This window comes from Leucoraja erinacea, chromosome 3 (assembly GCF_028641065.1).
Source record: "Leucoraja erinacea ecotype New England chromosome 3, Leri_hhj_1, whole genome shotgun sequence".
Lineage (NCBI taxonomy): Eukaryota > Metazoa > Chordata > Chondrichthyes > Rajiformes > Rajidae > Leucoraja > Leucoraja erinaceus.
Genome location: NC_073379.1, coordinates 107,883,374 through 107,955,462, shown reverse-complemented (window position 1 = coordinate 107,955,462; position 72,089 = coordinate 107,883,374). Strand labels below are relative to the sequence as shown.

General features: G+C 41.1%; 1 protein-coding gene across 1 annotated transcript; it reads right to left on the bottom strand.

The window, feature by feature from the left end:
- Positions 1-12,234: 12,234 nt before the first annotated feature.
- Positions 12,235-66,805, bottom strand: tmem161b (transmembrane protein 161B). The gene is made up of 12 exons (XM_055633377.1): positions 66,508-66,805; positions 59,520-59,623; positions 50,557-50,640; positions 47,793-47,890; positions 40,917-41,073; positions 37,878-38,029; positions 33,408-33,468; positions 32,574-32,714; positions 24,589-24,702; positions 23,807-23,981; positions 21,904-22,000; positions 12,235-15,840 (listed from the first exon to the last, which is right to left on the bottom strand). The coding sequence occupies exons 1-12, from the start codon at positions 66,508-66,510 to the stop codon at positions 15,563-15,565; spliced, it is 1,464 nt and encodes a 487-aa protein (XP_055489352.1). The 5' UTR covers positions 66,511-66,805; the 3' UTR covers positions 12,235-15,562.
- Between the last annotated feature and the right edge of the window lie 5,284 nt (positions 66,806-72,089).

Sequence of the window (72,089 nt, the reverse complement as noted above, 5' to 3'; positions counted from 1 at the left end):
GTGGCAATCAAGACAAATCTAAATATTCTAAATATGAATGCATGAAACATTCACCACAAGTTACGTGACTTGATGATGCAATTAGCAGAAGACTGTCATCACTGTTCATTGGAAGAGCAAGGCACAAACTGCTGGAGGAACTCAGCTGGTTCTCTCGGGAGAAAAAGGATGGGTGATGTTTCGGGTCTGGCCCGTTCTTCAGACTCAGCAGAGCGGCAATCAGGAAATTCATTGGCCACGATAAAAGGAATTTACATAAGGTCATAAGGAATAGTAGTTGAATTAGATCATTTGGCCCATGAAGTCTAATCTGCCATTGAATCATGGCTGATCTATCTCTCACTATAAACCCCATTCTCCTGCCTTCTCCCATAACCTCCCATACAAGGGGTCACAGTTTAAGGATAAGGGGGAAATATTTTAGGACCGAGATGAGGAATACATTTTTCACACAGAGAGTGGTGAATCTGTGGAATTCTCTGCCACAGAGGGTAGTTGAGGCCAGTTCATTGGCTTTATTTAAGAGGGAGTTAGATGTGGCCCTTGTGGCTAAAGGGGTCAGGGGGTATGGAGAGAAAGCAGGTACAGGATACTGAGTTAGATGATCAGCCATGATCATATTGAATGGCGGTGCAGGCTCGAAGGGCCGAATGGCCTACTCCTGCACCTATTTTCTATGTTTCTATGTTTCTAACCTCTAACGCCCGTATTAATCAAGAATCTATCTATCTCTGTCTTAAAAATATCCACTGACGGCCTCCACGGCCTTCTATGGCCAAGAATTCCACAGATTCACCACCCTCTTACTAAATAAATGTATCCTCATCTCTTTCCAAAAAGGTCCTTTAATTCTGAGGCTATGACCTATAGTCCTAGGCACTTACACTAGTGAAAACATCCTCTCCACATCCACATTGAACATTAACAGCCCATTATCTGTTTATTTGCACTTTATCAGTTTATTTATTCCTGTGTGTATATATTTATATAATGGTATACGGACACACTGTGAGTGCGATTAATGTGGTTTGAAAATGTTGAAATGCTGCACTGCAAAAATGGTTGCTGTTGGTGGAAACTTGACAACTTCCTGTTTGCACTGTATATTGATTTTAGATAAAACGCTACCACTTACGGCTGTGATTTTTGGCCATCTTACTCAGTCCCCCGCCGCTTATCAGGTGCAGAGGATTCTTCCCATCAATGAAAATAAAAGTGTTATTAGTGTTTAAAAAAAATGTTGATAATCTCTCCTGTCAATCACATCATGAAGGCCAAGCCCCTTCCGGTTGGAGGGGGGAGGATTATAAAACCCGGAAGTGTGGGCGTAGCTCAGTCTCTGTAAGATGGGGGAGGGAGAGGTCATGACTCTGTCTGAACTGTGAATCAACTGAACACACTGAATGTCTACCGAACTGTGAGTGTGGTGTTTATGTGGTGTTTTGCATGGTTTTATAGTGGTTTTATGGTGGTTTCACCGTGCTTGAAATGGTATGAAACTGCATTTGAATGTGGTGGACTGGCACCCTGCTTGAAATAGTATAAAACTGCACTTCAATTGTCTTGCATCCTGCTTGAAGTGGTATGAAACTGCACTTGAACTTGGTGTCCTTGCACCCAGCTTGGTGGCATGAAACTGCACTTGAATCCGGTGGCCTTACACCCTGCTTGAAGTGGTCGGAAACTGCATTTGAATTTGGTGGCCTTGCACCCTGCTTGAAATGAAATTCCAAGGAATAGCCGTGAGTCAACTGCTAGCCCATCAACCGTGAGTGAGCTGCCAGCACATCAGGCTTGAGTGACTGAGCTGCCACCACAAGAATCCATTTGGCCCGCAATGTCCATACTAGCCCTCTGGAAACCAGTCCCCACAATACCCATACTTGCGCTCCATAAAGCCCCCCCCCCCCCCCCCCAACTAAGTGGATAATTGATATGTTATGCTCTGATTGGAATGTTATATTGAATTGCTCATCTGTGTAATAACTGCAGCTGTTGTTGATATTGTTAAATAAGTTATTTTCCAGATCAATATCATTTTCCATGTCCTCTGTGTTATGCTCTGTATATGCAAAGGTTTCTAGTCCTGATAGAGACATATGTTTTTTTGTCAGGAATTGTCATGGTTGTAGTTTTTATATTGGATATTCTTTCTTTGCCACTAAGTGAATTCATTACCTTGTTGTGGTTTGCTCATTGGTAGTTATCCAGTTCATCCAGGTTCCTAATGACGAATACTTTAGCTTGTTCTGATGTTCCGTTCAACTTGATAAATATTTTGCAGTTTGCAGTCCATGTAGATTGAATTTTCTTCTGCTTTCTCAAGAGTTGGGCCTTTCTGGCGATGTCAGCATTTTTCTTTGTCAGGTGTTCATTCAAATACACATCCGAGCCCTTTAGTCATCTTCCCTGTTTCAGCAGTTCAGTTTTGTGCTTCCTGTTAGCAAACCGAATTGTTATGGCTGGTTTATCAGTCTTGCCTCTCCGTGTGAGCGGGTGACAAGCCTCGATGTTGTCCCTGTCCAACTCAATCCCTTTTGAGTGGAGGAACGCCGTCACCTGTTGCTCCACAGATGCAGCATCCTGCTCGCTCGTCACCCCTTCGTTCTGCGTTGTCACCGCCCGTGCATATGAGCGGGGTTTCAACTCCAGACCAGTGACAATGATATCATTGATTCTGGTGTACTGCTCCAGATCAGCCACCCTGTTCTCCAGCAACATAATCCGCTTGTCCTTCTTGGAGTTTTGTAGCCTCAGGGTGTTAACTTCCTCCACCAATCTCATGATGGTTTCCTGCTTTGTCTAGCAACAGAAACCTCCTCTGGCAGCTTGTCGAGCAATTTCTTAATATCGTCAACCTCCTCAGCAGATGCGGGATTTTGTTCTTGGTGGCGTCTGTCCACCTACAGGAATGTTTTCCAGGCTGTGCAACCCCAGCCAGGCCCAAGCAGCGGGTGAGTTCCAGGGCCGTGCAGTTCCTGGCCAGGCCCAGTAGCCGCCACCGTTGTCGGGCGAGGGTCTGGCCCCACGTAGGCACAGACAGGACCAGCGAAGAGAGAGTCCGACCGCGAGAGACGCGGACTCGACAGCAGGAGAAGCGGGACACAGCACAGTCCCGACGGGCAGCAGCGGGGGCCAGCAGCAGCTAGGCCAGGCCGTGGAGCTAGCGACGGGCGGAGCAGCAGCCGGGCCGCGCTGTGGAGCCAGCAGAGATTAATCTCTTTATAGATTGATGATGAATTCATGGAATGCACTCAAAGCTGCTCGCTAAAGCAGTTAGACTTTGGATTGTTTTAGACCTGGATATGTGTAATGAAGCAGGATTATCATGGGGAAAGTTAAAAATGGTGGTAGGTTGAAGGGAAAGACTTTTAAAATTATGACGAGTTTGGAAATTGAAAGAAAATAGAAAATGAGAGTAAACTATCAAGAAATGTAAAATCTTAAGAGGAACCAATGGATGCTTATTTCCAAAAGGCATTGCAGAAGATACCAATAGAATTTTATTGCATAATATAAAACTCAAGGTATTGAGTGTAATGCTTTATTAGGATTAGACAACTGATTAAGAGACAGAAAAGGGAGTTGGGATAAATGCATCCTAGTTGGGTACCTCAAGGATCAATACAGTGACCTCAACTATTAACGACTTAGATTAAGGGACCAAGTGCATTTGAGCCATGGTTGCCTTCACAATTAGGTAGAGAATTACGTTGTGCAGAGGATTACTGAATGATATTGATGGACTGTGTGAGTGGAGAAAAATATGCAAATTGGAGAAAATATGAAGTCATCCATTTTGTTTGAAATTAAAAAGTAAATTTAAAAAACGGTATCATCGTGGTATTTGAGACTTTTAGAATTGCTAATGATATACTGTTGTTTAAAAATAAAATTCTGTTAAATTGCAAGTCAATTAGTATAACCATATATAACCATATAACAATTACAGCACGGAAACAGACCATCTCGGCCCTACAAGTCCGTGCCAAACAACTTTTTTTCCCCTTAGTCCCACCTGCCTGCACTCATACCATAACCCTCCATTCCCTTCTCATCCATATGCCTATCCAATTTATTTTTAAATTATACCAATGAACCTGCCTCCACCACTTCCACTGGAAGCTCATTCCACACCGCCACCACTCTCTGAGTAAAGAAGTTCCCCCTCATATTACCCCTAAACTTCTGACCCTTAATTCTGAAGTCATGTCCTCTTGTTTGAATCTTCCTTATTCTCAAAGGGAAAAGCTTGTCCACATCAACTCTTGTTACAATTTTATTCGGTGGATAATTAGGATTATTAGACTCCAATTGTTTAGAAAGGCACCAATTCACCCAATAACACTTGGTTTGGATTTGGTAAACATATGGTATTTCTAACTAACAATTGATTTTATGAGGAAGTAACAAGCTGGATAATGAGACAGATGTTTACATGGATTTTAATAAAATGTTGACAAGGTCCAGCATGGTAGGCTGGTGACAAAACTAAAATCCCATGGGATCCAAGGGAGAGTTGCACATTGGATCTGAAATTGACTCAGTGTAATGAGTTAGTGTGTGTTTATATAACAGGTAGCCTGCCACTAATGGGATTCTACAGAGTTCAGTACTTATTCTTTGGATCTATTGACATAGATTAATGATTTAACTAAATGTAGAAGGACAATAAAAAGGTTTGCAGCTGGTACAGAATTAGACGCTTGGTTGCCAGTGAGGAAGAAAACTAAAGACTGCAAGAAAATATAGATCAGTGGTCAATGTGGGGCAGGTTAGAGAAGCAGCAGGATATTGAGAGATGTGGAGAAAGAAGGATCTTTGTACATGTCCATTAATCCCAAAAGCTGTAGGAAGGAACTGCAGATGCTGGTTTACACCGATGATAGACACAGAATGCTGGAGTAACTCAGCAAGACAGGAAGCATCTCTAGAGAGAAGGAATGGATGACGTTGTGGGTCGAGACCCTTCTTCAGTGGAAACATAGATCCTAAAAGGTAGCAGAACAGGCTAATAAGTAGGTTAAAAGCATGCATAGCATTCCAACAGGAACATGATGCAAAAGTGCATTATGTATTGTTATTAGTGATGATCAAATGGCTGGAAGGATTTTATATGAAGGTGGAAAATTATATTAGTTTGTATTTTAAAATAATAACAAAATAACTGGATAAGTATCAAGACAAAATTGGTTCACACCACTAGACTGTGAAGAAAAAAAATAACCTTACAGTCAGGTTATTTCCAATAATATTGGGGGAAATCATAAAAGAAAACTTCCGAAATGAAAGGTCTTAAAGGGGAATGTGTTCCTTTACTTGCAATTAAGCAATTTAATTATCCAGAGGATTGATTGAAAAATACACATCCAAAGAGAATAGTTATTGATACAAATACATCGATAGATGCTCCTGAACACATCATCAGTGGTGTAACCTGGGGTCATTGGGTGTTTTGGGTCTTTCAACATCAGACACCCTCACCCAGGCGACCCAGCTGTGGTTGATCAGACCACGACTTGTGTTCAGGTGGCATTCGCTCCTCCCCATGGACCTCCTCTCCTGATCCAGAGCCATCTCAAGGCCTTCTCCGCTGCCTCTGTGGTGTTCTTGATGGCCCTTCTCCTTGCCACTCTGTTGATGCCCAGTGCACTCAAGGCTTTGTAGAGCGATTGCCCTGCAAAACCTCTGCAGCCAACCTCGATGGGCATACACCTTGCCTTCCAGCCCTGCTTGAGGCAGTCTATGACTAGCTCTTCATACTTGGCCCTCTTCCTCTCGTGGGCCAAACCTTTCCACTGCTAGGCTGGTGATGATTGTCGTCATCGACCGCAGACTTCGGTCCTCGTCTCCCTTCGCAGTTGCTTCTAGCACCTTGTCGACGTCCTCGTCGAACTGATGCCAGACTGCCGTCTTGCAGGCCCGAGGCCATTTGACTCGAACCTTCTCCGGAGAACTGTCCCGAGGGACTAGTTGGGCCACTTGGAGACTTCGGGCTCTATGGGGTGATTCCGGGCCCGGCTCCTCCTGCGTTTCACCAGGTAAAACACCTGTGCGTTGTGAAATAAGCATTCTGTCAAAGATTTGAGGGGAAATAAAACCTGGAGTAAGGTGAGCAAAGAGGTAAAATATGCAATTAAAATGTTGCATAACTTCTGCAATGTTATACCAGGTATTATCAAACTGAAAATTCTCAAGGGGACCATCTTGTGTCTGTATAATAAGATTGCAGCCAGATGCAGCTGGGTGGCAGGCAAATAAGTTGGGCTCTTGGTATATACCGAAGGCTTGAAAGAATTTAGAAATGAGTGAGGTGCACAAAGTATGACTTTTGGAATAGAAACGGGAATATAATTAAAATCCCATTATCAAACAGAAAGCCAGAAAGCAAATACAGAAATTGAAGAGCTCTCTATAAGTGAAGAGAGCTTATTGACATTGAGGCATAAACTGGAATGAGTGAACAACTGATTTAAGGTGTTTGAGCCCTCTGGGTAAAGGAAGTATGGAGATGCTACATGAGAATGATCCTTTTGATGTTTCTTAATACTATTGAATGGTGACATGATACAACAGTCAACAAATGTATGGGGGTAGATAAAAATGCTGGAGAAACTCAGCGGGCGATGCAGCATCTATGGAGCGAAGGAATAGGTGATGTTTCTGGTTGAGACAATTCTTCGGACTGATCAAATGTATGGGTCTCACTCCACTCCAGAAAATTTGAAACCTTGGGAAACATTCTACATCCGATTATGGGGTTGCCTAATTTCAACTAATTGAAAAAACTGCAGAAGCTGGAAATTGGAAATAAACCAAAAAAATACTGAAAACACTCAGCAGAGCAGGTGACTGGCGGAAAAGTGAACTCAGATAAACTTTTGGGTCAGAATCATAGATGCTGAAGAGATTGCATGCAAACTGCCCTTGATGTAGTGAATGGAGGAACACAACGTTAGCATAAAAGGACCAAGTTTAGAGGACATGATCTCTACAGTTAGATTGGCAAAATCTGGAGAACATAAAGCACGACAAAGAAATTGGTTCATACAAACATTACTGACTATACACACCAGAGCTGACAAAGATGCCTGCAAGAGAATGATACAATATGGCCAAAATCAAAGTGTGTCTCACTGATTTGCTCTCCAACCGAGTTATCTCAAACTCAAGAAGCATTATGGTTAAGGGGGAGGTACACAAAACAGCTGGAGAAACTCAGCGGGTGCAGCAGCATCTATGGAGCGAAGGAAATAGGCAACGTTTCGGGCCGAAACCCTTCTTCAGACTGATGGTTAAGGGGGATGTGGGATTTAAAACTGCACTCGCTGTGCTCCCACTTTTCACCCAGTGCTGTCAATTCCCCCGCTGTGCCTGTATGATTAGTCAGCTTTCCTAATCAGGTGAAAGCTTTCTTTAATTCATACAAAAACTCAAATAAGAGCAGTTCCACCAGCAAATAATGTCCTGTGACATTACTTACACATTACTCCCAGTTCCATGTTCAGTATTGCATAACAATTTTATGTTTAAACAATCATGAATATGTAAAATACAACTATATGACTAAATGCATGCAGCACATATGTTTTAAAGGACACTCCATTTTGTTGACCTCATGATCGATACATCAAAAGTATTTTAAAATTTACATGTTAAAAAAAAAAAAATAATAGAAGCATGAAAATGTCATTCAAAATTCTTAAGGGGTTGGACAGGTTGGATGCAGGAAGATTGTTCCCGATGTTGGGGAAGTTCAGGACAAGGGATCACAGTTTAAGGATAAAGGGGAAATCCTTTAGGACCAAGATGAGAAAAAAAATTTTCACACAGAGAGTGGTAAATCTCTGGAACTCTCTGCCACAGAAGGTAGTTGAGGCCAGTTCATTGGCTATATTTAAGAGGGAGTTAGATGTGGCCCTTGTGGCTAAAGAGATCAGGGGGTATGGATTCGGAGTTGGATGATCAGCCATGATCATATTGAATGGCGGTGCAGGCTCGAAGGGCCGAATGGCCTTCTCCTGCCCTATTTTCTATGTTTCTATGTCATAGCAGTGATGTCTGAAGATGGCTAGCCAAGAAAATATTTTCTGGCATATCAGCCAAAATAAAACTGAATTCTATATTGGTCTATAAATATGATGATTTAAGGCAATCTTTCATATCCTCATTGTGCTGCTGTACTTATAAAAGGCAGTGATGTTAAATGCCATAATGGACTTTTATTTTAATTGCAAAAGCAACATGAAACCACTTGGATAACATGGGTAAAGTAAAGTAATTCTACATCATGACTGGTTCACAAGTGTTAATAATAATGCAATTAAATTGCTGTAATTGTGCTTTAATGAATGTTGTCCAATAGATAACATTCAGCAGTGACTTGTGTTAAAAAAAACCCATGTTTTGATGTGACCAGAAATATGGCATTGTTGATCAGTTATTAAAAACATTACTACTGCAGGGGGGAAAAAACAAAAAACGGGGAATTCCTTGAGGGGAATAGATAGAGTAAACACAGAGTCTTTTACCCAGAGTCGGAGAATCAAGAACCAGAGGACATAGGTTTAAGGTGGAACCTGACGGGGAACATTTTCCACATATAGGGTAGTGGGTATAAGGCACTTGCTGCTAGAGCAACAGTGGAGGCCACCAACAGCTTTGCATGGCCAGGCCAATCTTGCAACGCCACCAGGTCAATGCACTTTTATGGCCAGGTTAAGAACTCTGCACTCATAACAAGACAATAGACAATAGGTGCAGGAGCAGGCCATTCAGCCCTTTGAGCCAGCACCGCCATTCAATGTGATCATGGCCGATCATCCATAATCAGTACCCTGTTCCTGCCTTCTCACCATAACATGGACTTGAAATTGGTGACAAAACCTGGCTACTCCTGTATATTGTCATGGGTGAACTATTTCTATCACTTGTCCTTAATCTAAGATCACGTGTGTGTAGTAACACTTTTACTGAACTGTATGTAAAAAAAGAACTACACTGTTCCTCGGTACATGCAACAATAAAGTACTATTGATGATCATTTTTAACTTGTAAGTATCTATTTCTGTTTTTATTAATTGCACTGACGACAAAAACTGATTAGAAACAATTTTTCGTTTCTTCCGTGTATGCAAGCACTCGGTGAAATGACAATAACGGGAATACTGAATACTATTGACAAGATCATTGAGGCAGGCACTATCATAATATTGAAAAGACATTTGGACACGTACTTGGATAGGAAAGGCTTCGAAAGATATGGGCCAAATGTAGGTTGATGGGACAAGTGTAGACGGGACACGTTGGTTGATGTTAGGCCGGCAGGTTGGGCTGAAGAGCCTGTTTCCATAGCACGGCTCTACAACTAAACAGTTAGAAGACTTGCATTTTAACCAAAATGTATCGATTTATGTGAATAGCACAAACAAACATTTGTACCATTCAATTCCGTCAGTCATTCAACTAAATGCAACGCAACTTAAAGGGGCTGTCCCACTTGGGCGACCTAATTGGCAAGTTTGAAAAAATGACACGTTGTAGACCTCCATCGACTATGTAGAAGACCTCCTTCAACTATGTTGAAGACCAGTTTCGACTAGCTACAACTACCTTTGGGGAAGTTGGACACCGAATAGTGGAGAGTGAAGACGACCTCCTTCGAACTCCCTTCGACTATGATGCCAACTATCTACGACTACGCTTGATTACCTACGAATAGCATGATGACCTACTACGACTAAACCTACGAGTAAAAAAAGCATCGATTTTTTTCCATGGTGACCTTTTTTTACTCGCGAGCATTTTTTTAACATAATGAAAAAAACACCGCGACCTAGCTGAGGCCTCGAGTACGCGGAGATCACTCTCGAGCATGAAGGAGAGTTACGAAGACCTCCTATGACCACGTGTCGAGTACGAGTCGAGGGCAGACTCGCCAGAATTCGCGGATTAGGTCGCCCAAGTGGGACGGGCCCTTAAGGATGGTTGTCACACTCGTCTTAAGAGATGTAAATTATCACTCAAAGTTACGCAAGTAAAGAAAACATGATCTGGATCAATTAGTCAAAAAGAATTCAACAATGGAAAATACGGTTTAAAAGTAAATATTGCTTTCTTAAAATTTCCTTGTAGAAACCATCACCGTATAGTTCCAATAACCTGCTGGTCAACTATTTGGAGATCCTGATGTTTCGGCACCTGGTTTAGTGATTTTTCCCATGTTTCGTTGAAAACCATCAGAGCACCTTTTAAAGTTAACAGTCTCCATTTATACCAGATAACGGCCACTGATGGATTTGTTCAGTTAGATGTTGAAAATTGCTATAAATTATAATAACCACCAAATAATGAACAGGTGATTATTTGAGAATTCTCTTTCTGTAAATAAATGTTTTTTTCTTTAAAAAAAAACTAATGTGCACATTTCACTCTGAATAGTATAGCACAAGTTTTATGTAACTTGTATTTGTCTTTTCCATGATATACATTTCGAATGACTAGGTATAACTAGCAAATAGCTGCTGCACTTGAGAAAATACCACTACTGTTGCTGGGATTTAGCTATTGCACTACTTTAAATTCAAGATTTTATATATTTTTTTAAACACCATTATGCAGTTAAAGCTTTCAAACTGCACTTTAGAATAATGACGAGTGGTAACACTATTGTTAGCTCAGACTGGTTCCAATGGCTGTAGAAGAGGACTGAACTGGAATATATTGAATGTTGTGGATAAAATGCAGCACATTATTCACTCGCATTATATTTGGTGATTGGAAATACCTTGAACTAGATAAGATCTTAATTCAAAATGAGCGAGTTTTATTGCTTTGTAGTTTAATCAATGCATTAAGTACACAATCCAACCCTAGTCTATAAAATATGGATGAAATACATTGCCACTGCTCCTTATTTTTGCAGATTGCTACAATATAACTTATAGGAAATATCAAGTTGCTCATGTAACACTTCACAATCTAAAATTGGCAACCATGCACATTCAAGAATTAGTTATAAACAAAGCAAAATCTTAAAGATATTTGGTATTTAAAGGAATATCCATACAGAAATCCTGATCCATTACATATTACAATGAAACTATTTCTCGAGTCACCCTGATTTTTAAGAAAACCCATCTGGTATTCACAATCAAATAGAGTCTGAACGGAGGAAAGTGCCATCATCTGATATAATTACAACCTCTGTATAAGAAATTCCTGATATCAAATGCATAATCAAACATCGTGAGAAAACCGTGAGGAATAAGAGTGTGTGGTCATTTACTGTCTTGAGATCTGCATGACTTTTCTAATAAGGGCCTTCACAGACAATGAGTAAGCCTTTTTACTTTACAAAAGGACTGGTATTATAAAAGGGCAACATTAGTGATGCTGTTCACAAGAAACATTCCATAAACCACCATTAGAATGAAAGTAATATGGTGGCAAGAACATTAAATTCACATAAGATAATTTCATATGTAAACAGGAGATACAATTTTAAGCATGCTGAATTTTTTTATGAAGTATATCGTTGACTGGAATATGGAATTTGGAGTTGAACACAGCTCAACAATCAAAGTTATACACGTGTCCAAATAGCATTGGTGCTGTGATTGAGTCATTTGTTAGTGTATCCAAATATGACAGAACTCAGTGATGCTATACTCACTTATTTCAGATATATAATTTTATATTATTTTCAGCATTAATTGCAGACACAGATTTAATGTTTATTTTGTTAGCCCAAGAAAGTATGTTTTATTTTTTAATTGTTACAATTTTTCTTGAATACTATACGTCAACAGTGAATTGGTTTGGAACTGGAGGTATATTCAGGCTAGATCAGGGTTGGGTTCGTACAGAAGTCTGGAAATGTCATGTTTAATATAAATAACTACTTCTCCAGATTTGTTTGCTTTAGATAAAACTTGGATCAAAATTCTGCATTACTCCACTACAACTCCACATTCCTCAATATGACAGAAATAAGTGGAATTGCAAACTTGCATCATTTAGGAGAGATTTACATTGTAAAATGTAATAAGTAGGTTAAAAGAACATCTATCTTAGGTAGACAAAAGTGCTGGAGAAACTCAGCGGGTGAGGCAGCATCTATCTTAGGTAACCAGTTCAGTACAGTCCTTGAGGTGACCAATTTCCACTAGTTTTACCAAAACATATCATACCGAGAAACAGATGAACATAAGAAAATACCCTGCTGCATTCAAATCGGTAACAATTATTTTATTAAAAGGCTTCAAGCCACTTTAGTGCATTTCAGCACAAATTAAACACCAAATGCAAATACATTTCTCCAGAAAGGCCTCAGACATTTACCGCTGGCAATGGATAGCTAACCATATGTCAGATAATATCCAATTCTATTTTCTGATTGGCGTACCAACATTAGGACTATGATTCAGAATCAAAATAATGTTCAAATGCTCTCCTAGTATCTTGACTTCACAGAATATTGAACCTCAACCACTTGATACCACTCGAGTCAAGACAATTTTTGACACTGAATATTCACGTACGAAAAATGAGACATGAGTCTTTAATATTTTTCAAGAACACTATATTCTTTGCTTAATTACATATCATATAAATTTATTTGACTCGCCTCCAATCTACAATCGGCACATAGGTGGGATTTCAGCTTTGCCTGGTCACAGTTGAAGGTACTTTGTTTTGGTGATGGGAGTGTCTTAGCTAGTTTGAGTTGCAGTCGCCGAATCTATCTTGTTCACTCTCAGTTCCATGCCTGATGTCACTACAGATCACCTACAGCATTGTAAACATTGCAAATGCTGACTTCAGCTACCATAGAAAAGTTCCTAACAAGCTAGATGAACTGGGGGAAAAAAAATTACATTGTCAATGGCTTTTGGTAGAACAATCAATGAGTTGGCCATTTTCATTAACGTGTCAGTATTACTTGAAAAATATACTATTACTTTATTTCTATCTTTTGGGTGAAAGTGAAAGAGGAACTACATATTTTTGTCTATAACGAACAATCTATAGTGCATAAAGTTAAACTAAGTAGAGACCAATTCCAAATACAGATAATACAGATTTCAGTTATGACCAGTTACATAACCATGATCATACTTTAAATTTAAAATATTCACAAAGGAAGTTGTAATTACATAAACAAAGAATAATTTATTTGCTTGGAAACATACAGCTGTATAGTGTAGTAGCCATTACAAATGGATATTAGTTTGAGATCAGTCCCATTACAAATGATCAATTAAGATTACTTGCTACTTCCAGCACTCTATTCTATCAAGTGGATTTCAATTTTACATGTCTGATATGTTTTCATTATTTAATTTGCATTACAGTAATTGCACTTTTAACTTTCAAAGTAGTTAAATAAATATGGAATTTGCCTTTCAAAGAAAAATCATAAAAATGGCCAGAGACGATAGTTTGCCAATAATGTATTAAAAATGTGCTTTGTACCGCAATAATGCAACTACATTTTGTACTGTTTGATCAGACTGTGATCTGTCTGCAACAGCACCATTGGAAGATGCTACACACAATTTGTATTTAAATGATAAAATCCAAAAGGATTATTGGAAACTTGAAACAAATTTATTATTTGCATGTCCTTAGCCAACTGGATTAAAATCTATAGCCTGAGGGCTATTTCAAGTGTGTAGCATTCCCATCCATTGCTTGCCATAGAATGTAAAGTTTCATGTTTTTCCTGAACTTGTAACACATAATTGGCTCTCAATAAGGATGCCACTCTACAGCAAGGACAAAATAAAGGACAAACAAATATTCTTGGCACAGTACATTTTCTCGAGGAAATATTAAACATTGCTGAATCAATAGCTGAAATTCAACTTAACAAAGGGGTAGTGAAATAGTTAGCATGTATACACTGTATTTAATGATCAAACATGTAGTGAAAAATCAAAAGTATTGTCTCAGCTTTTGAATTTGATAATATTTTAAACATTAGAGATTCAATAATTAAATAGCTAGTGGAGGCTGCTCTAATCAAAGTAGCATTTTCTTCATTCATTCCGCCTCATATTATACAATCTCCCGCAATTGTCTTTTGCAATGTTTTCAAATGTGTAAACTGCATGGTGCTGTTACAGGCAGTGAAATGCATATCACGAAGATTTTAAACATTTAACCTGCAATTTTGAGGCTTTGATCAAATTGAATGGCGGTGCAGGCTCGAAGGGCCGAATGGCCTACACCTGCACCTATTTTCTATGTTTCTATATGTTTCTATGTTTCAATCCACAATGGTATTCAGTAACATAATTTGTGGTGGAAAGGTTAAGATGTTACAGTATCAAACAAAGAAACATAAATCCATCAGCTTGCAAGTTAAATTTCATTCACTGGATCTGACAATTTTGAATTCCAATTCGTCCATGTGATGCAGTCACATAGCTGAGGTGCTTTCTCAAATATGTTTCCTTCACTAATGCAAGACACAATATCAGAGCTTCATTGTATTGCAGGGTTTTTCCAGACAATGACAACCAAAAAATAAAATCACTGTTTTAAAATACAATTCATTCACTTAATAGCTCACCTCAAGCAACAAATCAAATTCTCTTACAGCGACAACCACAACTTCAAAGAAATTTGTTCCCTTAAAAATCTGAAATATTTAACCTTTACTGTAATATACAGTAGTTATATTCACATTCCAACTGTAAAGGTTACCCTACAGTGAAAAATGCTGGACTTTCCAACAAAAGGATAAATAGATGGCTCAGTTATTGCTACGAAATCTGTCACTATCAGTTGTTGTTCAAACTGGAGTTTCTTAGCTCAACATTTACAACCAACTAATGTTACAATTGTAACAATGTTACGCTCAATATCATTCTGGGCTCAGAATTGGTAAAATATAAAGCACATATGCACCTGTGTGGGGCAGCAGGGGAGAGGAATAGACTCATCCATTGTCTTAATGTTTGAATAATTATGCATATCAAGTTAGTGAACATGGAGAAAAATTTGAAGGGACAACAAAAGATTAAGATTCAAATCACGCCACACATTAACTAGAATGTCATTTTGCAAAGCTAATTCTAAAAATAAGTTTATTTACTTTGCTAACTTTTGGACATAAAAATCCGATCAGGTATACATAGAACATAAAATTAAAATTGATGTGGAGTTGGCAAATTAAGTCTATCGATGTTTCATCTTATTCATGGTTATACCATCAAATTGGCCCACTGGTTTGCCAACCAATTAGGCCAATTAATCTTTTGTTGATAACCTCCAGCAATTCTAAAGTTCCATCAAAGATAAATAACCCATCCATGGTATTAGTAACAAGACATCATCCCAGCTCCTAAGTTTCAAACTGTTAAGACATTTATCCACCCTGAGAACCAGAGGAAGCATTTAAAATGAGCAGATAAACTGTGCTCAGTACTTTAGCAATATGCTGTTTCTGCAACGGTTTAAAATATCCTTTTGTTTTAATCCCCAAAAAATGGCTTTGATTTTGTATTCAGATCTAGGAAAATATTTGGACGTCCAGCTTTGTCATGCTAGTCACTCATGCGATTGTCAGGTACTGATGGTAGAACAAACCAAAAAGACTTGTGGAGAACAGGCAAGCTGCAATCCACCAGGTTAGAAAGGAGAGCAGGCCTCGGAAGAGCAAAGGAGTGAAAACATTCTGCAGGCCATCCAGTGCCATTGTTATTTGTGCAACTGTCAGCTTCTGGTTTTCATTGTCTGCAAGGGCAGGTGATTGGACAGAGTTAAAGCCTTCAACGATCTCCTTAGGAGACACATACGAAGATTCTGAGAGGAGTCCCCAGGAATGGTGACCTGTTTTATGAAATATAAATGAAAGTCATTTTCCAATCGTTACTTTCAAACTCATAACATTTTCAATTAACAAAGAAACATGCAAAGAAACAGATAAAGGCATTATTGCCCCAAGAAAAATAAACAAATTACAAAGATTATCACAATCTCAAGAGATGAATTTGAATGATATAAATGCAAAACAACAGTCTGCTTGTTGGACAGATTAAATAACCTTACAATATTTATAGTCATAGTTATACAGTGTGGAAAAAGGCCCTTAGGCCTAATTTGACCACACCAGCCAACGTCCCAGCTACACTAGTCCCACCTGCCCGCATTTCGCCAATATCGCTGCAAACCTGTCCTATCAATGTAACAGTCTAGCTGTTTCTTAAACGTTGGGATAGTCCCTGCCTCAACTACCTCCTCTGGCAGCTTGTTCCATACACCCACCACCTTTGTGCAAAAATACCCCTCAGATTCCTATTAAATCTTTTCCCCTTCATCTCAAACCTATTTCCGGTCCTCAATTCACATACTCTGGGCAAGAGACTGCGCATCTACCCGATCAATTCCACATGGTTTTATAAAATCACCCGTCATCCTCCCGAGCTTCAAGGAATAGAGGCCCAGCCTACTCAACCGCTCCCTACAGCTCAGACCCTCTAGTCCTGGCAATATCCCCGTAAATTATCTCTGTACCCTTTCCAGCTTGACATCTTTCCTATAACATGGGGCCCGGAAACATAGAACTGAACACAATACTCTAAATGAGGCCTCGCCAAAGCCTTACATAATGCAACATGACTTCCCAACTTCGATACTTAATAATCTGACATTTGAAGGCCAATGTGCCAAAAGCCTTTTTGACCACCCTATCAATCTCGACCTTCAAGGAACTATGCACCTGTACTCCTAGAACCCTCTGCTCTACAACACTCTCCAGAGCCCTGCCATTCACTGTGTAGGTTCTGCCCCTGTTAGACATCCCAAAATGCAACACTTCACATTTCTGTGTTCCATTAACCAGTCCTCAACATACCTGGCCAATCGATCAAGATCCTGCTGCAATTTTTCACAACCATCTTCACTATCTGCAAAACCACCTACTTTTATATCATCTGCAAACATACTATTCTTACAATTTATGTTCTCATCCAAGTCATTGATATAGAAAAACAGTAACGGGCCCAGAACCAAACCCTTAAGGGGCTTTCCCACTGCTGCGACCTAATCCGCGAGTTCTGGCGAGTTTGCCCTCGACTCATACTCGCAGCATGGTCGACACGAGGTCGTAGGAGGTTTTTGTAACTCTCCTTCATGCTCCAGAGTAGCCCCCTCCAGCATCTCCTCCAACCTCATCCATTGCATCCGCTGCTCTAGATGTCAGCTGATCTACATCGGTGAGACCAAGCGGAGGCTTGACGATCGTTTCGCCGAACACCTCCGCTCGGTCTGCAATAACCAACCTGACCTCCCGGTAGCTCAGCACTTCAACTCCCCCTCCCATTCCGTATCAGATTTCTCTGTCCTGGGTCTCCTCCATGGCCAGAGCGAGCAACACCGGAAATTGGAGGAACAGCACCTCATATTCCGCTTGGGGAGTCTGCATCCTGGAGGCATGAACATTGAATTCTCCCAATTTTGTTAGCCCTTGCTGTCTCCTCCCCTTCCTCAGCCCTCGGGCTCCTCCTCCTCCTTTTTCCTTTCTTCTCCCCGCCCCCACCCCCCATCAGTCTGAAGAAGGGTTTCATAAAAACATAGAAAATAACTCCCTCTTAAATATAGCAAATGAACTGGCCTCGACTACCTTCTGTGGCAGAGAGTTCCAGAGATTCACCACTCTCTGTGTGAAAAATGTTTTTCTCATCTCGGTCCTAAAGGATTTTCCCTTTATCCTTAAACTGTGACCCCCTGTCCTGGACTTCCCCAACATCAGGAACAATCTTCCTGCATCTAGCCTGTCCAACTCCTTAAGAATTTTGTAAGTTTCTATAAGATCCCCCCTCAATCTTCTAAATTCTAGCAACCCCGATCGGCCTGAAACGTTTGACTATTTCCTTCGCTCCATAGATGCTGCTGCACCCGCTGAGTTTCTCCAGCGCTTTTGTGTACCTGAGGTCTTCTACATAGTTGAAGGAGGTCTTCAAAATGACATTTTTTCCAAACTCTTCTAAACTCACCAATTAGGTCGCCGCAGTGGGACACCCCCTTAAGGCACACCACTAGTCTCAGGTCTCCAGTCCGAGAAGCAGCTTTCCACCATCACCCTCTGCTTCCTTCCATGAAGCCAATTTTCTATCCATTCAGCTATCTCTCCTTGGATCCCATGTGGTTAATGAATGATGTTGTTTAGTGTGATTGAATGCATGTGATCACCTTGTTTCCATATCCCTTAATTCTTTCCCCACAAACACCTGCCCCAGCTATTGTTCACAATTGCCAAATTGTCTCCATCAATCTCAAACTCTGATAACTGTTTCACTGTGCTGCAAAGCTGCCCTCCTGTCCATGCCACAGCTTCTACCAGCAGCCATGTTGTATGGTGCTTCCCAGAGTTGAGACCACTGACCCTCCTACCCTATGGTATACCTGCAAACCACCCTCCCACTTTGAGCTGCTGTCAATGCCCATCTTTCTGTACAGTTCATGTTGTGCTCTCTAAACATATCCACTTCTCCCAAGATTAAGCTGCATTGATTTCTCCTTTCTGAATTGTTAACTAAATCTGGAAATAGTTGATATAACCTTATAAACCATATAACAATTACAGCACGGAAACAGGCCATCTCGACCCTTCTAGTCCGTGCCGAACACATAATCTCCCCAGTCCCATATACCTGCGCTCAGACCATAACCCTCCATTCCCTTCCCATCCATATAACTATCCAATTTATTTTTAAATGATAAAAACAAACCTGCCTCCACCACCTTCACTGGAAGCTAATTCCACACAGCTACCACTCTCTGAGTAAAGAAGTTCCCCCTCATGTTACCCCTAAACTTCAGTCCCTTAATTCTCAAGTCATGTCCCCTTGTTTGAATCTTCCCTACTCTCCATGGGAAAAGCTTTTCCACGTCAACTCTGTCTATCCCTCTCATCATTTTTAAAAACCTCTATCAAGTCCCCCCTTAACCTTCTGCGCTCCAGAGAATAAAGCCCTAACTTATTCAACCTTTCTCTGTAACTTAGTTGCTGAAACCCAGGCAACATTCTAGTAAATCTCCTCTGTACTCTCTCTATTTTGTTGACATCCTTCCTATAATTAGGCGACCAAAATTGTACACCATACTCCAGAATTGGCCTCACCAATGCCTTGTACAATTTTAACATTACATCCCAACTTCTATACTCAATGCTCTGAATTATAAAGGCCAGCACACCAAAAGCTTTCTTTACCACCCTATCTACATATGGATTGTATAGAATGTGAGAATACAATTATTAAAAAAAAACACAATCACAAATAAAAATCCAATATGGCTTAATTGATTTGTATACAACATTTGGAAATGGCATAAAATTGCAGTGGAAGATCTGCCCTCAAATCTGACAATTGACAAAATCTCACGCTACTTAGAAGGGATGGACCATGAATCAGGAATGAAACTTAGCTATAAGCAGGCATTTCTGCAGTTACAGAAACTGTGCGTACAACTAGCCAACAGAGGGCTCTCTCACACGTTCTGTAGCTGTGGCTCAGCAAAAGATTGGATTTTACAATATTTTTAACATAAAAATTGCATTGTTTTCAATTGTTTCCATATCATTAAAGCAGAATCAACAAATTGGTGTCAAAGCTACAGCTTTAAACAAAATACTTGCAGATTTTGATAGAAGTAAATAGCATGCAGCAACACAGTTTCCTTTTCCACTTCTCCCCTAGCTACCTAGTTTTCATTCTCCTTAGAAACCGCCAGTTTGGTGGAGTACTATTACATGGATGCATGCAAGCCCCATGGCAACATTACATATAACTGTGTAGCCCTGCTCAAAGATTGCTGTCACATTGTTCTTGCCTCATGTTCATACAGTACGGAATCAGGTCCAGCAGCCCAATTTGCCCGTGCTGACCAAGATGCCCCATCTACACTAGTTCCATCTGCCTGCATTTGACCTATCTCTCTAAATCTTTCCAATCCATGTACCTGTCCAATTTTTTTAATGTTGTTATAGTACCTGCCTCATGTATGAATGAATGAATGTATGATGAATGAATGAAAACTTTATTTCGGCAGCTCATTCCATATAACCACTACCCTCTGTTCAAAAAAATTTTTTTTTTTTCTGCTCCCACCTTAAACCCATATCCATTGGCTCTTGATCCCACTACTCTGGATAAAAGACTGTTCTGTCACCTTATCTATTCCCCACATGATCTTATACATCTCTAAGATCAACCTTCAACCTCCTGTGCTCCAAGGAACATAGTCCTAGCCTACCCAACTTCTCCCAATAACTCAGCACCTCAAATCCTGGCAACACACTGATAAATCGTCTCTGCATTCCTTCCACCGTAACATGTAAACTGACTTTCCAAGAGAGACAATCGGGCAACAAATGTAGGCAGAAATGTTGAATTTTCCTTCATGTAGCAATGTTACAAAATTTTGAGATTTTAAAAATCAAGTCTGCAATTTATCCCATCAGATAAAGCATAACAATAAGTTTAATTTGACACCAAATTCACTTTCATATCTCAAGTATTAAAAAAGTTATGGCCATTTTCATACTCGGAAATTAGCATCTTGTTCCCTATTGATTTTCAATGGACATTACAAAAAAGCTGTGATCTTGGATAGTCAAAAGCCCATTTCTTAAGGAAAGATTAACATTTTTAAATAGCCTAAGTGTCCAAAGATTATTCACAAATAATTCACAATATAACATGATTTTTATATCTAATTTACATTTATTTATAGGCCAAATGGAAGGAATTTAGTGTTCAATTGCTGTAAATAAATGCCCATTTAAATCGGCTTTCTAGTGGGTTCATGTGGAACGCGCTGGTTTAGAACGTTGACATCGCGCTGGATTAGTGCCCTCAAATGCCGAGAAAAATACTGCGGGATATAAAAAGCCCAAAATGAACTACTCGCTATAGATAACTTGATATTCAGGGTTATATATATGCCCCATTTAATGTAAAAATAAGGTACATACCTTTAATTGTTTGCTTTATAAAACCCTGGGGCTGCGAGAGGTTGCGGAGTGAACGAGAGCTTTTAAAACTATTATATCTATTATTCGAGGCCTATAAAACTAATAATAGCTTTTGCGACCGGGTCTTGCAGCGATTCTCCGTTAATGATTTACTAGGCTGAACATCTGCGATTGGAACAGCCTAGTAAAAATCGCGTTTTAAACCCGCCCCCTCAAAACAGCGCCAAAATCACACACAAGGGGTGGGGCAGATGCTCAGCCACGATTCAGGTAGGTTTTGTAACATACCTACTTCATGGTAAACTTGTAATTGCAGTGAATTAAACACTATGTTGGCTGATACCACGAGAGAGCTAGATAGGGCTCTTAAAGATAGCGGAGTCAGGGGATATGGGGAGAAGGTACTGATTGGGGATGATCAGCCATGATCCCATTGAATGGTGGTGCTGGCTCAAAGGGCCGCATGGCCTACTCCTGCACCTCCATTCAATGTGATCATGGCTGATCATCCCCAATCAGATTCCCAATCTATTGAATCAAACTCAGGATATTCAGGTAAATTATGGCCAAAGAGCAGGTAGATTCTAGTTTTTACCACCCAACTACCGAGGGAACAAAATTAACAAGAATTGAGCAAAAAAACTGTTGAAGGACCTTCGTGGTTCATGCAGCATCTTTGGTGTGAAATGGACAGACAATATTTTGGGTCGAGGCTCTTCATCCACCTTAAGGGATCTGACTCAAAATATTGGCCATTCATTTCCCTCCACGGATGCTGCCTGGCCCTCAGTTCTTTCTGCAGTTTATTTGCTCCATATTCCAGCATCTGCAGTCACTTGTGTCAATCAGGAATTAAAAATCAGCAGTATTTCACACCAACAGAAGTTGAATTGAAAATGAACCAACAAATCACTTACCCATGGTTTTTAAAAGCAGTGTTGTATGAAGAAGCATAATCACAGGTGCCACATATTGAAGTGCAATTACACAAAGATAATAAAAAACCCGGGCAACCTTTAAGCAAGAAAAAACAACTTTATTTTATCTTCATTGACAGGCTGTTTGCCTTAAAAACAAAGCATGCCTTTGATACATCACCATCTCAAGCTCAATTCTTAGCAAATATTATTAGTTAATATATTGTGATTCTTCACTAAACTCATTGACAGAATGGCATCCTCTAATATGTTCCTCATCAAAAACATTTCAGATATTTGTACAATATGAAGCTATCTGTTTTTCCCTACCTTTACAAAATTTACAATGTTCAAACATTAACACACCAGTCCATATAAATTGTCCATTCAGCACTCAGCGTGGGAGCTGACTGTGCAGTTATTACAAACTCAGGTTTAAGAATTCTTCAGTGAGTGCAAAACACCAGCATGGTACAGTAAAATCCAAATTCCTCTTCCATGCTAAACATTATGACAATTTCAGCATTTTTAGTACAGTCTGCTGGCATCTGCCATTTCACTGATGGCAACTTAAAGAGTTTTTGTTCCTGCACAAGCGTGCAAAATAATCCTAACATGGAATAATGTTGACAAATAGTGACAATATTCCTGTCATTGCCTTGCAAAATCCTGTTCATTCTCCCAAGTATTTTCCTTTCTAGAGAAAGTTAAAACGTAATCAAATTAATCCGTCAGAGTTCTGTTTACAGAACTCCGACTGTACACCTGTACATGGTACCAACACCATCATCAAGTATGCAGATGATACAACGGTGATTGGCCTCATCAGCAACAACGACGAGTCGGCCTATAGGGAGGAGGTCCAGCTCCTAGCAGCATGGTGCGCTGACAACAACCTGGCCCTTAACTCCAAGAAGACCAAGGAGCTCATTGTAGACTTCAGGAAGTCTAGGGGCGGCACGCACACCCCCATCCACATCAACGGGACGGAGGTGGAACGTGTTTCCTGCTTCAGGTTCCTGGGGGTCAACATCTCCGATGACCTCTCTTGGACCCACAACACCTCAACTCTGGTCAAGAAGGCTCACCAGCGTCTCTTCTTCCTGAGGAGACTGAAGAAGGTCCATCTGTCTCCTCAGATTCTGGTGAACTTCTACCGCTGCACCATCGAGAGCATCCTTACCAACTGTATCACAGTATGGTATGGCAACTGCTCTGTCTCCGACCGGAAGGCATTGCAGAGGGTGGTAAAAATTGCCCAACGCATCACCGGTTCCACGCTCCCCTCCATTGAGTCTGTCCAAAGCAAGCGCTGTCTGCGGAGGGCGCTCAGCATCGCCAAGGACTGCTCTCACCGCAACCATAGACTGTTTACCCTCCTACCATCCGGGAGGCGCTACAGGTCTCTCCGTTGCCGGACCAGCAGGTCCAGGAACAGCTTCTTCCCTGCGGCTGTCACACTACTCAACAATGTACCTCGGTGACTGCCCAATCACCACCCCCCCCCCCCGGACACTCTTCCCACAGGAAAAACACTATAACTGTATGCATGTAAATAGATTTATTTATTGAAATCATATTCTATGTCGCTCTTCCAGGGAGATGCTAACTGCATTTCGTTGTCTCTGTACTGTACACTGACAATGACAATTAAAGTGGAATCTGAATCTTAAGAATAAATCTCTCAGTGAGCATGCAGGATGAAACAGTCAAAGTAAACATGCGTTACAAATGTTCCCCTATAAATTCAACACTATAACAACATTTAGTTAGCTTGCCCCAAAAGTCATGGCTTGGTTTCTCTTTTCTCTAGTATCAACAGATCTCTCTCCTTCCATTTTCCTGTGCAACACTGAGTTGCTCGCATTCACCTTAATCCTTTTGGTATTCCTCATTTTCTTACCATCTTTTGCAGATCCTTCGTACTGATCCGCCCTGCCTCTTTCTTCATTTGTTCTATACTCTTTTGTGCTAAGTTTAGGTATGCTTGCAGGTGTTGGCGAATTAAGGCCAGTCGGAGAACACAGAGAAAGATAATAATCCACAGTCGCAATGAGTCATATGTAGCCTCTGACATTCTGTAAATCATTTAACAAAAGTATTTTTTAAACAAATGAGAGTTACAAAAATCTTGATTGGAATCTGTGAGTATAGCCCCTTCATCAAAATTCAATAAAATAAATGATTTTGTTTGTCTTGTTCAAAAAAGATGAATTTTTATGTTGCTTTAACTTTTAGCTCTGTTGAATATCAAATGATAAATTAAAATAAGAAGGATGTAATATAATACAAGACTGTATTTCCTCAACTAAGATAGTTCAATAAGTTTGGGTTTACCACCTTCAAATGAGAGGAAATCAAATAAATGTAAGGTTGAGTTTTCATCATGATTGCAACATGCAAATTATTTCTCAGCAATATCAGGATGTAGTTAATCAGGCTGACCTTAACTTAGCATAAAAGCCCATGGAACCGAGCAATGAATCACTTTGGAGTTACAGATTCAGAAGATCATACAGATTCAAAAGCCAAATCTTAAATTATTTTGTTTTGTTAAGGCTCAACAAATAGAAACTGGCTATTAAAGTTAGTGCACTGTAACGTCAAACTAGTGAAAATCACCAAAGGTAATATTCTTGAATGGAATTTGTTATGCAAGAAAATTCATCAAACAGATATACTTACAAAGCAATATTTTCTTTACCAAGTGGGGGATTCACGATGTAGTCCTTTGTGATAGGTTTTACCCACAGAAGTACCATGATTAGTGGTGAAAGGAAATTCATATGAAGTAAAGTCCTAAAAAATCCAAACAATGACATTTATTATTAGTGAATATTTTGACCAACTAGAAAAGCATTTTTTAAAATATACTTAATTACATTCATGAAGAATGATTCATTAACTATATTTTAACAAAACATGCATCCCAGGATCCTGGATGCATGAACTGGTGAAAATACTTTGATCTTAAGCAAATCCATAAAGCCATGATAGAAACTTAAATGTACCTACCTGCACCTGACAGCATCTCACAGAACTGCCAACAACTATCAGCCATTCTATGGCTTCTGTGTAGGCACACTGAAACTTCTCCAATAATGAACAATAATGAAACTGCTCCAATAATAAACTCATCCATCCAATAGTAAAGAAAAGCGCCAGATACATTTTGCATGGTTAGGATTATTTTTGTCACGTCTACCGAAGTACAGCAAAAATATTTTTTTTTTTGCATGTTCTCCAAACATATTAGATATACCATACATAGATGCAATCAGTGCAAACTGATGTACAATAGATAGAGCAAAGGGGAATATGCAGAGTGCAGGATATAGTTCTCAGCATTGTAGCACATCATTTCCATAGTTCTCAGATATAGGACAGGATATGACTAGTAGCATAGATACATTTGAACAAATGGGTGTGGCAAATTTAGATTTTCAGAACGTTTTTTGAAAAGGTTCCATGCAAGGGATTGGTCAACAAAAAGTTAAAGGTCTTGGAATTATGAGTACTGATGTGGACTGAGAATTGGTTAACAGAAAGAAAGCAAAGAATGAGAATAAAATGATCTTTCTCAGATTGGCAGACTGAAGTAAACAGTGCATGTGCTGATCTACATCAATAATTTGGTTGAGGAGAGCAAAAGTTCACAAATTTGCTGATGATACAGAACTATATGGGATGCAAATGAGGAGGGAGGGGTATAAAAATAACATGCAGATATTGACAAGCTGCATGAGTGGGCAAGAAGATAACAAAGAGAATAGATATGATGTTAAAAAAAAAGTGAAATTGTCTAGTTTAGGCCATTAACATTAAAAATAAAAATAGATTATGTTTTAAATGGTGACAATTGGGAACTTTGATGTTAAAAGGTAATAAGATAACTTTGGACACGTCATTGAAAGCTGAAATGCAGATAATAATTAGAAAGGCAAATGGTATGTTGGCCTTTATTAAGAAAATATCCAAGTACAAGGGTAAAGATATATATTTTTCCAATTCTACAGAACCATCATTTATTTTCTTGAATGGGCACATTCACATATCAGCAGTAAGCTAATATTTCAGAAGTTATTCAATCAGTACAACTCACACATCCTTTCCCCTTTTTCTTCACATGTATAAATGTTCTGGAATCTGGACAACTTTAGATCGGCCACCCTTTATTGTCCAAGTCTAATCAAGAAGGCGGTGCAAAGCTGTCTTTTAGACTCGCTACACTCGGATATATCTAGTTCTAGGTGACCGTAATGGTGCAACCGAGTGGGCTTTACAAACACAATAACTGCTAAAAACACTCAGCATCTGTGTCAAAAGAATTAAACCCCTTTTTCACGGGGTGACTTGACGCAAGAGTTAACCAGAGTTTAACATCGTGGGAACCTCTTGCGATAACCGTACGGCATTCGTGGACCACCGTGGCGCTAACGGCAGGTACTCGTGTAACTTGGTGACTCGGGAGAAAATTCAAACAAGCTTGAATTTCTCCAAGAGTGACTTGTACACTTGTGGTTGAACATTGCAACATTATATGCATGTAGTGGCCAGTGCGATATCCGTACTGACTCTTGCGTTTACCGTGGGAACTCCTGTGAACGGTGAACCCGGAAGCTCGATAGAGGGGACAGAAGGTGAGTAAAAATTGTCTTCTGTGGGATTGAATTTAAAAAATAAAGATTTGCATCCGCATATGGACATCAACTTATTCATGAGTTATGTTAATGAGATTCAAGAAAATAACTATAATCTTTAAAAGGGACTTTACTGAAAGGTCCCGCATTTTTATGGTCCGTGAGAAATTTTTCACATGTACTTCTTTGAGAAAACAGCTCGGAGTCCTCGCCAACCAGCGATCGATGCCTTTCCGAAGCAGGGTCCGCAACGCTACCAATCAATGTTCTCCAGAGACCCGTGTAAAGGAGTGAACTGCACATGCTGGTTTAAAACGAAGACAGACACAAAAAGCTGGAGTAACTCAGCGAGTCAAGCAGCATCTCTGGAGAAAAATAGGTGATGTTTCGTGACGAGACACATCTTCAGACTCAATTCCGATTAGGATGTCTAAAGAAGGGTTCCGATTCGAATCGCCACCTATACTTTTTCTCCAGAGATGCTGTCTGACATGCTGACTTACTCCAGCTTTTTATGTTTTTCTTCCCAGATCTGACTTACCTGCTGAGTTACACCAACATTTTGTGTCCGTGTTCACTATGAACATTGAATTATTTAATTTTAGGTAACTTACACTCTCTCTCTCTCCCCCGCCCCCCCCCCCCCCCCCCCATGCAGTAAATGTCGGTTAACCAGTCCAAGGTTTGCAACGCTGGTTCCCTCTTGGGATCACACTATCCCTAGCCAACAATTGGCCTATCAGAGAACCAAATATAGACATAAAGTGCTGGAGTGACTCAGTGGGTCAGGCAGCATCTCTGGAGGAAAGGGTTAGGCGACATTTCGGGTCGGGACCCCTCTTCAAAATACTCCAGCATTTTGTGTCTAACTTGCTGATTCAGACAGTTTTTGATTATCAAGGATTCTGCGCTGACTCTTTACTCTGAAACACACGTTGGAAATTTAAACTTTGGCGCAACTAACATCGTCTTACTACCGTGGGAACTCTTTAACTCAGCGGGCAGGCAGCAGTTAATTGTTGCTCCCTTCAGTTTCCCAGGGGGTCGGGACGGGACTGGAGTTGGGAGGGAAAGGTGGGGGAGTCGAGGGAGAGGAGCGGGAGACAGATGGGGGTGTCTTCATTTACTGGCGGCGGGTGTCTGTCACTGAAACAGGCAGTTGAGATTTCATCCACCTTGTATGTGCCTCTCTCTCTCTCTCCCTCCCTCTCACACAGGCTGAGAGACTCTGCCTCAGTAACTGTGCTCACTCCATCTGTGTCTCCCACATACACAGTAAAACTCTGCTTTGTGTGTGTATATACCAATTCAACCAAGAGAGGATATTTATAGTGTGTGAAAAAAAAAAGTGACATCGTTTGTGCCACGTGATGATTTAATTACACTTGACAGTTTACAATGTCATTCAAGATTTAACGGGAAAGCTCGGGAGACGGACAAGTCACTCGCACAAATAACAGAAATGCCGAATACCGTGGGAACTCTTTGTCTACCCCCCCGTTATATCGTGTGATATCGTGCTAGACCACGACCACTTCACTCTGGCTACATCTTGCGTCAAGTCGCCCCGTGAAAAAGGCCTATTAATGCTTCATGCTGAAGACCTGTGGACATTTAACAGACACCATTTCGCATATGTTCAGAAGCCAGACAAAGGTGGCTAATTTCTTCTTAAGGCATCAGAGAACCAAAACAGGTATTGGTATATTATTGTCCTGTGCACAGAGATACAGTGAAAAGCTTTGTGTGTTATCCAGGTAACTCACAAGTGCAATCTATAAATATTGGAGAATGATGTAGATACAAGGCTGTATATCCACCTATCACTCGCCAGACTTTCTCCTGCCCCCCATTCTTCCAGTGCCTCTTGTCCCTCCCCCTGACCCGCCAAGTTACTCCAGCACTGTGTCTTTTTTGGGAGAATGAGGTGTTGGATGTGCAGTTTGGAGAGGTGAAAGGCATAGACCAGGGGGACTCGATCCTTGTTTTGTCTGGGGGGGTGGAAACAAGAGCAGAAGTGTGTGAAATAGGGACGACAAGTATGAGGGCTCTACCCACAACAGCACAGGAGAAACTACAATTACAGAAGATGGACTGGTGGGGTTAGGTATGGGGAGCAATTGGACAGGCTGTTACTGTTTCTCCTGAAGATGATCAGGCCGAAGGTTGATATTAGAGGTTATAAAACTAACAAGTTATAAAACTAAGAGGTTATAAAACTAAGAGCATAGCTATGATAAATAATAATGGTCTTAAATGGCAGATAATGCACTTTCTCCTCTGGTAAGCAAATCTAAAATGAGAGGCCTATGTATAAGGTGAGGAGGGAATCGTTTCACTTAGATGATGGTGACGATATGGAACAAGCTGCCAGAGGGTTGAGGCAGGTACAATTACAATGTTTAAATGCTATTTGGACAGAAACATGGATTGATAAGGCTTCGAAGGATATGAGCAAATTGCAGGCAAAGTGTTTAGTATTGATAGGCACCTTGGTCAGTATCGACAGGTCGGGCTGAAGGGCCTATTTCTATGCTGTACAACTAAATGAATCTATATGTGCCTACATGGAAAATAAACTAGATTAAATGCAATTTATTACAACACAATTTCAATGATAAATAGTTTAGGCAGGAGATGCTTATTTTGGTCAGGATGAGCTAACTTTCATGTTCAGTGTAAAAAATATTTTTTTAATAAAACAGGAACTGTATGATAGTTATGTTGCATCTCTTTCACATGAGTAAGCATCACCATGATCCAAGAAATGCAAACTTTTCTTTATGACATAAAAGGAGGCAATTTTAACCCATTTAGTCTACACTAGCTCACAAAGCAATCATAGACTCCCAACTTTTTTATTCTCCCCAGTAATATATTCTTTCCACATTCCCATCAAGAGAGAGAGAGAGAGGGAGGTGCAGATATATCAGTGAAACAGTAATATATTTTCTGCTGTATCAATGGAAACATCAATGCATGTCACTCTCAATTTGCATTTTGATGTTCTAATGGTATTGCATGCAAACAAAAGCTGTAGCTAATTTATACACCACAGTTATTGGAATTAATAAATAATCAGTTTCAATAATGTCAATTGAAAGATTACAAAAACTAAGTTTTCAGAAGATAAATGCTCTCATCAAAGAATTCTATATGTCCTTTACATCCAACTAATAGAATCGATGATGCTTTCATTTAAGGTATCATTATAAAGAATACAAGAGTAAGAGTACAAAAGGTTACACTGCAGGGAAGGGTTAGCGTCGAGTGGAGCCTAAATCCACGACCTTCTCCTCTCTAGGCTTGTGGTGTTAAAATATTACATTTGTTACCACTGAGTCAGAGTTGATACCTTCAAACGAAGTTCACAATCTGCTTTCCAAAACATATATTACTTTCCCTATATTTGTTATTTTCCATTTCTGCTTTCTGTTGACTTAGTTCAGTGTCGTGATTTAAAAAGCATATTATTGAGTCACCTGTAGGACAACAGTAGTATTGTCAAAGGGTTGTCACTCACGTTTGTACCGAGGTTGACAGGGGAAAAAAGTTATTATGGAATGTATATCGCGGCCACATTCCAATCAGAACAAAACCATCTAAAATAATGGGAATGTACTCGACAAAGACTATATTGTGCAGTAAACACAAAAGTAAAGCTGAATAATTTGCAATCTTAAATTGCAATTACAGAATGTATAGCTGCAATTTGACATCCTTGGAAAATGATAAATTGGGTCTAGCTTGAGAGAACAATTTGCAAGAACCAAGATTAACACATTGTGACTGTATATGGATCAACGGGTATAGAAGAGCTGCAAAAGATAGACCAAAGGCCAAGGATGGTTCAAACGGTACAGTGGCACCTGTGGCCAGATTGGTTACTCTGGAAGTAGAATTTCACTACCATGATAGAAATGTTGACTCCAAACTGCAAGCATGTTCTACAACAGTATGATGGTTAAATAGTTGTTAGGAAAAACCTGTACCAATAGGATTTTTACCCCATATGCTTCACTTACAGCTAAAAATGCTTACATTTGCTGTAGTGCTGAGTAATTTGCTTAACCTCTAGGTCAAAGTAAATTATAGGGACCCACATCCATCCAGATCCAAAATCTGGGGCATAGATTTAAACATTTCACAGGGGAGATTGGAAAGGAAAAAAAGATTCACCTACAGTAGAAATTCAAAGCTTATTGCATGAAAGGCAGAACCCCTCACTGCATTTAATAGGCACTTGTTTGTGTACTTGCAAGGTTGTGATCTGTAGAGCTCAAGATTTACTGTTGGATTAAGCTGGGGGGGAGCATTAACATCTTTGTAGGGTTTTTGCCCCCAGTTAAATGGTCGTCTTCTGTGTCCTCATCTTCATCAAGCAAGAAACAATAGATTTATCATCCAGATAAAAACACCGAGGACAAGCTGATGTACAAGAAGGTATAAATGTTGGAATGGCAGACAGCTTCAGAACATCAGAATATAGTCTGCAGCTAACGAAATATTCAAAGGATGCTCATTGTTTAAATGCAGGAAATGAACTAACATGGAGGACAATGGACAAGCAACACCATATTACCAGTCTTGCTTATGTACTTGCTGTACATAAACATACTATAGACATAAATGTGACATCCAAAACGGACCAGCATGAGAATCCAAAAGGTCAGTGCCAGTATATTGTTGCCATCCAATAAGAATATTAATACATAAGAATATTAATCATGTTTCTAAACATCTAAACCACATTGTCATTGGAAAGGGACACAATGCCTGAAGCACCAATGAAATTCTTCTTGCGCAGCAGAATAAATCATAGCTCTTGACCACCTTGTCAGTTATGATGCAATGATTAGTCTTCCAATACGAGAAATATTTATTTACACTGGTAACAGGTGCCCAGTCTATCGAACTTCTCCCTGAATAGAAGTGGAGATCATAGAATCAATCCTCAAGAGAGATTGTGCATCCATTACAGGTCTGAGGTTTACTGATGTTTGGAAGAATGCTGTAAAGAACAGTAACAATCACATTTCATGGAATATTAATTTTAGCAGGGATCCAATCAGAATGGGATAAAACCTCACTTGGTAACCAATATTAAAATAATTCATAGGGCTGAGTGCATCAATTAACTCATTGTAATATTCCAGATTCAATCTTGTACCTGCACAAGAACTCTAAACTGATGCGCCAGTTTCAGAATGTCAATCACACATCAGTGATAATGTCAGATCTCACCTTTAAAAGCACCACTTTGCAGGAACAAGTTGACATATCCACCAATGATTGTCTCTTTAATGATCAATCTGGATTGAGAGAAGGTAGAGTCTGCATCTATTCTTCCTCAGCACAAGTACTTTGTTTCAGATAGTTGAATCTGAAAATTAGAACTAATGAGTTGGTTCCAATGATGCATGTCGATTTACCTCAAGTTTATTGAAAAAAGGGACAAGTCATTGGCCTGGCACAGAACTTGCTGTGCAGTGTGGCAGACATAAGATAGTTTTTGTCTTTTAACTTCTTTTAGGTTTAGGAGATAATTTTGTTTTGCATCTGATCTGGAATATGCAGCAAAACTCATGCATTATAGTTATAAATAGGGGGAATAGTGTAACATAAACTAACTGAAACAAGTCTTCCTGAGAATTGAACTGATTTTTCCCACTGGTTTGTGCCTACACCGTGCTGCACAAATCCTTTTTACAGAAGGTTAATACAAACACAAAACCAAAATGATGATTAAAGACTGATGGATGGCAAGAGCTACTTACACAACATGCAAGATATTAAAAACATTGGATGATGTTTCAAAAGAGCACCCAGAGTCCGCAGATTCATTTGGTTTCGATTGAGATACGAATATAAAAACAAATAAATTCTCCAATGCTAATTATTTATATCAGATTCTGGCCAAGACATGCAATTTGCTTAGACTTAAAATTATTGTAGGTAAATGCAATTTTGTTTTGTTCAAGTAGGGAAGCTTCAGTTAATTTTAAATATAATAATTATAAAGTTTCTTACTGCGTTAGCTTGTCTTTTGCAAGATTCAGGGCATCCAGGTGCATCTGAGCCAGTCGCAGGCCAGGAAATGTCAGAAGAGCTCCAATGAAAGCACAAAGAACAGCCAGGACCATTTTGAAGGTCAGTTTTGAGATAGGACCTCTGGAATAAATTATTAAAGAAAATAAAAACAATCACGCATACAAATAGTGGAAATGATTCATCCAAAAGGTATTACAAGATGAAATTAAAAGCTAAAACATTTGTTGGGTACAGAATATTAAAATCTAATTAGTTACCATAAATTACACAACACTTCAACTTTAGATGCTGATTCTTCGACTAAGACATTTGCTGACAAAAGATACTACTGTAAAATCAATTTTTGATTTAATGGCATTTTAATGACAAATTTGCAAGTGGAAGTTCTAAACTATAAGTACCTTTTTACTCAAATATCAACATGATAAATCGAGGTAAGCCAACTTCAAAATTCCTCTTTGGCAGATTGAATTACAAAGTGTGTAAATTTTAGCAAACATTTTCTGAATGTCAATTGTTTTTGAATAGAGCTTTAAACCACAAAATGGAGACTGCACATGGCTACATTAAATCTTCAGGTTCTAATTTTTTAATATATTTTGCACACTGGAATAAATATGGAAGTGATACTGGTATTAATTGCATCTATAGACATATTGGAAAGAAGAAAATCCACAATAACAATTTGATAAATCATTAATTTAAATGTCATCTGAAAAACAAGGTTACGTTAGTATTCTCATGAATAGTGGAATAAACTGACAACCAAAATATTAAAGCAACAATCAAAAATGTAAAAATTATGAAACCTACTGGGATTGCAGGCCTTGTTTCTCAAGAAACTGCATAGCACCTCCAGAAAAGTTTGAAAACCCTGCATATGGATGATGGGAAAAGACAGAAGAAAAAAGTTAATTTGAGAGGAATTTCATTCTGTTTTTCATAAACCGTCGAGGCAATTTCAATAGGCACATGAAGTGTGCTTTTTACAATGCACAAAGCTAGTGCACCTTGGTAAACCTAACAATTCCACTGGGCTGATTTTTTGTTTGTTTTAAATACCAACCCATAATTAAAGGGCAATGGATCAACATTTTCCATCTGCATTAATGTAAAGGGAACAATTAAGTTCTCGTAAAATTCTACAAAAATAAATTATCTACCTCAGGAAATAATAAATCAACAAATGGTGTCCGAGTGAAAAGACCACCTATTGAAAAAGTAACACCAATAAGATGTTGGTGAGGCTTCACTTAAGAGTATCATGTTCAGTTTTAATCAGCCTGCCATACAGCTGGAAAGAGTGTAGAGAAGATTTACTAGGATGTTGCCACATCTCGAGCGTCTGATTTATAGGAAGGGAGTTTATTCCTTGAAGTGCAGGCAGCTGAAGGGTTATCTTATGTAGCTGGACAAAATCACGTGGGGAATAGATACAGTGAATGTAGTCTTTTTCCAAGGGTGGGGGAGATCAAGATCTAGAGGGGAAAAAAAGACAGTGTTGGAGTAACAGTGGTTCAAGAGGCATCTTTGGAGAACAAGCGTATGTGACATTCCTTCAGAGTAGAATGCTTAGGTTTAAGATAAGAGGGAAAGATTTAATAGGAGCCTGGGGCTAACTTTCCCCACAGAGGGGGTGATATGCATTTGGAATGTGCAACCAGAGAAAGTAGTTCAGGCAGGTACAACAACAACATTTAAAAAAGATGTGGACGGCTATATGGATAGGAATGTTTGAGCAAACACAAGTGAATGGAGCTAGCTTAGTTGGAGAACCTTGGCCACATGAACAAGTTGGGCTGAAGGGCTTGTTTCAGTCCTATATGACCATATCAACAGAAGATAGGACAAAAGGGCACCAAAGGAGCCATCTTGTCTATGATTTTATAAACTATTATTTCTTTAATGGGTTTTACATAACCTAGACAAATCTTATCATAATCATTTTCGTTCAAATACAGATGGCCAGTCATTCTAATACCCGTTTATTAAATATATATATTTTACACATTATATTTTATAAAGTACAAAGTACACAAAGCAGGTCAATTTTCCACTCGGTGAACTAAGTTAGAATCAGTATTTATTTTCATTTATTAATGTTTGTAGTTGGGTCAGGTGCTTTTCGGTTCTCATCCTCTAAATTCTCAAATACACACTCTTATATAGAAACGTAGAAAATAGGCGCAGGAGTAGGCCATTCAGCCCTTCAAGCCTGCACCGCCATCCAATATGATCATGGCTGATCATCCAACTCAGTATCCTGTACCTGCCTTCTCTCCGTACCCCCTGATCCCTTTAGCCACAAGGGCCACATCTAACTCCCTCTTAAATATAGCAAATGAACTGGCCTCAACTACCCTCTGTGGCAGAGAATTCCAGAGATTCAACACTCTCTGTGTGAAAAATGTTTTCCCCTTCCCATCAGAACAATTTATTATTGTAAATTGCAATTATAAAATCTAATCTAATCTAAAGGAATCTAATCTAAAAGTTTTTTTTCCTTCCTTAAAACATAAAAATAAAATATTAGGGTAAATCAATGCTGTAGAACAAATAGATAAGCAATACCTTTCCTTATGATTTGTGGATGCAACATATTTTAAATAAACGTTACAATCCAACAGCAAGAAGGTGTAAAGGTTCAAACTTTAGAAGGCACTCAACCATTTAAAAACAATCAAATAATATTTCAACGTTGATGGTTGAGCAATGAATAGAAATTTGAATAAATATTGCCCAGAATATCCAGGAGAACTCCCAGCTCTTGTCCAGTATAATGCCATAGGATTTTACTTGTATATACAATATCACATCCAATAAATGGCATGTTCAACAAGGCAGTAATCCATAGAGATGCCTCAATAGCAGGCTGGGGATATTAGAGGTGACAAATTAGCCGATTTACTGCACTATTTGGATGTTATTTCTATTAATACCCTAATACACTTTTAATTGTGGTTTAATATGCTACATAGCAGAATAATAAATTTTCCAGTGAGTTTCAATTGACAAGGGAGCTGGGCCAGCCTCACTTTAAAGGGACAGCAGGAGCTGTATTTGCCATACATTAAAGGGAGAGCAGTCGCTCTGTCTGCCATGCGTTACAGAGAGGCCAGTAGTTGGAGCTGCCCAGTGTTAAAGAGGAAACCAGGAAATAGGGCTGCACAGAGTTAAAGAGAGGGCAGGAATTAGTGTCTGGTGAGCCAGTAGGAAAAGATGAAAGTTCCCCAAAGAAGCAACAGTTGTACCACAATCTGGTTATTAAGTTCTGATCTTCTACCCTCAAAGCTATTCTTCTTTAAAGGGTTTAGAATAAGTCTGCTGCAAATTAAATCTCACGGTCTTTCTGTGGAAACTATGCCTCAACAAAATCATTTTGGTAGCCCAGAATGACCACGCTAGTCCCAGTAACTACAGCTTAGTTTGGTTTAGTTTAAAGATACAGCGCGGAAACAGGCCCTTCGGCCCACGGAGTCCGCACCGACCAGCGATCCCTGCACATTAATACTATGCTACACACACTAGGGGCAACTTTCACATACACCAAGCCAATTAACCTGCATACCTGTACGTCTTTGGAGAAACCGAAGATCTCGGAGAAAACGGTCACGGGGAGAACGTACAAACTCCGTACAGACAGCATCCGTAGTCGGGATCGAACCCAGGACTCTGGCACTGCAAATGCTGCAATTCTACCGCTGTGCCACCGTGGCCACCCATTCACAATCTCACTCACAAGGTTATGCAAGTAATAGAAGCTGGTGACTTCTGCACAGTTGCTAACTTTTCAGGCATACATTCACTGTTTTGTACAACCATGCAACATGTTCAAAATAATGCCTTTCCCTTCATTCTTTTGACAGGACCATCTCTCTCTAGTTTGGAAATAATAGCTGTTGGAATTGGTTATTTGACCCTTGACCACCGAGTTCTACATTACTGGGAATATAGTGACAGTCTCTTACAACAGTGCAGGAGTCATTTACCAATGTGAAGTATTCAAAGGTATACAATACGAATAAATAGAATTATAATTACTCTGGTGGGTTCAATTTTTATCCTAAACTTTGTTCTAGTTAAAAGAAAAGAACATTTGGGTAGATATCACAGCAAAGATAAAAAATTACGCAACTCATTAAAATTATGTACAATTTAAGATTGAATTATATAATTTTATATAATTTTATATAAGACAAAGACAGCTTTCTTGACTTTCAATAATTTGTTAACATAATTACATAATAACATAAATTGTGTAGTTGTACCTAAGTAGTTTTGATGCTAAACCAGCTGCACTACTATTTTCCACTGCTTTGTTAATCTGGATATTTGTCATTACAAACTGATTCACCAGACTGATTCCTGGGATGTCAGGACTTTCATATGAAGAAAGACTGGATAGACTCGGCTTGTACTCGCTAGAATTTTGAAGATTGAGGGGGGATCTTATAGAAACGTACAAAATTCTTAAGGGGTTGGACAGGCTAGATGCAGGAAGATTGTTCCCGATGTTGGGGAAGTCCAGAACTAGGGGTCACAGTTTAAGGATAAGGGGGAAATCTTTTGGGACCGAGATGAGAAAATCATGTTTCACACAGAGAGTGGTGAATCTGTGGAATTCTCTGCCACAGAAGGTAGTCGAGGCCAGTTCATTGGATATATTTAAGTGGGAGTTAGACGTGGCCCTTGTGGCTAAAGGGATCAGGAGCTATGGAGAGAAGCAGGTACAGGATACTGAGTTGGATGATCAGCCATGATCATATTGAATGGCGGCGCAGACTCGAAGGGCCGAATGGCCTACTCCTGCACCTATTTTTCTATGTTTCTATTACCTCTGTGTGAAATTATCAGTATCGTAACAAGTACAAAACACTACTGATTCCTTGTCAATTCAACTCAATCTGGCCAACCTCAATCCAATGCCTGTGCATACTTGCTGGTAATTTCATCTCATCAGTTTCCTCAGGTTCTCCTGTCGTACTATTTCCCCAATACTGGCTTACCCTGTCAGGCACCAATTTATTGGTATCTGACAAAGGCAACTTAGTGCACAAGTGTGCACCCGAGGGAGAAAACATTCGACAAGGAGAAAAGCATCTCGGAAGAGTAATTGAAAAAGGGAGCAGCATTGCAGGAAATTAATTCGTGAAAAGTATATGAATAGATTCTAAAGATTGATAGTACTGCAAACATGGAACGGTATTATTAAAAAATATGATATTTCAAAGTACTGTCATTAGTTAAAATGTTTAAACATTTCAGCATTAGCAGCTCGAGTACCTGTTTCCAATCCAAACTCCAAGTAGTTCTCTGTTACAATTAGGATTGCCATTGCTTTTACAAAGAAGAAGCAGCCAAATGTGATGCAGACTGACCTCTCCCCATCTTCTTCCACTTTGAAGTAGTGAGTGGTCATAGAAAATAATACCTTACTGAAAAACAGTTATTAAGGAAAACAAGATCAAATAAAAGTAACATTACAAATAACTACCATGCAAAAAAATTGTTCAGCGTGATATATAGACATTGTGCCAAATTGATATTGATTTCTCAGAATTTAAGTGTTACAAATGATTCCAGCCAACGTACGTTACTAAAACATCAGATATTTCATTGCTTCTGGTATTCATAAAACAAACCTAATCAATCTTTTTTTTCCCTTCCCTCTTTCTTTCATATGAATACTGTAAATGATAGTGCTGTTTTGTTATGAACTACAATTCAGTCTCTAGAGGGAATTGCATATCAAGTTTCCTTGAGATAATGTTTATGCTGTGTTTTTGGTCTTCAATCGCTTGAAAGCTTTCTTGTACCTACAAGTTAAAAGATGTGTTACTCTGCAAGTGGCAAACTTAATGCATTTCGTTGTCTCTGTACTGTACACTGACAATGACAATTAAATTGAATCTGAATCTGAACTTAAAAGGATTAAGATAGAAGAATGTTTGCAAATAATAATCGAGTATGGAAAACCACAGGTTTTCTAGTTGTTGGCTTCAGTATGAATTTGGTTTAAAGTTTTCAATGCAGTTCATTGATAGTTAATATCTGTATATTTGTCGATCCTTTGTGTAAAATTATCAGTATCGTAACAAGTACAAAACACTACTGATTCCTTGTCATTTCAACTCGCTCCTGCCAACCTCAATCCAATGCCTGTGCATACTTGCTGGTAATTTCATCTCATCAGGTTTCCCCAGGTTCTCTTTTTGTACTATTTCCCCAATACTGAATTATTTAATCTTGTAATGCATATTGTTAAAGCAGTGAAATGCATTACGTGCAAGTTGCCAACTCTTAGCTCCACGGTTTCTACAATAGGACATTTTTGTTTTAAGTGGCCACATTTGTTCTCGGCCTCATATTTTCCTCTATTTTGCCACTTGCTTTCACTCTAATTTAACTGCTCATTTCGTTAAATTTTCTTAAGTTATATCAGTCCTCATTTCTTACCAGTTCTAATGTACTTGAGGTGAGATCCTGGCCACTAACCATCCACTACAAACTGTTCCAAAGCTAACCAAAGTCTACCAATTTTTTCTAAATTCAAAGAAAATGCAATTTTGTAGAAAATTAAAATTCCAGCAGAAGAATAAACCACCTTAGGGAAGAATCAATTCTGTATTATATTTCCAAATAAAACACTTGCACCATTCATTGAGTAGTCAATTATAAGCACATGTCATAACAGTGATACAGTTTAATTTATTTTCTCCAATGTAATAAAAGTTTTAGGTATGTCCATACAAAAGATTTTGCACACCCTGTCTCAACGCATTCCGCGACTTTATATTAAAATAGAACACTACATTTAAAAAAGGTTTTGAGAAATAGTAATTTAACCACATATGTTGCAGTAAGAACGATCAACCTTGCAACACTGCATCTAGGGAGTAGCATTACATTCCTGAGGGCATTCTGGGTACGATTATATCGCCATGGATAGATTGCTTGCCTGCTCAAGAAAGATTTGGCTCATAAATAAAATACATTTACACAAAGCCAAAAAACATAGAATAATGACCATGGTGGAAGGAGTTACAGGACTGTTATTCAATCATGGAGTTCTAATAACATCAAAAACCACCAGAGCACAAAACAATGTTTTAAATACAATCTAATGCACCCTCCATAACAAGGCACAACAGATCTATGCAAATCTCATCATCACTTAGTTTATAAGTTCTGAATAGCAAATGTTTGGGAATAAATTTTAAAATATTCACACCTAATTTTAGGAAATTAACAATAAGTAAATACCACCTGGCAGATGAGATTTTAATAATTTTGTATATACCTTTAAAAGTTCATCACCTAGCTTCAGGGATAAACCCCCCACTGATCCAGTCTCCTCCATCACTCATGTCCTCCAGTCCTGATAACATCCTTGTGAACCCTTCCTGCTTCCTGCTAGCTGACCAGAACTGCAAGTGTGGTCTCAGCCACATTTTGTAAATTTGTAACATGATGTCCCAACACTTGTACTTAAAACCCTGACCAATAAAGGCACTACTCTGTCTACCTCTGTCACCACTTTCAGGGAACTATGTACCTCAAAGTCCCTCTGTTGTACAACATACATCTGGGTCCTGCCACTTACTATACATCTTCTCTTCTGATCCCACCCCACTACTCCCTGTCAAAATGGCTCCAACTTCAGATAACGGGTACACAAAAATGCTGGAGAAACTCAGCGGGTGCAGCAGCATCTATGGAGCGAAGGTTAATGCATTTCGTTGTCTCTGTACTGTACACTGACAATGACAATTAAAATTGAATCTGAGTCTGAAATAGGCAACGTTTCGGGCCGAAGCCCTTCTTCAGACTGAAGAATTCGGGCTCACATAACGGGCTCTTCCTTTCTATTTGAGAACTAAACATTTTGCAATTGTTCCCTTTTTTTTAATGTACATCATCTGGCCTGTGGGCACGTCACAGTATGCTAGACTACACAACATTACACAAATTATAAAACATTAGGAACACATTACACAGGCAAAGATGACTAATCTGATTTTAAATGCCACATTATTTTGCCTTATCAAATAAATTCCTTCAGTTCTATCCTTTCCACCTCCCATACCCATTCTGCACTCAGGATCAACGTGTATCCCTTTTGCTCAGTTATAACCTTTGCAAAGAACCAAAACATCAACTGTTTCTCTTTTCACAGATCCTGCCAGTCATGTGAAATTTTCCCGTATTTTCTATTTTTATTCTAGATTTCCAGAATCTGCATTTTTTTTTAAATTGTTCATACACCAAAATAATCTTCTTTGTCTTTCTGTAGGAATAACACTTCAGCAATCAAAAGGATACAATACAAAGGTAAGGACGAGGAGGCACCAAACAATACTAATATTCATCTCATTACGGGGATTTGTCAGACTGTAGTATACTTCTGTGATGGCGTAGACAGCTGTGGCCGATACTGTGAAATCCACCAGCCACTGGTACTCGGGGAAGTAATGCAAAACTGTAAGAAAAACAATCATTAACCAAATAAATATTTTTGCAGAAAAAAAACTTGTACTTATTTACACTATTTCTAGTTTTTAATGGTTCTGTATTTAATTCAAGTTGTCATGGATTTTTCACGCAGAGAGTGGTGAATCTCTGGAACTCTCTGCCACAGAGGGTAGTTGAGGCCAGTTCATTGGCTATATTTAAGAGGGAGTTAGATGTGGCCCTTGTGGCTAAAGGGGATCAGGGGGTATGGAGAGAAGGCAGGTACGGGATACTGAGTTGGATGATCAGCCATGATCATATTGAATGGCGGTGCAGGCTCGAAGGGCCGAATGGCCTACTCCTGCACCTAATTTCTATGTTTCTATAAATTTACACGATAATGTGGATCAAAATTTATTTCACTTTTCATACATAATCCAGTTGATCAAAGTACACAAATAATGTTTACTTTCCAATCTATTATCACAGGCAGATTTACTTGTTTGAGTCAGTACTGCACTTTAAAAATGACATGGCTCAAAGTGAATTTCCAGTTGAAAATACCTGTGACAACATCCAAGACGACATCTAATAAATATGTTTAAGAAGGAACTGCAGATGCTGGAAAATTGAAGGTACACAAAAATGCTGGAGAAACTCAGCGGGTGCAGCAGCATCTATGGAGCGAAGGAGATTAGGCAAAATTTCGGGCCGAAACGTTGCCCATCTCCTTCGCTCCATAGATGCTGCTGCACCCGCTGAGTTTCTCTAGCATTTTTGTGTACCATCTAATAAATATGGTACAGATAATCTTTCAACTTCCACCACAAATATGATTTTAGAACATGCAGGACCATTTTGGAAGCCAAGTCTTGGTGCCTACTATTTACTTATTTACCTTATTGAACCTTAGTTAGAATATAAATTACTTTGCTGAATTCTTTGTTCAAGATAATATACTCAGTGTTGAAAGTCTGATTGAAGCCTTTTCCTGAATTGTACATTCTTCAAGTATTCTTTCACATTTTTATGTGAATAAACCAATGAAGATTCCAACCTTTTATATTTTTTACAACTTTTTAGTAATCCATTAGTCTTCCAACCCCTGCTTATCATGTGTCTAAAGTATCTACAATACTTTATCATGTGCCTCCCTAGTAAACATAATTAATTTTACATTTTCGTGGGTCTGCGTTGGTACTTTAAAGGATTTTATTTTAAATCTTGTCCAACTCAAGCTTCAATTAATCATAGAACCTTTATCGATAGAGAAGATCAGGGAGAATCCAAAGAGATTTTATGTTATGGGAAAAAGAAAATAGGGCCGCTCAAAGATGAAAGTGGACATTGTGCGTAGAGCAGCAGATGGGTGAGGTCCTCAATGAATATTTCTCCTCTGTTTTTACTGTGGAGAAAGAGTAGGGAACTCAGGACCGTTAATGAGGATATTTGGGGAATAGTGAATAATAATGGCAGAGGTGGTGCTGGATGTCTTAAAAAGTATGAAGGGAGATAAATCTCTGGGTCCTGATCAGGTATACCCAAGGACACAGTGGGAACCCAGGGAATACATTGCAGGGAGCCTTGGCCAAGATATCTGCACCTTCACCAGTCACAGGTGAGATCTCGGAAGACTGGGCGGTGCCTAATTTTATGCCTCAATTTAAGATGGGCTGCAAAGAAAAATCTGGCAACTATAGACCAGTAAGTCTAACATCTAGGCCAGGCTAGTAGCAGGAGGTGATCCTAAGAGATAAGATATACATGCATTTGGAAAGACTTAAAGGTTAAGGATAGTCAGCACAGCTTTGTGCATAGGAGAAGATATTTCAGGAATTTGATTCAAACACTCAATTTTAAAGAAGTTGCCAAGAAGGTCAATCAGGAGAGGGCAGTCAATGTAGTCGATATATGGTACGATTCAACATAGTAGGCTGCTCAGGAATAGGCTGCTCAGGTTAGTTCACTCTGGATCCAGGGAGGGCTAGCTAACTGTAGCTCTAGTAGCTGTAACTGTAGCTGACTGTAGTGAAAAGTGGTGAAATCATTGGACAAAGTCAGCATGGATTTACGAAAGGTAAATCGTGTCTGACGAATCTTATAGAATTTTCCGAGGATGTAACTAGTAGAGTGGATAGGTGAGAACCAGTGGATGTGTTATATCTGGACTTTCAGAAGGCTTTCGACAAGGTTCCACATAAGACATTAGTATACAAACTTAAAGCACACGGTATTGGGAGTTCAGTATTGATGTGGATAGAGAACTGGCTGGCAAACAGGAAGCAAAGTGGGAGTAAACGTGTCCTTTTCAGAATGGCAGGCAGTACCGCAAGGCTCGGTGCTGGGACCCCAGCTATTTACAATATATATTAATGATTTGGACGAGGGAATTGAATGCAACATCTCCAAGTTTGCGGATGACACTGAACTGGGGGGCAATGTTAGCTGTGAGGAGGATGCTAGGAGGCTGTAAGGTGACTTGGATAGGCTGGGTGAGTGGGCAAATGCATGGCAGATGCAGTATAATTTGGATAAATGTGAGGTTATCCACTTTGGTGGCCAAAATTGGAAAGTAGACTATTATCTAAATGGTGGCCGATTAGGAAAAGGGGAGATGCAACGAGCCCTGGTTGTCATGGTACACCAGTCATTAAAAGTAGGCATGCAGGTGCAGCAGGCAGTGAAGAAAGCGAATGGTATGTTAGCTTTCATAGCAAAAGGATTTGACTATAGGAGCAGGGAGGTTCTACTGCAGTTGTATAGGGTCTTGGTGAGACCACACCTGGAGTATTGCGCACAGTTTTGGTCTCCAAATCTGAGGAAGGACATTCTTGCCATAGAGGGAGTGCAGAGAAGGTTCACCAGACTGATTCCTGGGATGTCAGGACTTTCATATGAAGAAAGACTGGATAGACTCGGCTTGTACTCGCTAGAGTTTAGGAGATTGAGGGGGGTTCTTATAGAAACTTACAAAATTTTTAAGGGGTTGGACAGGCTAGATACAGAAAGATTGTTCCCGATGTTGGGGAAGTCCAGGACAAGGGGGTCACAACTTAAGGATAGAGGGGAAATCCTTTAGGACTGAGATGAGAAAAACATTTTTCACACAGAGAGTGGTGAATCTCTGGAACTCTCTGCCACAGAAGGTAGTTGAGGCCAGTTCATTGGCTATATTTAAGTTGTCAAGTCAAGTTTATTTGTCACATACACTTAATACATAAGAGGGAGTTAGATGTGGCCCTTGTGGCTAAAGGGATCAAGGGGTATGGAGAGAAGGCAGGTACAGGATACTGAGTTGGATGATCAGCCATGATCATATCGAATAGCCGAATGGCCTACCCCTGCACCCATTTTCAATGTTTCTATGTATGTCTCCCAGGTTCTGCACACCACTCTCTCTCACCTTGACAGCCAGAAGGGGGGCTACGTGAGGATGCTGTTCATAGACTTCGGTTCAGCCTTCAACACGATAGTCCCCACCAGACTGGCTGAGAAGCTACTGGAATTGGGGCTCAACACCCCCCTGTGTGCCTGGGTCCTGGACTTTCTCACCGCCAGGCCCCAGGTAATCAAGATGGGAGGAAATACTTCGAAGTCCCTCTCCCTGAGCACAGGATCGCCCCAGGGTTGTATCTTCAGCCCCCTACTGTACTCCTTGTACACACATGACTGTGTGGCTAGGTTCAGCTCCAACTCTATAATCAAGTTTGCTGATGACACTGTGGTGGTGGGACTGATCTCTGATAACGATGAGAAGGTCTACCGGGAGGAGGTGGCTGATCTGGAACTCTGGTGTGCAGATACAGGATACCTCCTCTTGAATATCAAAAAACCAAGCAGCTGATCATGGACTTTAGGAGGGCACATCATCCGAGGACGTACACTCCATTGAGGATAAATGGGGATACTGTGGATAGGGTGAGCTGCTTTAAATATCTGGGAGTCCACATCTCAGAGGATATGACATGGGCATCACATGCTGCAGCACTGGTGAGTAAGGCAAGGCAGCGCCTTTACCACCTCAGGCAATTGAGGAAATTCAGAGTGTCTCTGAGGATCCTCCAGTGCTTCTACTCAGCGGCTGTGGAAAGCATCTTGTCTGGAAACATCACAATTTGGTTTGGGAACTGCTCTGCCCAGGACAAGAAGGCTCTGCAGAGAGTAGTGCGTTCGGCCGAACGTACTATGGGAACTTCACTTGCCCCCCTGCAGGAACTATACATCAGAAGGTGCAACACCAGAGCCAACAAGATCATGGGAGACCTCTTCCACCCCAGCAAAGGACTGTTCCGGCTGCTACGGTCAGGCAAACGCCTCAGTTGCCAAGCTGTGAAAACGGAGAGGATGAGAAGGAGTTTCTTCCCAGAGGCCATTCGGACTGTAAACTCCTATCTCACCAGGGACTAACTATACTGTACCATTTTACAGTTGTGTGGTGCCTTTTAAAATTACTGTTTTTTCTTTTTTTCCTCCCACAAATATGTAATATGTGAATAAGTGATTCTGTTCCATTCCGGTTTTTTTTGCACTATCTGCAAGCATTGGCACTTTTCATTTCACTGCATATCTCGTATGTGTATGTGACGAATAAACTCGACTTGACTTGACTTGACCAGTAGTTACACCTGCATTAAATAAATGAATCTGGGCAAAGATACAAGCCCATTTAGCTTCATGCAAACAATATTTGAATTTTGCGAGATCATTTCTGTTTTTTTTTCTTTTTTTTTCCGATTTAAATCTTTTTATTTGAATTTCACAGCGATTTGCATACATACAATGATAACAGACAGTGACAGTCAAGGCATAATTGTGCAACAGTATGTAAGCGACCCTTAAAGCCCTTACCGTTACCCACCTTCAACCCACCAGAATCAGGTCGGAACCAAACGGGGACAAACAACATTAACATACATACACATCCACACAAACATGGTAAGATAAACAAAACAAAAAGTACTAAAAAAAATAATTTAAAAAAAGGGGTCACTAATAACAGTAAATAAGTAAGTAATTAAATAAATAAGTGTGTGGGGAGGGGGGTTAAGGGGAGAGCAGCTGCAGTAGAGCAGAACAATGGTGGAGAGCACTCAGTCCTCTTCCGAGTCCGGGGACAAGTTGAGAGAGTTAACAAGTTCCAAGAAAGGGTTCCATGTATCTAGGAATGTATTGGTAGAGCCTTTGAGAGAGAACCTAAGTTTTTCAAGCTTTAAATTGTAAAGCACCTCCTTAATCCAGCGGGTGTGTGTCGGGGGACAGGTGAGCCTCCAGTTAAGCAAGATCAGTCTCCGAGCTAACAAGGTTGTAAAAGCTAGAACTCGTTTCACCGCAACAGAGAGGTTGGTGTTGGGAGGGGTACCGAAAATGGCTGACAGTGGGTTTGGAGGAATATAGTCTTATCAAGTCGAAAGCACTCCTCCAAAAGGCTGCTAGCTTAGGGCAAGACCAAAACATATGGCTATGGTTGGCAGGAGATTGATTACATCTGTTGCAGGTGTCCCTAACAGCGGGGTAAATTCTAGATAATCTTGCATTTGTGTAGTGGACTTTGTGAAGGACTTTGCATTGGATTAGGCCATGATGGGCACATATGGAGGGAGAATGGATCAAATCCAAGGCAGAGTCCCATTGCTGGTCTGTTAGTTTCGTATTCAGCTCGCCCTCCCACGCAGCTTTTAATGTGGTATGAGGTTTCAATATAACCGACCCTAACAAGTTATACAAAACAGAGATGCATTTCTTCCGGTTGGGATCTAGAGCTAAGATGGTATCGGTCAGGGTTTCAGGGGGGCGATTTGGGAAATGGGGGAATGTCTTCTTCACAAAATCCCTAATCTGGAAAAAACAAAAAAGGTGGGAGTTTGGGAGGCTATAGTTGGACGAGAGCTCCGCAAAAGACGAAAAGATGCCATCCTTGTATAGGTTTTTGATACTACTGATACCATTGCTATGCCAGGTTTTGAATGCGTGGTCTGTACTTGAAGGCTTAAAGATGTGGTTTTTAAGCAGTGGGGTCAAGATGGAAGGGCCTTGTAAACCAAAGTTTTTCCTGAGTTGACCTGCGAGATCATTTCTAACACAATGGAATTCAATTTCAAAGAAAACCAGGCAAAGTCTGAAAAATACAGTTGCAATTTTGTAAAATCTATCTCATCGTTTGGGGGTCCACAAGATCCGAGTGATATAATCAGGTATCTTTGAATACCAGCTACAAATCAAATAAATCAACAGTGAAAAGAAGAAATGAAAAATAAGTTTTCCTACAGGATATTGGAACTCCATGTTCATGAATTGACATGTAGTATAGTGAAACTAAAAGGCAAGAATGAGATCTTTGACATTTAGAAGCATATCTCAACAGTTAGCATTGTGCACTGGAGTAGAAATATGTGGCATCAACAAAAATAAATTGGGTTATGGACGAGAACTGTCAATGGCATGGAGCTTGCTGACAGAAGCTAAAACAAAGGCTAAAAACGAGGTAGCTTCTTTTACTGAACATGGGTATCAGAAAAGTCCACTTGATCAGTGTACAACATGCTTGAAGAATGCTTTAGCAATGACTTAGTTGAACCTGGTGAATAAACAACATAAATCAGTTAAAGACAGCAACTGACCAGAAGTGATAGGTTTTAATACATCTCTGTCACATTCCTCAATTATAATTCAACATTTTAATCACCATATAAATCGAAAGAGAATTTTCAATACACTCATTAAATGTGCATCTTCAGATGTATATCCTACCTTGTGTATCCATTTCTGTGATGCTCCTTGCTTCCAGATGCAGATTGATATCCTTAGGAACAGTCAGCGGCTTGCTTTCTATGTGCCCATTATATTTCCTGGTTAAACCATAATACAAGTGGCTGTAAGTCTACAGTTGGAAACTTGCATTCTTTTGTGTAAACAGACTAACATTCATCCAAATGTTTATTTAACATCTTGGGAGTGAAATAAACATTCTTACTATCACCATAATTTGCTTTATGGAGAGAGAATTAATATACAAATATAGGGTGGAAACAACATTCCTGGCCACACACGCATCTCCCTGCTACCTTCAGGTAGAAGGTACAGGAGCCTGAAGACTGCAACAACCAGGTTCAGGAATAGCTACTTCCCCACAGCCATCAGGCTATTAAACCTGGCTCGGACAAAACTCTGATTATTAATAGGTACAAAAAAGCTGGAGAAACTGCAGGTGTAGCAGCATCTATGGAGCGAAGGAAATAGGCCTATTTCCTTCACTCCATAGATGCTGCTGCACCCGCTGAGTTTCTCCAGCTTTTTTGTGTAACCTTTGATTCTCCAGCATCTGCAGTTCCTTCTTAAACTCTGATTATTAATAACCCATTTTCTGTTATTTGCACTTTTCATCAGTTTATTTATTCATGTGTGTATATATTTATATTATGGTATATGGACACACTTATCTGTTTTGTAGTAAATGCCTACTATGTTCTGTGTGCTGAAGCAAAGCAAGAATTTCATTGTCCTATACAGGGACACATGACAATAAACTCACTTGAACTTGAACATTCTATGCATTAAACTAGATGGAGAAGGACAGGTAGAGGAGAAAATAGTGGCAGAGCATGAGGAGTTCAAAAAAATAATGTATGCAGAATGTATAAAAGGCTAAAGTCAAAGGACAGCACATGGGAGTCACGAGCATTATGGAGCTAATGCAGGACAGATAAGGAAATCAAGTATAAATGTTTTATGCTGGAGGAGAAAAATACATGATCTGTATTGTTATTGAAGTATGTGAAATCTGTCGTGGGGAGAATATAGGATTGGATACACAATTCAGGTTAAACACAGGTTATTTTGCAATCCTGAGAGTAAGAGAGTGGTAAGAAAAAGGGAGAAAGGAATGGGACAAAAAGGAGGAAGACAAGAGAGAAAAACGAGGGATTAGCATTTATCTTATTATCGTGTGAGAAGACAGAATCACCTTGACATCTTAAGAACATGCACTGTAACTCAAGAGATAAACTTGTCAGATTGTCACATTTGACAAAAAAAACCTTTTAAACTTATTAACTTTATGCCTTTATTGATTCTCTGGCATTTTAAGAGACTTCAACCCAAAGCAGTGTTGCAAACTATTGGGCTATGCTTTTCGTGGTAATTTCCTTTACTTTCTGATAAATACTCGATTTGAAATTAGAGGTTTCAACAGAGGGTGATGGTAGTGACACTGGACCAGTGGGCCACCAAAATTATTATAGGCTTCATGGAATGAAGCAGAGGATGGAGGTGGTAGGTTGTTTTTCAAACTAAAGGCCTGTACTAGTAGTGTGCCTCAGGGATCTGTGCTGTTTGCAGTTAATATCAACGATTTAGATGTAAATGTACAAGGCATGTGTAGTAAGATTGCAGATGAGACTAAATAAGATGGTATTAATAGACAGTGGAGATGGTTATCAAAAATTGCAGCAGAATCTTGATCTGCTGGGCAAGTAGGCTGACGAACAATAATTGGAATTTAATGCAGATATGTGCAATGTGTTGCATAGAAATATAGAAACATACAAAATAGGTGCAGGAGGAGGCCATTCGGCCCTTCCAGCCTGCACCGCCATTCATTATGATCATGGCTGATCATCCAATTCAGTATCCCGTACCTGCCTTCTCTCCATACCCCCTGATCCGTTTAGCCACAAGGGCCACATCTAACTCCCTCTTAAATATAGCCAATGAACTGGCCTCAACTACCTTCTGTGGCAGAGAGTTCCAGAGATTCATCACTCTCTGTGGAAAATGTTTTTCTCATCTCGGTCCTAAAGGAATTCCCCTCTATCCTTAAGCTGTGACCCCTTGTCCTGGACTTCCCCAACATCAGGAACAATCTTCCTGCATCTAGCCTGTCCAACCCCTTAAGAATTTTGTAAGTTTCTATAAGATCCCCCCCTCAATCTCCTAAATTCTAGCGAGTACAAGCCGCGTCTATCCAGTCTTTCTTCATATGAAAGTCCTGACATCCCAGGAATCAGTCTGGTCCCAGGAATCAGTCTGAACGAGCTGCCATAGCAGGTAGTTGAGATATGTGATATAGCAGTATTTGAAAGACACTTTGATAGGTACATGGGTTACCATTTACACCCTGGAAAATAGATTCTGACTTTCTACCCTATCAATCGATGCCTCTCATAAATTTTATAAACTTCCGCCAGGTCTTCTCTCAGCCTCCAATCCTCCATAAAAAAAACGATCTAAGTTTGAAAAACAACGGAATTGGCACCCAAAATTAAGATAGCGAAATAAAGAATACAGATCCATCAGATGGGAGAGCCTTTGAAAGAGTAAAAAATCCTGGACATTCAGAGGTGCCTTGAATATTTTATATTCTGAAAGGTTAATCTAATGTCAGACAGATGAATCAGCTCAGTTTAGTTTATTGCCACATGTACCGAGGTACAGTGAACAGCTTTTGTTGCGTGCTAACCAGTCAGCAGAAAGACAATACATCATTACAATCAAGCCATTTACAGCGTGGGATTACCTTTCTTTCTTAGATTTAGCTTTCTGTTGTTTTCCAGCAAGGACTTGCAGTTGTTCTTCTGACGGATGCTGGTACCATTGCAGGCTGCAACAATACAAATCAAATATTTTCCATTTTTAATACAGCATTTACTTTCCAACAATCAACATTTTAAATAAATACAATCGAATGATGCATTATTGATTGTAATTGCAACTTTATGTGCGATGATTATCCCAATGTGTTAATTAGAGCGTATTGGCCATAAGGAGAGATTGGACAAACTTGGATTGTCTTCTCTGGAGCGGAGGTGTCTGGGGGAGATCATAAGCAAGTATGTAAAATTATGAGGGGCATATATATATATATATATGGTAGATAACCATAAACGTTTTTTCCTGGGATTGATTTGATGAAGAATGGAGGGCATAGCTATAAGGTGAGAGGGGCAAATTTCAAAGGTCATGTGCAGGGCAATTTTTTTTTAAACAGAGTGATGGGTGTCTGGAACATGCTGCCTGGGATAGTGGTGCAGATAAGATAATGGCATTTAAGATGCTTTTGGATAGGCACATGAATTTGCAAAGCATGGAGGGAAGCAGATCATGTACTGTTAGAGAAGATTAGTTTAACTTTGAATCATGTTCAGCACAGACATTGTGGGCTGAAAGGCTTGTTCCTGTGCTATACCTTTCTATATTCCATGTTCTAAGAAGAACGTAGATATTAAGTGCTTTTTTGAGGGTAAATGTTGAGGTTTCAGCAAAGTGGTTATGCGGAAGTTTGGAGGCCATTAAATCAGCTGTGTTATTATAGCAAATTAACTTTTTTTTTAAACTCATTATCAGAATATTGTAAAAACTAACATCCTTAAGGGGTGGAAATCTATAATTCCTATTGAGGCCAACGCGATTGACACAGTTGGAAGCACTCATAGCCAGAGAAATTAATAAATAAAAGAGGGGGATGTCCTAGAGAGATCAAGCAACATTGCCAACATACTGGCGAGTCTTTAGAAGAATGAAAAATGGTTGCACTGAGACATGCAATATTCCGTGTTGCATGGGGCAGGGCTGCCAACTCTCACGCATTCAGCATGAGACTCACGCATTTGACGAAATTCTCACGCTCTCACGCTGAAGACACAAGTTCTCGCGTTCAAAAAAAGTTTTAGATATATATAAATAAATAAAAGTCATGCTCCTCCACTCACCAATGGGAATAGTTTTCTGTCGGCAGAATAGTTTCTATCGCTCACCATTTAAAATGACAATGTAGACAAAAATGCTGGAGAAACTCAGCGGGTGAGGCAACATCTGTCTGAGTTTGACCATTCTTCAGACTCAAGCATTTCTCCAGCATTTTTGTCGACCGCTCTATGGATGCAGAAAACTAGACCCTTCTTAAATCTGACGAAGGGTCCCGACTCAAAATATCACCTGTCCATTTTAGTTTAGTTTAGAGATACAGCGCGAAAACAGGCCCTTCGGCCCACCAAGTCCACACCGACCAGCGATCCCTGCACATTACTGCACATCCCTGCACATTGTACTTCCGGTGGCGCTGGTGCCAGCAGCCTCCACCTTCAGCCGGGTATCTTTTTGTTTTTTTGTTTGTTTTTTTAGTTATGTTGATGTGTGTTTTTTATGATTTTTTTAATGTCTTTATGTGGGGGAAGAGAGATACCGTCCTTCAGCCGCTTCCTGGTGAGGACGCGACTATTATTCGAGACGTGTCCTCGCCCCCCCCCCCCCCAGCGGCCTACCTACCTGGATTGGCGCGGCCTTTCCTGCCGGGATCGACCAGAGCTCCAGCAGCGGCGGGACAGCGCTGAAACATCGCGGGGCTGGCGATGCCTTACCGGGGGTCGCCGTCTGGAGCCCGGAGTACTGGACCTGCTGCACCGACATCATGGAGCTGCGGTTTGCGGAGCTCCCAACGCGGGCGGCGCTGATCAACAATGCGGGGTCCTGCGACTCTGCCCGGCTCGACCTGCGGACTCGGGAGCTGCGGACTCCGGCTGCGGGAGGCGGCTGATCAGAAGGTCCGGGCTGCTGAGGAGGAGGACGTTCACCGTCGGGGATCGGCGTCGGCATTCCACTAGCCCGGCGTGAGGGCCTGAACATCGGGCCACCCGGGGCGGCGACTGCGGGTGCTCGGAAGGCCCCGACCACGGATGAGCATCTGGGAAGATCGGAGGGGAGGTTGGCTGGACAATGGTGCCTTCCTCACCTTGGTGCCACTGTGTTGTGTTGTGTCGTGGACTTTCTGTGTTTGTGCTTTTTTTAAAAATTCTATTTTATTTTTTTAATATGTTTTAATATTTATTATTTATTTATTTTTATGATACTGACTGTAAAGGGAAATTCATTTCGTTGTCTCTAATTGAGACAATGACAATAAATTTGAATACAATACAATACAATACATTAACACCACCCTACATATTTAATAACGATGATATTGCAAAAAGGGACCAACTCCATCAGGCACATTTGCTGAAGTTATACCGTGCATTCATTCAATTGAACGGAATTTCAGATTTGATCCTGTAAAAAATAAGCTGTTTAGGTAAAAATGGGAATATTTAAAGAAATAATCCTTGAACAGTAAGGTGCCAAAGAACAAGAAATAGCTCAAGAACAAAGCAAATAATGAAGTAGTGCACAAAGGTATTAGGAGCTAAGAAAGTTCTTAACTTTAGAAAGATCTCTGTATGGAATCATTGGGAGTTTCATCCCAAACCTAGTGCAGATGAGGCTCATCACTATGCCCACTAGATAAGAGGGTATTAACTATGAGGAGAGGTTGTTTAAACATTGTTTGGTTTGTCTGGAACATTAGAGAAACCTGATAGAGATGAATGAGATTTGAGGCATAGATAAGGTTGAGTCAGAATCTTTTCCCCAGTGTGAAATTGTCAAATACTAGAGGGCATCGCGTTGACAAGCAGGAGAAAGCTTAATGAGATGTGTGGGACTTTTACCCAGAGGTGGCAGTGCCTGGAAAATGATGCCAGGAAAAAAATATTCGATAGTGGTGTTTCAGAAGCTTAAATAGGCACATGAATATGCAGTGAATGGAAGCCAATGGATCATGTTCAAGCAGAAGGGATTAGGTTAATCTGACAATATGTTCAGCATTGACATCTCAGGCCGAGGAGCCTGATCTAGGACTACATTGATCATAGTTCTATGTAAAGGGCAATGCAACATTCTCTTTGCCAAATGGATCACAATTAAGTAAAATCAAAAGCCAGAAATGTTACTCTTAGGACTGACATTCAGATTGGTTGAACACAAATACTAAAAACTGATCAGAACAATTAAAATTAAAGGAAGTATGTTAATGTTCTGAATATATAATTGTTAATATGGGCTAAAATAGTAAGATTAAACAAGAACTTACCAGTTTGAAGTTTGATTTTATTTTATGAGGAGTAACGTTGAGGGATTACGTGAAGAACCCGCCAGGATGCATGCGTGTCAATCTTCAAAGCAGCGGTGTGAAATTACAGATAACAGTAAATCAACTGAATATAGTAAGATTAGAGAAATAGGATACCAGTTGAACTTTATGATCAAGGGTGGGCGTGGAGGGCACGTAATCCCTCAACGTTACTACTCATAAAATAAAGATCAAATTTCAAACTGGTAAGTTCTCGTTTAATCTTACTATTTTACTTCGGTGTCACGTGAGTGACTACGTGAAGATTTTAAAGCTCTGTGATTTAATGCCGTGGAAACGAGTCCAGGCATCATACACAGCATAAGTAGGCCAATGATGGGTGAACATTAATATAGCATTCAGACATGACATTGATATAGACATGTTGATGCTATTAATGAACAATAGTGGGAATCGTAACCTCCCTCAACCTGGAGGAAGTATGAACCATACCTAACATAGAGTTGGCAAATACCCCCGATCTGGCAATGGGCTTATTTTGAATATTTGTACAGATTAATAGTTTGACCATCCTGCAGCAGCTAGGATGTGGTCCATCCCTGCTGCTGAGGTATAGTGGTCCTGGTAGAGTGGGACTCAATTTCAATGTACACTCCTGTATATGCAGACCCATTTAACCCTCTGGAGAAGATTTATAGTGATTCCTTCTAACGAGGTTTTATGTAACTAACAATATTGCTGTCAGAGTTTATGAGGCTCTTAGGGACCTTGCCATACTGGCGTAGATGCGTGATCACACGCAACCCAAGGTCCATGGGATATGCAACATCTAGTTTGGTCTGTGTCCCTATCTACTCTGCTTGACTAATCATAAACAAAACATGTTATTATAGCCCACAGATATGATCATTCTATCCAGTGTAGCAATGACTGGACCCGTAGCGATGTAATGCTATGGCATAACCACTAGTACGTGAGTTTGACCAAGGACAGGGATGTTGCTGGTGCCTATCGGCGAAGTGACGTAGCACAATGTTAAAAACGCATATCTCTGCGTCCCTAGGCCTAGGAGGTTTTTAGTTGACGATACCCTTCATAATCTAGACGTCAGAGGGTGAGACCGGAAAGAGTGGTTTATATTCTCCGCAGCCAAATGATGAGGAGGTACTTCAGGCACAGTAAATGGAATTTTAACTTGATGTTATAATCCCATAAAACTGAATTTTAATGTTTCAGTAATCCGTGCCGAGTTAAATGTAAAGAAGAATAAACAATGCTTCCCATCTCCTATTCGGTTTGTTGCTATTTGGTGCTATCCCTGCAATCTGCAGTGGGCACTCCTAATGCTTATGGTTAGACAACCCAAGCCGCAGGAAACGGTCTCTCAGAGTCTGTAAGTCTATGAATTGATTATATCATGCAGAGGATGGTTTCAATATCACAAATGAACCAGCATCTTTTTTATCCGGAAATAACCATGTGTGGTTTTATGCTCATTCCCCACATCAGCAGGCCTCATGGGTATATAACCCAGGCAGGGACTATGAAACCTGGAAGCGGGAATCTTGCTGAATTTTGCAAGACCTGTCTATTGAGGCCAAATGGAGGAAGACATAAAGAACATTCCTCCCTTGTGTAGAGAGAATGCACCCTTTGCCACTAAGTGTTAAAGAGGGAACTGCAGATGCTGGACTAATATGCCTTGTATTTTTTGTAACTGTTGATTGAATCTGGATGCAAACATCTCAATCGTTAGTGTTCCATCGATCCACAATGTTATTAAATACTTTGTGATCACACATTCATTCTTTGTTGTCATTGATTTTGCATGATAATACACCAGTGCTAAATGCGGTTAGGTAAAACTATCACCGGATACTTTGATTTGATTGTACCTTTGTGATTAACATATACCACCACCAAAGTGTATCACCTTGGACTTGTGCATGCAGGTTATGCATATCCACATGCCCTTTAATGCACAAAATGCACCTTGTGTCCATTGGCAGTTGATACCATAACTGAACACTTGATAACTCATGCTAATCCCATCTGCCTCTGTAACTAGAGATGGTATTAGTAAATTACCCATGTTTGGGCAATAGCATCAGTTTGGAAATGACTGAAGATTTACAGACGAGAGGTTTTTAGAGGAGCAACGCTGAATACTGTTCGTCCATCATTGTGACTTTGTTAGTTTCAGCTGAGAAAAGCAGAGGTCTAATCTTTTGTCTTAGAGCTGATCCCAGACAAATAAAGTAAAATAAAGTCATAAAATGGAGTATCAGGGCATTTGAAAAACCTGTTTGGTCACTTTCTGTGCAAAGCTGAGAGCTGCAAATTGGTGCCAGGAAGTCTAGGTCCTAGATTGTACTATCAGATAAGGTGAGGTCCAGATGTCCTCACAATTGTTAAAATGTATGAGTACTTTGCAGAGAAACCCCAAAGGTGTTGCGACGACATTAGCATGATAGGCTGGCTGCAGAAGGATTGTAAATACTGTTAATAATGTTGTAAGGTGTTTATGTTACTGTTTAAGGCTTGGCTGAAGCGTGAAGCCTTGTTTGAATTGTTTATATTCCCCGGGAGAATGTTGCAATACTTGGGTCTTTCTTTCAAGAAGCTTCTGTAAAAACATGGTAATGGGATGCCTTGTAATTGGGTTGGGGAACTGTCAATAACACTTTAATGTAATCGAGAACTGTGATTGGTTTGTAGGGGTACCACACCCATGTAGATCTACCCCACAGGGTTCGATGACCTATAAAAGGTAACCCCCACGAGGTTCGTTATCGATCTTCTGGAGGAGCGCTTGGGACTGTGTAACCTTTTGGAAGTATCTGCTTGCATGAGGCTGAAGGGCTTGGACAAGCAGAGACAAGGATCGATCCCGCAGTGTGGCCATGGTATCGTATAGGGAATTAGTCATTGTTTCATAAAACAAAAGATTTTGTTTTCTGTGAAGGGCGCGCAGCATTGTCAAGGACTGCTCTCACCCCAGCCACAGACTGTTTACCCTCCTCCCATCCGGGAGGCGCTACAGGTCTCTCCGTTCCGGACCAGCAAGTTTAGGAACAGCTTCTTCCCTGCGGCTGGTGATTGCACCTTGGTGATTGTCAGTCACCCCCTCCCCCTCGGACACTCCTTCCCCCAGAAAAATTGCACTACTGCTACTGTATGTATATATATATATATTTTACTGTTCCATTATTCTATGTTCGCTCTTCTGGGTGAGATGCTAACTGCATTTCATTGTCTCTGTACTGTACACTGCACAATGACAATAAAGATTGAATCTGAATCTGAATCTGATTTAGTGGTCCAGTGCTTGACTCAGTGTTTTACTGAACTAGACTAAGGGGGTTCGCTCCAGGAGCATAATTACATAATGTGGCAAATATTTATTGTTATGTATGGTAAGCGGTGTCATAAAAGTCAGTATTCTTAAAATACTACTCCATGAAAAGATTGCTATACTTTTATAGTTGTGCATGCAAGTGGGCAAGGAAAGATTTCATCTAAATTCTTCCCTAATAAGTACAGGAGATGAGGGAATCATTCCAAACTAGATGAGATTATAACAACTGAACAGCGAAATTAAATAGCACTGTGCATCAAATCAGATATAAAATGTCCATGGAGAATGTCAAGGGAGGTTTTGCTGATAAACAATTGATATTTTGTTCACCAGCAAACAGGTAAGCAGGCTGTCCACATTAACCCTAAGTAACTAGCAGAAACAGTAGTAATAACAGATGATCATTCTGGGGATGAAATCTCCTTCATTAAAAGTTTCAGATGGGTGGCATTTAAAAATAAAACAACATTTAAAAAGGAAGAAAGAGAATTTTATAAATAATTTCTCAATAGCAGGGAGAACAAGGGAACTAGCTGTTCGCAGGAGTTTAAGCCACTTAAACAACTCCTTGAAACTTTGTTTAAGAAGGAACTGCAGATGCTGGAAAATCGAAGGTACACAAAAATGCTGGAGAAACTCAGCGGGTGCAGCAGCATCTATGGAGCGAAGGAGATAGGCAATGGTTCGGGCCAAAACCCTTCTCCATTGGGTAAAGAATACCTGTTGAAGATCATTTAAAATTTGAGTAAAGGAAATTGTTAAATGATAGCAATATGAACATTATGTTAAAGGAGACAATATAAAATAGAAAATGGATTTGCAAGATCCAGAGTGTGCTACCAACTAAAAGGGGATAGGTAAAGAGAATGGCAAAAGAATTGGCAAAGAAAGCCAGAATCCCAACAAAAGCCACAGACTGCTGACCACTTCACTGGCACTAATGTTTTATAATAATTTAACATTCACATGTACATTTTACCTCTATTTTCTTTACTGATTGTATGAGTATTATGTATTATGATTCTTCTTTTGTTTGTTATTAATCAGAAATATCTTCTAGTTATACCCAAATGGTTCCCTTCCCACTGCATGGTGGTAGAGACACCTATGGTCCTTCATAACCACCCCCATTATTGACTTCACGTCTAATAGGGGACAATAGTCATCCATGCCACCAAAAATGTACCTACTGGTTCCAGATTCTGAACAGACGAATGGTAACAATCGGTAACAGGACATTCTACAATACGGCTTCGATATCTCTATGGTGCTGGAGTTCTACTGCCAGGACCTGAGCTCAGCGCCCTGTCCGCATACCTTTATGCCCATACAGCATAGGGCGTGTGTTTATCTGACAAACTTCCAAATTTGATCGTTCCAGGTGCGACAGAGGTTTACCTGCATCTCCTCCAACCTCATCTATTGCATCTGCTGCTCTAGATGTCAGCAGATCTATATCGGTGAGACCAAGCGGAGGTTGGGCGATCGTTTCGCCGAACACCTCCGCTCGGTCCGCAATAACCAAGCTGACCTCCCGGTGGCTCAGCACTTCAACTCCCCCTCCCACTCCGACCTCTCTGTCCTGGGTCTCCTCCATGGCCACAGCGAGCAGCACCGGAAACTGGAGGAACAGCACCTCATATTTCGTTTGGGGAGTCTGCATCCTGGGGGCATCGAATTCTCCCAATTTTGTTAGTCCTTGCTGTCTCCTCCCCTTCCTCAGTCCCCCTGCTGTCTCCTCCCATCCCCCAGCCTTCGGGCTCCTCCTCCTTTTTCCTTTCTTGTCCCCGCCCCCGATCAGTCTGAAGAAGGGTTTCGGCCCGAAACGTTGCCTATTTCCTTTGCCCATAAATGCTGCTGCACCCGCTGAGTTTCTCCAGCTTTTTTGTGTACCTTCCAAATTTTATGATTGTTTCAAATGTTTTCACCTGTTGTACCTTACACACATCTGCAAAATTTCATTTGTCTTTTATTCTCTGGACCTCAGAGAGAACAAACCATTTTCTCCTTAACCAATATTGTGTGCAGTAATAAAACGGAAAGAAAGACATCCAGTAAATTGCACAAACATGCTTCTGATTTCTTATGTCATGCACACTGGGATGGTTTGAATGGTGTAAGATGGAAATGGAGGAATTGTTAAAAATCCATTTAGATTCAGCAGCTGCAAATGCAAAAAAAAAGGCCCACAACCAACATTTAAAAATAGTCTCCATACCTCCCATTGCAAAGCAACCAACGAGCAAACGAGTAGTGGGGTGTAATCTTCTGTATGATGCTGGCCATTACCATAGTAACCACCAATTGAACGCCTATCACACCCTGGAATGGAAAAGTATCAAGGTGAACAATAGCTTTTTTATAAATTGTACAACTAAAATGTATTTAAAAATTAACAGCAGCAGCCAAAGTATTTCTACATGTCCGTGCATTGATATCTGTCTTGACAAGCAACAGGTTACTCACTTTGTAAAGCATCACAACGATGCAGATTGGACCCAAAGCTGTTGTGCTACAATCAGACTAGCTCAGAGCATTAAAACAGACACTGATACAGAGCTAATCCATGGAAAATATTCTACTTGGAATCACGGGATGGCAGTTCAGGTCATCGGCCTGAAATATTAACTTTTCCACACTACTAATACTTCCAGTTACACTGTAGAAAGCCTGGTTAGGTTTTTGTCACGTTAATCCTTGTGATTGAGGCAGTGCAGCGTAGGTTCACGAGATTGATCCCTGGGATGGCAGGACTGTCATATGAGGAAAGATTGAAAAGACTAGGCTTGTATTCACGGGAGTTCAGAAGGATGAGGGGTGATCTTATAGAAACATATAAAATCATAAAAGGACTGGACAAGCTAGATGCAGGAAAAATGTTCCCAATGTTGGGCGAGTCCAGAACCAGGGTCCACAGTCTTAGAATAAAGGGGAGGTCATTTAAGACTGAGGTGAGAAAAATCTTTTTCACCTTGAGTGTTGTGAATTTATGGAATTCCCTGCCACAGAGGGCAGTGGAGGCCAAGTCATTGGATGGATTTAAGAGAGAGTTAGATAGAGCTCTAGGGGCTAGTGGAGTCAAGGGATATGGGGAGAAGGCAGGCACGGGTTATTGATAGGGGACGATCAGCCATGATCACAATGAATGGCGGTGCCGACTCGCAGAGCCGAATGGCCTCCTCCTGCACCGATTTTCTATGCTTCTATGTTATTATGTTAAAAACAAATATATAGATGTCAGAACATAACAATGAAGACTAGCATTCAAACACAAGTGTGAAGCAGAGATTAATCTAAAAATATTGTCAGAATTTCTGGGTCAAATTTATATTTAATTATTTAATTAGAGGCAGAGTCACACAGCATGGAAACAACCCCTTCGGCACAACCCTTACATGCTGATCACGATGTTCCATCCAAGCTTGTGCTATTTTGCTGTGATTTGCCCATATCCCTCTAAACCTTTCCTATCCATGTACCTGTCCAAGCATCTTTTAAATGTTGCTATTGTTCCGTCCTCACCCACTTCCTTTGGCAGCTCATTCCATATACCAGCCACAGGTGGGCTAAATCACAATGACGAGCCAGAATATAGAAAAGAGATAGACAACCCAGTGACAAGATGTCAGGACAATAGCCTCTCCCTCAATGTCAGCAAGATGAAGGAGCTAGCTATTGACATCATGCAGCGTGGTGGTCTACATGCCCCAATCAGCATCAATTGTGCCAAAGTGAAATGGTTGAGAGTTTCGAGTTCCTTGACGTTAATATTGCCCATGATCTGTCGTCGCCAGCCAAGAAGGCATACCAACACCCTCTGTATGAAAAGGTTGCCCATCTGGTTTCCATACCTTTCCCCTCTCACCTTAAACCTGTGCCCTCTAGTTCTTGATTTTGATACACTTGGAAAATGACTATGTGCATGCACCCTATCTATTCCCCCTCATGATCCTATACACCTCTACAAGATCACCCTTCAACCTCAATGTTGTATGCCCCTGTCCCCCTTAGGAAACCTGAAGGGAAACCTCTGGAGACTTTGCGCCCCACCCAAGGTTTCCATGTGGATCCCGGAGGTTGCAGGTGGTTGCCGGAGGTTGCAGGTAGGGAGACTGACAGAAACCTCTGGGAACCTCCGGGAACTGCACGGGAACCTTGGGTGGGGCGCAAAGTCTCCAGAGGTTTCTGTTCAGGTTTCCTAAGTTGGACAGGGGCATTACATAACAACTCCATTGCTGTACTCAATTCTCTGACTGATGATGGCCAGCATGAAAAAAATCCTTCTTCACCACCCTCTCTACTTGTGACACCACTTTCAGGGAACTATTCCTCTGCTCTACCTACCCTATTTAATAGAAGATTGCAAGAGCTCACTAGGAGATTTTAAAGTTACCCTGATTATGTGTTCAACATAGCTAAAGGTTTACATACAATTATAATTCTTACATATTTATTTGGGATAAATAGAGAGAGAAAAACAGAATAGAGATGAAAACTGTCCACCCAGATCAAGTAGATGTCATTTTATTTACCATCATTGTGAATTACATAATTCTAATCCCTTTTCTTCTAATCCTTTTGTATTCATACATTATCTAATCTAATCCTGTATGGTTCCACACTAACTGTGAGGATTGAACCAAGGTCTCTGGCTCTGAGACAGCGACTCAACCAACTATGCCGCTGTGCTACCATTACCTCTCCCCAGTAAAACTGGCAACAATCACATCACCTCACCATTATAAAAGCTAATTCCTGAGAAGCTTACGGAGATTCGGCATGTCAAAGAGGATTCTCCTGAACTTCTACAGGTGTACAGTAGAGTACAGTAGAGATCATACTGACTGGTTGCATCGTGGCCTGGTTCGGCTACTTGAATGTCCAGGAACGGAAAAGACGGCAAAAAAGTTGTGACCACTGCCCAGTCCATCACCGGCTTTGTCCTCCCCACCATCGAAGGGATCTATCGAAGTTGCTGCCTCAAAAAGGCAACCAACATCATCAAAGACACACACCATCCTGGCCACACACTCATTTCACCATTACCATCAGGAAGAAGGTACAGGAGCTTGAAAACTGTAACGTCCAGGTTCAGGAACAGCTTCTTCCCTACAGCCATCAGGCTATTAAACACAATAACAAATAAGCTCTGAACTGCAACAGACTATCATTATTATTGCACTATATTTATTGAGATTGAATATGTGTGCATGTGTATACACACACTGACCTTTTTTTCTTCTCCCGTTATGTACTATGTTTACATATTCTGTTGTGCCAGCGCAATAACCTGGCCCACAACACCAGCAAAACCAAGGAACTGATTGTGGACTTTGGAAGGAGTAGGAGGGGGACCCACAGCCCCATTTATATCAACGGGTCGATGGTTGAAAAGGGTCAAGAACTTCAAATTCCTGGGCGTGCACATCTCTGAAGACTTTTCCTGGTCCGAGAACACTAATGCAATCATCAAGAAAGCTCATCAGCCCCTCTACTTCCTGAGAAGATTACGGAGAGTCGGTTTGTCAAGGAAGACTCTCTCTAACTTCTACAAGTGCACAGTAGAGAGCATGCTGACCGGTTGCATCGTGGCTTGGTTCGGCAACTTGAGCACCCTGGAGAGGAAAAGACTACAAAAAGTAGTAAACACTGCCCAGTCCATCATCGGCTCTGACCTTCCTTCCATCGAGGGGATTTATCGCAGTCGCTGCCTCAAAAAGGCTGGCAGTATCATCAAAGACCCACACCATCCTGGCCACACACTCATCTCCCTGCTACCTTCAGGTAGAAGGTACAGGAGCCTGAAGACTGCAACAACAACCAGGTTCAGGAATAGCTACTTTCCCACAGCCATCAGGCTATTAAACCTGGCTCGGACAAAACTCTGATTATTAATGACCCATTATCTGTTATTTGCACTTGATCAGTTTATTTATTCATGTGTGTATATATTTATATTATGGTATATGGACACACTCCTTTTTGTAATAAATGCCTACTATGTTCTGTTGTGCTGAAGCAAAGCAAGAATTTAATTGTCCTATCAGGGACATATGACAATAAACTCACTGGAACTTGAACTTGAACTTGCTGCAGCAAGCAAGAATTTCATTGTCCTATCTGGGACATGACAATAAAACACTTTTGACTCTTGAAGTCATAGGAGCAGTAGTAGTCCATTTGGTCCAATGAGCCTACTTTGCCATTCAATCATGGCTGACCTATCTCTCTCTCTCTCAACCTGCTTGCTCCCCCCATAACCATTGACACCCATATTAATCAAGTACCTGTCAATCACCGCTTTAAAAAATACCAAATTCCTTGGCCTCCACAGCTGTTTGTGGCAATGAATTCCACAAGTACACCATCCTCTGGCTTGAAAATCCTCCTCATCCCCTTTCTAAAGGTATGTAATGTTATTCTTATTATATCATTATAGATATCTTGGTCGGCATGGACGTTGGACTAAAAGGGCCTGCTTCCATGCTGTATACCTCTATGGCTATAAAAGCAAGAGTTACAGTACTCGTCTTTTCAAAAAGCCCTTCCCATGACCAATGCTCTGAACACTCTTGCCAGGTAAAACAACAATTGACTGGCAGCGCTTTCAAGTCGTTTGACCTTGGCCTTCTTCACACTCCACATTGAGGACACTGAATGTAGATGGGGCGATTGCTTTGCTGAACATCATTCATCGATTTGCAATCTTTTGGTCTTATGCCATTTTAATTCTCTACCCAAATTCATAAGATCATCAGTGATAAGAGCAGAATTAGGCCATTCGGCCCATCAAGGCTACTCCGCCATTCAATCATGGCTTATTTATCTCTCCCTTCTAACCCCATTCTCCTGCCTTCTCCCCATAACCTCTGACACCCATACCCATCAAGAATCTATCTATCTCTGCCTTAAATATATCCATTGACTTAACCTCCACAGCCTTCTGTAGCAAAGAATTCCAGAGATTCACCACTCTCTGACTAAATAAATTTATCCTTATCCCCTTCCTAAAAGAACATCCTTTAATTCTGAGGCTATGACCTCTAGTCCTAGACGCTCCCCTAGTGGAAACATCGTCTCCACATCCACTCAATCCAAGCCTTTCATTATTCTGAACATTTCAATGAAGTTCCCCCTTATTCTTCTAAACTACAGCGAGTTTAAGCCCAGTGCCGTTAAACGCTAATCATAGGTTAACCTACTAATTCCTTGGATCATTCTTGTAAACCTCCTCTGGTCCCTCTCCAGAGCCAGCACATCCCTCCTCAGATATGGTGCCCAGAATGGCTCACAATATTCCAAATGAGGCCTGACCTGTGCCTTATAGAGCCTCAGCAATCCATCCCTGTTTTTGTGCACAAGCCCTCTCAAAATAAATGCTAGGATTGCGTTTGCTTTCTTTATTACCAATTAGACTTGCAGATTAACTTTTTGTGAATCCTGCACCAGCACTCCCAAGTCCCTTTGCACCACCAATTTCTGGATTCTCTCCCCTTTAAAAAAATAATCTATGCCTAAGGTGCAGGAGTAGGCCATCGGCCCTTCGAGCCAGCACCACCATTCAATATAATCATGGCTGATCATCTAAAATCAGTACCCCATTCCTGCTCCCCCCCCCCCCCCCCATATCCCTTAATTCCTTTAGCCCTAGGAATCAAGAGCTAGAGCATTACTTCATGCCACATAAGTATTCCAGCCACCACTTTCATGGATTCTCTTCACTCTTGTCTCCCCTCTCACTTGCCTCTGTAGTTCCTATGAACATTACCAGTGTCTATTTAATTAAAATTTCAGAAATATTTTACTGATTAAACATTGATATCTAAATAAAACGATTTGAGAAGTATTTTTAAGACAGGGGCATACAATGAAGCAAAACACTCAAGAAAGATTGAATTTTGGCAAGAGATCAAGAACACCTGATAGAAAATAGCATGCATGACACTGAATGACCCTCACCGTGAACGAAAGGCAACCCTTTCACAAACAATTCGCTACATCGCACACTCTAAATCGACTTGCAATTTCCTGACAAAGTTTACTATATTTTTGAAGCGTAAAGATGGCTTATTTCTGACATTGAGGGTGTGCGTCCTTGCATTTCCCCGACCATTTCTCGCCCCCCTGCTGTTGCCTAACTTCCTGAAGGTAACCTCTGCTTTCGTTTTTGGCTCTCACACAGAGAGGTCACTGTCACCTTCTTTCACCCAAAAGGTCACCTATTCCTTTTTCTCCAGAGCTGCTGCCCGCTGAGTGATTCCAGCAGCATTCTGTGTCTGTCTGTCTGTCTGTCTTCGGTTCACTTTGTCAGTGGGTTGTGAGGGAGAGGGTCCCCTCTCGTCTGAAGAAGGGTCTCGACCGGAATCGTCACCCATCCCTTCTCTCCGGGGATGCTTCCTGTCCCGCTGAGTTATTCCAGAATTTTGTTTGTGTGTCTATCTTCAGTATAAACCAGCATCTGTAGTTCATTCCTCCTAAGGTTTCTAAGGGATAGGAGTAGAATTAGGCCAATCGGCCCAACCAGTCTACTCCGCCATTCAATCATGGCTGATCCATTCTCATCTATCTCTCCCTCCATTCTCAACACCATTCTCCTGCCATTATCCCCCCCCCCCCCCCCATAACCTCTGACACCCGCACTAGTCGCAGAGTTGTGAATTTATGGAATTCCCTGCCACAGAGGGCAGGTGGAGGCCAAATCACTGGATGGATTTAAGAGAGAGTTAGATGGAGCTCTCGGGGCTAGTGGAGTCAAGGGATATGGGGAGAAGACAGGCACGGGTTATTGATAGGGGACGATCAGCCATGATCACGATGAATGGCGGTGCTGGCTCAAAGGGCCGAATGATGGCCTCCTGCACCTATTGTCTATTTAGATTAGATCCTTTATTTGTCATTCAGACCGAAATGTCTGAACGAAATGTCGTTGCCTGCAGCCATACATATAATAAACACCAAAACACACAATAAACACAAATGAACATCCACCACAGTGAGTTCACCAGGCACCTCATCACTGTGATGGAGGCAAAAGTCTTGAGGTTACTGTCTCTTCCCTCCTCATTGTCCCTCTGTTTCTCTGTTTCTATGTAGTCAAGCTGTGCTTCATACACCCCCCTGTCTTCCCGCAGCCCGGGATCCACAACCACGTCGACTGCGGCCAGGACTAGATCAGAGCAGACTAGACTAGACTAGACTATACTCACCATATTGCCGGGTGTCTCCGCTCGGGGAAGGTGAGTGCAGGGACCATGGACACGTCTCGCCGTTCCGGGTCAGGCCGTGTGTGTCCGCTGTGGTGTGGAGCCGGGCCGTGTGGGACCGGGGCTGGGCTGGGTTGGGTCAGGCCGTGTGTGTCCTCTGTGGGGCCGGGCCGGGCGGTGTCGTGCCTGCTGTGGGACCGGGCTGGGCTGGGACAGGACAGGCCGTGTGTCCGCTGTCTGGGCTGTGCTGTAGAGCCGGGACCGGCTTGAATCAACACTGTCCGCTGTGGAGCCGGGCTGTGTCGTGGTGCTGCCGCTGTGGGGCCGGGCTGTGTCGTGGTGCTGTGGTGCCGGGACCGGCTGGGCTGTGGGGCCGTGTGTGTCCGCTGTGGGGCCGTGTGGTGGTGCCGCTGCTGTGGGGCCGTGTGGTGGTGCCGCTGCTGTGGGGCCGTGTCGTGTCGTTGTGCCGCTGTGGGGCCGTGTGTGTCCACTGTCCGCTGTGGGCTGTGGGCCGGGCTGCGCTGTGTCGTGGTGCCGCTGCTGTGGGGCCGCTGTCCGCTGTGGGCGGTGTCGTGTCGTGGGGCCGGGCCCGGCTCGGATCAACACCGGCGCCGTCTCCGTCTCCGCTGCAGCTGGAGGTCACCAAGGACCCACGCCAGCCACCCGGCCTGCCCCGCCTCCGCCTGCACAACAACACGAGCAACACCACAACTACACCCCCCCCCGCGCTAACCAGCATCATCACCAGCTCAGCCTCGACAATATAATTATTCCCGGCTTCTCCAAAGAGCAGAAGATGGGACAGACACAAAATGTTGGAGTAACTCAGCGGGACAGGCGGCATCCCTGGAGAGAAGGAATGGGTGGGGACCCTTCTTCAGGCCGAGGGAGGGGGAGACTAGAGATAAGGAAGGGTGAGGTGTGTAAACGGCGGGTTGTGTGGGAGCGGGTTGACCATCGCGGAGGAAGTTGGGCAGCAGGTGTCTTCCACATAATGGGTGACGGTATCCATCCGCGACAAGGTGGTTGAAAGGCCCCCGGCGGGCGACGACAGCGAGTTAAAGGGGCCGCGCGGCCGCCATCTTGTTGAGGTCGCCATCTTGTTGAAGCCGCCATCTTGTTGAGGTCGCCATCTTGTTGAGGTCGCCATCTTGGTGAGGTCGCCATCTCGGTGAGGTCGCCATCTTGGTGAGGTCGCTGGTCCCCACCAGATTGAGGGCAGCGGAATCAACATGAAGCTCTAGTAATCAACGTCCTTCTGACCAAAGATTATACAGCTCTGCTCTATAATCTTTGCTTCTGATGACCCTGCATTGTTATATCCACCTTCACCTCCGGCTGCCGTTTGCATTTGCCCCCAAAAGGACAATATTGTTTTGTTTTTGCAGAGCAATAACAGTTTGTTTGGTTGTTTGTTTGTTTGTCATTTTGCACAAAGTCCGCGAGCATTGCCACTGTTCATTTCACTGCACATCTCGTATGTGTATGTGACGAATAAACTTGACTTGACCTCAATGCTACAGAACTCAATGTTAAATCTTGTACATGGCCAGGCAGTTACACTTGAGTTGCCAGAGTGTTTGTTGACATATATGAAAATATGCTCTCAATTGTAAAGAAGTTAATCTTAATGTTGTATTGTTACTCAGACAATCTTGATGCAGGTGGTGAATGACTGACAATGATAACAGCCAAAGAGAGGTGCTGTTATTGACAGCCAATGAGAGGTACTGTAATTGATGTGTGAGCAAGTGTGTAAATAAAGTTTTTCTTCCAGTTTGAACAAGATGGATGCCTCACTGTGTTTTTTACTGCTCTGAATTATCTTTGGTCTAGCACTGGGTAGGCTGCAAGAATCGCTGCACAATGCACCTCTGCCAACAGGTTATGGGCCCAGCTTTACCCAGTTTTACCTAGAGTTACCCAGAGGTACCCAGAGACAGTACCTCTGGAAACGTCCGGTGAGAGTTAACTTGCTAAGCTAGCACCATGAGTAGACGGAGCACCCAGTCGAGTAGCCGCTGGTCTCGGCTAGTTTTTGACGGAGATGAAAAGAACTATGAGCTGTGGGAGACTAAATTTTTGGGCCATCTTCGGTTACAAGGGCTAAAGGATACTATCTTGGAAGAGCCTACCGACAATGAAGAAGGAGACAAGGCCAAAAATTCAGAGGCATATGCTGAGCTAATCCAGTTTCTGGATGGCAAGAGTTTGTCGCTGGTAATGCGAGAAGCAGCAGACGATGGGTGGAAAGCGCTAACTATTTTGAGAGATTATTATGCGGGTAAGGGAAAGCCACGTGTAATAAGTCTGTATACAGAACTGACTTCACTTCAAAAGTTGAGCAGCGAGAGTGTAACTGAACATGTTATAAGGGCAGAGACAGCCATCACAGCATTGAGAAACGCTGGTGAGGTATTGAGTGACGGACTGTTAATTGCAATGATTCTGAAGGGACTGCCCGAATCTTTCAAACCATTTGCTATCCATGTCACGCAAAGTGAGCAGGCAATGCCTTTTGCCGAATTTAAAACTAAACTACGGAGCTATGAAGACACGGAAAAGATGCGTGCAGCAGCATCCGACGACAATGTCATGAAGGCACGTGTGCAACCGAGTGTGAGACCCGACACGACAAGTACAAGTGCGGAGAGAGCAGACATTGTGTGCTTCAGGTGTGGCCTAAAAGGACATAAAGCCAGAGCATGTCATCGCAAGCAGTGGTGTAGTCACTGTAAAAGCACCACACATCGGGACGCAACCTGCAGACGGAAACAGCGGCGGGACGACGCACGACAAGTTTCCGGGGAGACTAACAACAAGGAATATGCATTCCTGGTGAGTGAAAGGGACGCGAAGATCCAGTCAGAGCGTAGAGTCGAGTTGAAAGGGCTGATGGTCGATACGGGGGCAACTTCGCATATCATCACTGATATAGCAAGGTTCAAGAAGTTCGACGTTATGTTCCAGTCCGAGACACACTGCGTGGAGTTGGCTGATGGTACAAGGTGTGATGGAGTCGCGGAGCGCAGAGGAGACGCGGAGGTTTGCTTGGTCGACAGCCAAGAGCGTCGCCACAACACAACACTGAGGCAGGCGTTGTACATCCCCTCATACCCGCAGGACATCTTCTCTGTAAAAGCAGCTACTTCCAGCGGAGCAACCGTAATCTTCAGGGACGGGGAAGACGTCCTACAACACAAGGACGGTACAAAATTCCACATTCATGAGTACAACAGACTGTACTATTTGCACACGGTAAACGTTGAATGTGATGACCAATGTAAGAGCAGTTATGATATCCAGACATGGCATGAGATTCTAGGGCACTGTAATTATGAAGATATTAAAAAATTACAGAATGTTGTTGAAGGTATGGCAATTAAGGGCAAAACAGACAAACCTGCTCTACACTGTGAAGTGTGTACTCAGGGAAAGTTTATCCAAACTAGGAACAGGGACCCTGATGTAAGAGCCAAAGCAGCTTTGAAGTTGGTACACACAGATTTAGCGGGACCGATAGACCCAGAGTCCAGAGAGGGGTACAGGTTTGCGCTATCATTCACTGATGATTATTCCAGTGCAGTGTTTGTGTACTTTCTAAAGAATAAGAGTGACACAGTGCAAGCCACCGAGAGGTTTCTTGCTGACACAGCCCCATATGGGAAGATTAAATGTATGAGGTCTGACAATGGTACTGAATTAATGGGAAAGAATTACCAGGCACTACTCAGCAGAAATTGCATTAGACATGAGACATCAGCGCCATACTCACCACACCAGAATGGTACTGCTGAGCGAAATTGGCGCACCATGTTTGACATGGCCAGGTGTATGCTAATAGAGAGCGAGTTACCTAAACAGTTTTGGACCTATGCAGTGCAGACAGCAGCTGTAGTGAGGAACAGATGCTTTAACAAGCGCACAAAGCAGACGCCTTACTTGATGCTGACAAGAAAACGGCCCAACCTGTCTAGGATGCAAAAATTTGGGTCTGAGTGTTATGCCTATAAACAGGACAAGAGAAAACTGGACACAAAGTGTGAGAAGGGAATCTTTGTCGGGTACGACAAGAATAGCCCAGCTTACATGGTTTACTATCCTGACAATGGGAAAGTAAAGAAGCACAGACTGGTGAAGTTTGTGACCAAAACAATTGTAGAGAGGCAGACACAGACTGACATGACCCCCAGTGACGATGACTTTGAGGTGCAGAATAGGGCCAGTAGGATGAGAAAAAATACTGATGAGAGTCCAGGACATACTCAGAGCCAAGATCCAGTAACTAGGCCCGAGGTGAATAGCCAAGCACAGATAGGTGAAAACAAGCATGAGCCTGCACGTTACCCTTCTAGATTGAGGAAGAAACCAGGTTACTTAAGTGAATATGTAACTGGCAAGGCGAGTGATGATCATGTAATGATTAACATAGATTATTGCTACAGATTGATGTGTAACATCCCCCTAACATTCAGGGAAGCTGTAACCTCAACTAACTCAAAGGAATGGGTTAACGCAATGCGTGAGGAAATGCAGTCGCTGAGAGAAAATGACACATTTACCCTAACCAACTTGCCTGAGGGTAAGAAAGCAGTGGGGGGTAGATGGGTATATGCAATCAAGAACAATGAGGATGGATCTGATAAATACAAGGCACGGTATGTAGCCAAAGGATACAGTCAAATATTGGGTGTAGACTATGAGGAGACATTTTCTCCTACTGCTAACCTGACCAGTATCAGAGTGATGATGCAAAAAGCAGCACAGGAAAACCTGATTTTACATCAGATGGATGTCAAAACTGCCTACCTACATGCACCAATAGATTGCGAGATTTCATGGAAAACCAAAAAGCAGCCCACCGTTGCACTGTCAACTTGTGAGGCTGAGTATATGGCGTTAGCCGCAATACTACAAGAGTGTATGTACCTAGTACAATTACTAGAAGGTATTGATGGACATCAGTACCCAACACCCAAGGTTTATGAGGATAACCAGGGTACAATTGCGTTAGCAAAGAATCCTGTAAGTAGACAGAGGTGTAAGCATGTGGACATAAAATATCACTTCGTGAGGTCCACTGTGAATCATGGCAAAATAAGTTTGGAGTATTGCCCAACAGACCAGATGGTAGCAGACGTGATGACAAAACCTGCAACAAAATTTAAGTTGATGGAGTTTGCAAAGTTTATGTTTGGAGAGTAACCATGTATGTAAAAGTCTACATGATGTAAGGTAGAAAACCTTAGGATGTTTTATTTTGAGTTAAGATAACAATGCGAGAGCAAGTGGGGGTGTTGACATATATGAAAATATGCTCTCAATTGTAAAGAAGTTAATCTTAATGTTGTATTGTTACTCAGACAATCTTGATGCAGGTGGTGAATGACTGACAATGATAGCAGTCAATAGTAACTGACAATGATGACAGCCAATGAGAGGTACTGTAATTGATGTGTGAGCAAGTGTGTAAATAAAGTTTTTCTTCCAGTTTGAACAAGATGGATGCCCCACTGTGTTTTTTACTGCTCTGAATTATCTTTGGTCTAGCACTGGGTAGGCTGCAAGAATCGCTGCACAATGCA

Excerpts from the sequence above, each read along its gene's own strand:
- tmem161b (XM_055633377.1), bottom strand. Across the intron at positions 32,715-33,407 it reads AAACAAGGCCTGCAATCCCA|AGGTCCTATCTCAAAACTGA; the intron begins GTAGGTTTCATA and ends AATTTATTCCAG. Across the intron at positions 23,982-24,588 it reads GGTAAAGAAAATATTGCTTT|AATGTCAGAGGCTACATATG; the intron begins GTAAGTATATCT and ends AATGATTTACAG.